This window comes from Triturus cristatus, chromosome 4_1 (genome assembly GCF_964204655.1).
Source record: "Triturus cristatus chromosome 4_1, aTriCri1.1, whole genome shotgun sequence".
Classification (NCBI taxonomy): Eukaryota; Metazoa; Chordata; class Amphibia; order Caudata; family Salamandridae; genus Triturus; species Triturus cristatus.
The window spans coordinates 1,226,787,008-1,226,859,096 of record NC_140585.1 but is presented as its reverse complement, the minus strand read 5'-3'; positions in this window follow the sequence as shown (position 1 = coordinate 1,226,859,096).

The following is a 72,089-nucleotide window of genomic DNA, read 5'->3' as shown; positions in this document are numbered from 1 at the left end:
TTAATTTGTTTCTTTTAAATTCCTTACATGTTTCTCTTGAGTTAAGTCTGTCTGCTCTGTGCCATACCTATCAGAAGTTGAGCTCATTTACAATTACTGAAACCTTTACTGACCCCAACAAGAACAGAACCATTCTTACTTAAGAAGGATAATTACTCACCGACTAATAATTCACTTTCTCACAGTACATACAATATTTGAAATGTTCAGTATGGTCACAGTTGTCAAATGGCTACATGCCGTATGCAGTACCTTCTGCCAGTCCTGGTATTTTAATCAACAGCACATTGTACTTTGGGACTTGAGACTTGATGTTTCATTTTTATCCTTGTAAGTAGGAGCTCAAAAATCACAGCAGGCAGAGTGATTTTGGCTAAAAAGCCTGGCTTGACTAATGGTGTCAGTCTTGGGATGGAGGCACTTGCCAGCTGGGCATCATAACAAGAAAATATGACAGGCAAGAGTGAACATCAATTTTTGTGAAAATCTTTTGGACTCATTCTAAAGCCCGTTACACGTTTTCACTCCTTTGCTTACACTATAATTTTAATTTCATAACTGTAGTATAAGGAAATAAATTTTGTGCGCTATATTTTTATGTGGTCCCAAGTGTAATGTTTAGCTTCATGCTAAACTTATACAGCATATATGCATCGCAATAAATTGAAAAACACTTTTCGAAATCAGTTTTGTCAGAATCTGCTATATAGTGTGATTTCAAGTCCCACTGAAATGTTTCTGCTGGCTTGTAGCGTTTAATTCTTTCTGTAATAAATGTGAGAAAATATGTTTGTAGTATTGTGGAGCACCTCCATAATTATTTTACTTTGATGGGCATGACATTAAAATGTTGAGATACAAATATATTGAGCTTTGAGGATATCTTGCTGCTACAACAATGGTGCATGAGCAAGATCTGGATAGATGTGCATTGTGAGAGCTCTATTTATATCTCAGAACTGAGATATTAGTGTATGCAACATTGAGGGAGAGAGGTGCATTGTTAGTCTGCAGTGCATGTTTCTATACTTGGCGTTATGTATGCTTGACATAGGACAAGCCAGAAGTAACCTTTGAGAGCTGGGCAGATGTCTCAGCTTCAGATTTGCTAGGCAAGCGCATTGTGAGAACTGATGGATGTTTCAGCACCAGCATGGCTTTGTGGAGGAGTGTACTGTGAAAGCTTTGTATATATTTACAGTGTCGTTTTCAGCTTCACAAGCAGGCTGACCACCCTGCCAGATTCATTATATATATTTTTTTTAACAAAAAGTGAAAAACCCTCTGAATGAAAGTTTACCTTATCCAGCTTACTTCCACCTATGGACTCTCCCATTCCCAAAGAAGAACAAGACACCTAGGCCCTGATCGAGAGTTTGGCCGACAAAGCACAGTCCGCCAGCAAGGTGGAGGACATTACATCTGCCTCCCTGATGGAATACAGTCTGCAAATTCAAAGATGACCGTCAGCTAAGCAGTCATCTCTGTTCCATTCAGAGGAGCTGCCATCATCTTGGTTCCTGTCAAGGTACAATAAGTTTGGTAGACCTCCGCCACTGGATACAACTGCTTGTCACCAACCGTTACCAAAGTTTTTGTTCTACAAAAACAAACTCAGCACATGGGAGTTTGTTATTGAAGAAGGAGTAGTTTCTTACCTGTGACCCCAGTTCTCTTGTAGAGGTATTTCTGTGATAGTCATAATCAAGTGAATAGTCCCACCCATGTGCGTGGACCCCGGAGCACTTCGTTAGATATATCGTCTTAAGTTGTCATCTTCTGCCTTTCTTCAGGAAGGCCTGCATAGACACTTATGAGATAAAAAGACAATACTGCAGGCTAACCAGCTAGGCTACACTGGCCATTACTTCATCTTGAAGTGAAAAAGATAGCCAGTTAACCTATTAAATTTAGCAATTTGCTGAGTTTTATACATAGAAAACTCCCCTTCACAAAACTAATTTTTTCATGATAGAGATGAAAAGGATAGGACAGAGAAGCCCCCATAGGCTGCCATTATGTGTCTGCAAATGAATACCGTGCCTTTAAGAGTCTCCAGAAACCCCCAGTATCCCATGATGCACACCCAGAGGCAGTTACTTTCAGTTCTTTTTGAAGGCGTAAAGAAGCAGAGCCTGTTGAGTCTTGGGTACGTCTGAGTCTGTCACCGGGGAGGCGGGCGGGTTGCTTATGACTATCACGGAAATACCCCTACAAGAGAACTGGAGTTACAGGTAAGAAACTACTCCTTCTCTTGTAGGGGATTTCCGTGTATAGTCATAATCATGTGAATAGACTAGCAAGCCCATCCCCAAAACAACTCTCCAGCGGTGGAAGAAACAGAGAACAACCGCACTATTGTGCAAATAGATTCCTAAGTGAAGCCTGCCCAACATGAGCATCTGCCCTAACATCAGTGTCTAGTCAGTAGTGCTTGGTAAATGTATGGACTGACTTCCAAGTGGCAGCCTTACAGATTTCCGAAATAGGTACGTTACGAAGTAAAGCCGCAGTAGCTGCTTTACCTCTGGTAGAGTGAGCCCTAGGCTTACTAACCAGAGTCTTGTTGGCTTTCTGATAACACAGCTGAATACAGGAAACAATCCACCTAGAAATGGATTGTTTGGAGGTAGCTAGACGAGTTTAGACTGAGCCATAGTTTACAAATAACTGGTCTGATCTACGGATATCCTTAGTCTTGTCCAAATAGAACTTCAAGACCCTCCTGACATCAAGGGAATGAAGCGATCTCTCAGCAGGAGAAGAGGGATTCAGAAAGAATGTAGGCAATGTAATAGTTTGGTTCACATGAAACTCTGAAACCACATTGGGGAGGAACTTAGGCTGAGTCCTCATAACTACCTCAGAGGAATGAAAGACTGTATAAGGCTCTTTACAACATAATGCCGGAAGTTCGCTAACCCTGCGGGCAGAAGTTATGGCCACAAGGAAAGCCGTCTTCCAAGAATAGGTTCAAACGGTTCCCTCATCAGTCGAGAATGGACCACATTGAGCTCCCAAGGAGGCGAAGGACGCCTAATGGGAGGAAACACTTTCTTCAATCCTTCAAGAAAATCTCTGATGACTGGGATTTAAAAAAAGGAAGTTTGTGAAGGACATTTCCTATAAGCAGTTAAAGCTGCCAGGTGAACTTTTATCAAATGAAACTGAAGGCCAGATTGAGCCAAGTGTAGCAAGTAAGGAAGGATGACATCTTCCTTGCAGGAGGTAGGATTCACATTCTTAGATGCACACCAGATGCAAAATCTCTTCCATTTATATGCATAGGACATGCGTGTAGATGGCCGTTTGGCCTCCTTCAACATCTCCATACAGTCCCGTGGGAGATTCAAGTGTCCGTACTGTACTAACTCAGGAGCCATGCCACCAAATTCAACGACGAGAGATTGGGGTGCACCATCTGTCCGCCGAACTTCTTCAGAAGGTCCGGCCGGCCTGGAAGACGGAGATGTGGCAGGAGAGACTGGTGGAGGAGGTCTGTGAACCGACACTGACGTGGCCACTCTGGAGCAATGAGGATCATCTTGGCCGGTGATTGCGAGAGCTTGATCAGTACTGTCGGGATCAGGGGAATTGGCGGAAAAGGGTAGAGAAAGTAGCCTGACCAGTTGATCCACAGTGTATTCCCCAGTGTCCCTGGTTGGTAAAACCTGGAGGCGAAGTCGCGGCATTTGCTGTTTTCCGCGGTAGCGAACAGATCGACCTCTGGAGCACCCCATCTTTCGAAGATGTCTTGCACCACTTCATCATTCAAGACCCATTCGTGATTTTCCTGAATGAGTCTGCTGAGCGCGTCTGCCTGAGCATTTGGAACACCTGGGAGGTGAGTTGCTGTGATGGTCAGGTTCCTGGCCAACAACCAGTTCCAGATGTCCTGGGCTTCCTGAGATAACGCTCGAGATCTCGAGCCCCCCTGCTTGTTGAGGTAGAACATTGTGGTCATATTGTCCGTCTGAACAAGCAAGGAACTGGTGTGAAACGACGGCTGGAAGGCTTTCAGCGCCAAATGGACTGCTCGAAGTTCCAGGAAGTTGATGTGGTACTTGGACTCTTTCCGGGACCACGTGCCCTGTATCTGAAGGTGGTCGGAATGCGCACCCCAGCCATGGAGAGAAGCATCCGTCATGGTTTGCGTCGGTATCTCCTTGTGGAAGGGAATCCCCCAGAGGAGATTGCGTGGAGAACACCACCATCGGATGGACTGGAGAGCCTGCTGCAACAGCTGAATCCTATCTTCCCAATCCCCCAGTTTCTGCACCCACTGACCCTTTAGACATTCTTGCAGGGGTCTCATATGGAGGCATGCGTTTGGAGTGAGGAAGATACAGGAGGCCATGGAGCCCAGGAGAGAAGACACCTTCCTCACCATTGGTGAGGGCATGGTCATGAGAGCCTGAGCCTTCCGAAGGATTGATAAGCGCCTCTCCTTCGAAGGACACACGTTTGCTCTGCGTGTATCGATGGGGGCTCCCAGGTACTGTAGACATTGGACAGGAGTTGAGTCAGACTTCGTGAGGTTGATATGGAGGCCCAAACGAAGTAGGAGATTGGAAGTCCGATTGAAATGCAGTTGCGCTTCCTGAGACGTAGCTGCCTTGATCAGCCAGTCGTCTAGATACGGGTAGACGAACACCTTGTTCTTCCTTAGATGTACAGCAACCACGGCCATGCATTTGGAAAATGTCTGGGGCGCTGACTTCGGGCCGAAAGGCAGCACAGAGTATTGATAATGGTTGTTGCCCACTGTGAATCGCAGGAACGTGCGATGGTTCCTCGCTAAGGACACGTGAAAATATGCGTCTTGCAGATCTATTGCACATAGCCAGTCTCCCTGATGAAGTTGAGGGTAGATTTGATGCAAGGACAACATCCGAAACTTTTCTCTGCAAACCCATTTGTTGGCCTGTCGCAAGTTGAACTTGTTCTTGTCTTTCTTGCGGACTAGAAAGAACCGAGAATACAGTCCTGTTCCTCTCTGTGCCAGAGGAACTGGTTCTATCGCCCTTTTCTGTAAGAGGGTGTTGGCCTCCTTCTGCAATTCGCGTAGCATGTAGCGTGAGCGAGTTGGAGGAATCGACGGAGGAGGACTTGTAAAACATAGCGAGTATCCACTGCGAACAATATTCAGCACCCAATTGACCTGAGTTATTTTCTGCCACTCTTCCAGGTAATTTTGAATGCTTCCCTTCACCAGAGTGGGTAACGGACAAGGGGGAAGAAGCCCTTCATGGCTTGGAACCAGCAGGGGCCTTGTTCCCTTGTCCCGACTCCTGCTTGGACCGTCCTCGCGACTGGCGTTTCTGAAACGGCTGAAAAGACTGTTGAAACTGCTGCTGTTGGTTGGACTGACGGCCCTGAGATCGTTGGAACCTCTGTGAGGAATAATGCCGTTGGAAAGGGCGGAAGGTTTTTCGCTGTTCTTTAGGTTTTTCTAGACCTACAGCCTTCAAAGTCTCCATTTCAGTCTTCATGCGGGGCATCTCGTCATCCGCATGGGAGCCAAAGAAAGTCGTGCCAAGGAACGGTAGATTAGCAATGCGCTGTTGTGCCTCCGGCTTCAGTGAAGTAAGTCTAAGCCAAGCATGTCTCCGAAGAGCAATTCCGTGCCAATACCCATGGGCTGACAGGAGTGAAGTATCCGCTGCAGCGCTGATGACTTGATTCGAAACCATCAGGCCCTCATTCACTATCTCCTGAAAATCTTCCTGCTTGTCCCTGGGTAGAAGATCCACAAATTGCTGAATCGACTCCCACAGGGATCTGTCATACCGGCCCAACAATGCAGTAGAGCTGGCCGCCTTCATGGATGTAGCCGCGGTGCTGCAAACTTTTCTCCCCACCGAATCCAGCTTACGGCTTTCCTTTTCCGGTAGTACAGTGGAAGTTGGAGCCGTAGCATGCTGTTTCCTTGCTGCCACCACTATGACAGAATCCGGGGTGGGGTCCATTCGGAAGAAGGCAGGATCCAACTCAGGTGGGCAATATTTCTTCTGTAACCTGGAAGGCGCAAATTTTATAGAAGGTGGCGTCAAGAACAGCTCGATAGCCGGTTCCTCCAGGCTGAGACAGAGGAGGAGGCGGCGGTGGAGGAGGCGGTGGAGGAGGAGGAGGAGGAGGTGGAGGCAGAGAACTTGGCGGTGGTGGCTGTGTCACTGGCAGGGTCACTGGTTGATGAGGAGCAGGAGGCGACCTTGATGGCGAGTACTCCGAACCTTAGGAAGAGACCAACCTCCTCCGTTTTTAGAAATGGTCGTGAAGAAGAGCCCTGGATTCAAAGTCAGACCTCCCCCTCAACGTCGATCTGTTGCTCGATGGCGAGCGTTGGCGTCGTCTGGAACGTGAACTCCCTGTCGACGTAGACAGGCTCACTACAGAACTAGTCCCAGAAAGGTACCTCGACGTCGAACGTCGGTGTTGACCCCTCGACTTCGACCTTCTCCTCGACGTCAACCTCCTAGTAGATGGCGATTGGCGGTGACACATCGACAGCGACCGCCGCTGCCTGTGTGACTCCGATTGACAACGATGATGTCTCAACGGCGATCTTCGTTGAGTCGATGTTGAACGCGGGGACACCCGCAACGGCAATCTCGTCCAAGACCTTGCCGTTCTTCTCCTCGACGTTGATCGTTGACGTCACTTCGACCCAGAGCCCTGAGTTGACGGAGAGCTTAAAGTCGTCATACCTGCTCTCAACATCGCCGTCTTCGACTTCGATCCGAACCGGCGTAGTTTTTCCGCCGTTTTTTCGACTAGGGAGACCCCAGAGGTCGAAGCATGGGTTTTGGTAGAGGACTTACCCTCTCCTTGCCCAGAGGCTGTAGATACTGCCTTCTGTCTTCTCTGCTCCAAACCTTGGAGCCGAATCTTCTCCCTGTCATGCAGGTTGCGCCTAGAAAAGGTCTTGCAAATAGAGCAGGTGTCAGGTACATAAGAGACAGGCAAACACAGAATACAGACACTGTGTGCATCAGACTTGGCCTTCTTCCTACCACAGTCAGGACACTTGTCAAACAGAGAAGGCATTTTGACAGGAAAACTGTAGAAATTCTGCCAAAAAAGTACAGCAGAAGGTAGATAAAGGCCAAAGACATCGAGTGAAGCTGCAAAAATCCAAATACTGAATTAAATTTTGAATGGAATACCAAAAATGGTAGAGCTCAATGCTCCAGGGTCCTGCTAGCAGGAGCCGGAAAAAAGACCTGAAAGCAACTGCCTCTGGCTGTGCATCATGGGATACCGGGGGTCTCTGGAGACTCTTAAAGGCACGGTATCCATTTGCAGACATATAATGGCAGCCTACGGGGGCTTCTCTGTCCTATCCTTTTCATCTCTATCATGAAAAAAGGAGTTTTGTGAAGGTGAGTTTTCTATGTGTAAAACTCAGCAAATTGCTAAATTTAAAAGTTAAACTGGCTATCTTTTTTCACTTCAAGATGAAGTAATGACCAGTGTAGCCTAGCTGGTTAGGCTGCATTATTGTCTTTTTATCTTTGTCTATGCAGGCCTTTCTGAAGAAAGGCAGAAGATGACAACTTAAGAAGATATATCTAATGAAGTGCTCCGGGGTCCTCGCACATGGGCGGGTCTATTCATATGATTATGACTATACACGGAAATCCCCTACAAGAGAACAAATAGACAAATAGAATACCTAATGACCCTTACAATTAGAGAGTTTTTTTCCCTGAGTTGGGGGGTCATTATGTACCATTGCTACCCTTCACTGCCTGGTTCTACATAGTGCTGAAGGAAAAAAAAAAAGTCCATCGTGAATAGGCGGGTGTGTAATGCCATTCCTCCGATGTCTCCCACACCATCGGAGTAAACTTTCCTTCGAAGAAGCCAACTTTTGCCCAGTTGACAGAAAGTTGGGGCGAACCATCAGTTTGGTGGGCAGGTTACTACATTACTTTTGTAATGGAGTACCCTGTCCGCCAAACACGAAATATGCCCCATAGTCTCTGCTTTGCACCACTTTCAAAACAATCAGTATATGGAAAGCATTTTTTTTTTAATGAAGTGTAAAAGAGAGTTGAGAGATTTATACACACCTCTTGCTGTGCCTGTGCCTCATTGCTGCAACCCTTGTTTAACCTTGCCCTCCTGGCCTAGTACTTCCTCCAGTCTATTTAACCTACTACTGTGTGGTAAGGAAGCCCACTTCTCACTAAAAGGGGCCACAACCATGCCTCTCAATGTAAAACAGATCCACTCCCGAGGCCTCATTTTTAAAAATTTCTTTACAGCCAGCTAGTTGTGGTTTCTTAGGGCTTTGGCTTTGAAGTGCAATGTGCGGAGGTCTCCCTATACTCCACAGTGGAAACTTCGGGGTCTATGTTATGCCCCAGGTCCTGCCACGATTGCTTAATGGTAATCTTCATTACTCTGAGTACCATTCTTACTCGTTACAGTTCTAATTGAGGTTTACCTCATCCAACAACCACGATTATCTAGCTTAAACCTCAAAAACATGTCCCACCGTCTCTATGTATGTATGTCCTCTCCACAGGGGCGGAGCTGCAGGCGACGAAAATGGCTGCCTAAGCTCCGTGATACCATCATACAATTCATTTGTTATCCGGCATCTGATTACCAAGATTTGACTCACCGAGAGCCGACACTGGTCCTGGATGAGCTCCGGTGCGCAACGAGCTGCCTCCGACCCCTGAGCTCACCTCGACGGCTGAGCGTGCACCCGCTCCCGCTGCAAGACTGGCATAGGCCGCATTCCCCGGGGTGGCAGACGAAACAGAGCTGACCTGCCTCGCCACGAGCCCGCTGAGAGCACCGAGCCTGTGACGGTGGTGAGTGCTGATTTGCTAGCTGGTCCTGACGACAGTCCTGTGGAGATGTTCCCCCTGTCCGGAGCAGTGGCGGGGGCAACCTGAGGTTGGCGAAGTGGAGGAGCGCCCGAGACCAGGCTGCGCGGCGATGTGAGACGGACACGCGCTTGCCACCGGGTCTGGAAAGAAGTTGCAGCCCCTCAAGGAGAAAAGCACAGTGGAGCGTGACATCCTTGCAGTGGCCCCCTATGGTATCACCTAACTTGTAGACCGCTGCCGATGGTCCTGGAGAGCTGAGCACTGGGGCTCCGTAGGCGGTGAGCTGAGGTACGCGAACCCTGCCATTACTCCCCCTAGCGATGCTGATACCTCGCGCCACACAGCCCTGCCCCAGCGGCGAGTTCGGAGCACCGAGGCCGGACGGGGGGAGGTGCGTTGGTGGTGGTGTGTTCTCATACCATTGTATGCTTCTGCGTGCCCAGGTGCTGGGCTGCACAGCGACTGTCCCTTGAAGTGACCTGCAGCCTACGTGGAACTCGCTGTGCGCCTACTGAATTCAAACGCCGTCCCTGGTGCAGATGGGTGATCGGCGCTACCTGGTAGAGCAGCTCACGAAATTAAAGAAGGGACTGCCTCTGCCACACTAAGGTGTTGGGGCCGCAGTCCCCACTCTGTGAGCTTCCTCCGGCTGTGAGGGACTCCACGAGGAGCAGCTGCAGAGCACCTTGTCCCTGGTGTGAGGTGCCATTGGAAGCGACAGACGGCAGGCGACATCCTTTGTGGCGGGGAATTCATCCCTGACGAATCTTAGGGGCCCAGACCCGCTGCGCATTCGAAGAAAGGCTGGCGCTTGTGTGGTGCTGTTGACACGGGGCCCTGCGATGACTGCTCTGCGGCAAGCCGCGCCCGTGGAGCCACGACACCCAACTCCTGGCTTTCACCGTGGTCTAGTGCAGCCATCGTTGTGGTAGTATCCCTTGTCCCTGGTGGCGTGCACTACGGAGGTGGTTGCCGGCTTTGGTGCTTGCTGCTCTTGAACCTTCTCTGCTGCAGACGACCCGCTGAGATGGGCAGAGTGGACAAATCTCAACCGAAGCTAACGTTTGATCAAAGGAAGTCCAAGCTGCGAGACACAGCTGCTGACAAGGTGGACACGATGCAGGCGCAACATCAGGAGGTGACGGACAGTGATATTCGCACCATGCTAGCGGCAATGGAAAAAGGCTTGCAGAGCAGCCTCTCTGTCCTGGGGACTAAAATGGACTCCCTATCATACCTACCGGATGGATAGAATGTCCGAGAGGCTGGACAAGCATGATGAACGGAGCGCCGAGTCACAGAGGTAGAAGAAGCGCAGACATCGTTGGACGCCGATCATAAACAACTGGGTAGAGTGATGCAGGATAAAACTGAAGATCTTGAAGAGCGGTCCCATCGCAATAACCTGCGAATCACGGGCCTTCCGGAGACTACCCCAATTGGCAACATGGAACACTTTGTTGAGAAGTTATTGGTAGCTCTCCTGGGCAGTGAGACTTTCTCTCCCATATTTGTGTTGGAGAGGGTGCATCGCTCTCTTGGGCCTCGCCCATCTCCTGGTGCTCCCCCACGGATGATCATTGCGAAGTTATTGAACTACCGTGACAGGGATTCGGCGTTGAAGGTGGCAAGAGAAAAACAGACCCTGCAGTATGACGGGTCCATCATCTCTCTGTTCCCAGACTTCACGTTCAGAGTGCAGGAGGCGCGTAGGCAGTTTGCTCCACTGAAGAAGCAATTGCGTGAGCACAACATAGACTACGCCATGCTATACCCGGCGAGGCTCCGAGACAACCGACAGGGACAATCGCGCATCTTCACAGATCTGAAAGTCCTACAGAAAGCCCTGAAAGACTGGTCCAAAGAAAAACGTTGCAGCCCGGAGCAAGGCTCCATGGAGGGAGCAGAAGGTGGACGACTGGATGAGCAGGACTGAACTCTGGATACTGCTTAACACAGATAAGATTGATAATTTCGGGGTGGTGCTGGGAAACCTAGGGTGTAAATTCATTGGGTTAATACGAGTAAGCATGTTTAATTAAGTTCTTTACCCCCAGAGTGCACGATAGGGGAGTTACAGTGACTGTGCCCGGGCAACGTCAGAGCGGGTCCCTCAGAGGGGTTAGGTAATGAAGCTTTTTGATCTAACGTTGAAGAGGAGAAGAGGGGATGGGGGATTTATTCTTTATTACAGAAGCATGATATTTGTTTGATGGTGTGCGGAGCGGATACCTGGCCAAGCTGAACAGTTACATCTTGTTAGGCGTGCAACATCTGCCCACGAGTGAAGCACAAACCTGGGTACTATACCTTGTGGGGGGGGTGTCCCTTAATTTTAGACTGAGTTGTTATTACTTGCTGAGTTGTATGCTGGAATAAGTGGACTGTTTGATGTCATTTCGCCGAGGCTCAGTTGGGTAAGGCCTGGCGTGGGGGAAGGGGGACGGGGTTTGAGGCTCAGACGATGGGACACTTTTTCTACCAAACTGCATTTTGCACATGACGACTGCCTGAATCGGAGGTTTAAATGGCAGGCACAGCTAGACCGATAACATCCGTTCGCACGACTGATCGCAGTAGTTTCTACAAAAGACCCAGCACGAGGTAAGCTTCGAGCACTCACATGGAACGTGAGGGGTCTCAATGATCACAGGAAGCTCCCCAAAGTCCTGGCCTTCTTGACTAGACACGAAGTCGATATTGCGCTACTGCAAGAGACGCACCTCCGTCTTAACAGCCCCATGCTTCGCATCAGGGGTTTACACGGACACATACACGTGGCAGGTTTTACCACACATGCGAGAGGAGTGCTTACATGGGTGAACCCCAAGGTAGCGATCACACTCGAACCAATAGACACTGACGGGGATGGCCGATATGTAATATCTAGATGTAGGGGAAAAGGAATGGACATACTCCTAGTAAATATATACAGCCCCAATTATGACAATCCCAACTTTTATGCTGAATTATCTGAAACGGTGCATAATAGCGGGAGTGGGCTTCAACTCTGGGGTGGTGACCTCAACTTATTCTTGAACCCACTTTTGGATAGATCGGGGGCCCGGAGAGACAAATTACGGCGGCGGCACGAACAGTGATGGATATCATGCTTCAGCACGACTTACATGATGTGTGGCGACAACTATTCCCTGACAATGGGGGTTACACACATCACTCTGCGTTTTATGACTTACATACCCACGTAGCCTGTTGGCTAGCACCCAGGCAGCTGTACGAGTGCACCCGGTCCTGCAAGGTGCTCCCCCGAACACTCTCGGACCATTCCCCAATAGTACTGGTCTTAGATGCTCCCCAGAGGACCATCCCCCTCTTTATTTGGAGGTTCCCCCCTTATTCTCTACTAGATGCAGTATTCAAAGAGGAGCTGACTGACGCGATCAAAACGTTTTTTGTCACAAACGTGGGTTCGGTTGACAGCTTCCAGGTGGTATGGGAGGCGTTCAAAGTCTATATCCATGGTATCACCATGGCTAAACACTCTGGAGTCCTTAGGGCGATAAGACGGAAACTAGCAGATTTGGAAACGACCGTAGCTGATATGGAGACCCATCTCCAGATTGGAACAGACGATGACGTAATGAAGGAGTTTAAAGCCCAGTTAGACGAGTACCACGATACTGAAGGTACGGAAATCAAGCACCTTGGTAAATACGCCACTGCCCGCGCACACAGGGAGGGCGAAAGACCGGGCTCAGTACTAGCCCAGTTACTCAGAAAATGACGAGAAAGAACAGTAGTCGCAGAAATTAGGACGTCAGAGGGGGATACACTCACTGAAGAGACAGACATAGCAGAACGTTTTAGGCAATACTACTCGCTACTTTACTCCACCCGTAGCGGAGGCACAGAGCAGAAATCTTGGACTACCTAACTCACATAAAACTACCATGGCTCACAAACACACATCGGGAGTTCCTAATGCGACCCCTCGAGAGGGACAAAATCACTTTGGCTCTATCAGGTATGAAATCGGGAAGTGTGCCGGGTGCAGACGGCCTAACAGTCGCTTTCTATAAGGCGTACTTGGACCTGCTATTGCCACACTTGCTAACTCTCTGTGAAGACATGTGTGTCGGGCACAATACCCCTTTCGATGAGGGAGGCAATCATTGTCGCCATACTGAAACTGGGCAAGCCCCCAGACGAGTGTGAATCCTATCGCCCGCTTTCCTTGCTTAATGTCGACACAAAAATCTTCACAAAGATACTGGCAAACAGGCTGGTCCCTTTGATCCCGACGCTCGTCGCCCCAGAGCAGGGGGGGTTTGTCCAGAGTCGTAATCTTACTTATAATTTGCGCACGGTGTTTGGTGCGGTACAGCACACTAAGCAGGAAATCTCAGCGGTGGCAGTATTTCTCGACATGGAGAAAGCCTTTGGCTCTGTCGAACGGCCCTTCATGAGACAAGTGTTGACGAGGATGGGCCTGGGGGAAGTCTTTCTGCAACTCATAAGTGTACTATACAATGCGCCCACAGCCAGGATCAAAATTGGTAATTTGGTGACTGATGCCATATATATCACTAGGGGCACACGACAGGGATGCCCGTTGTCACCGATGCTATAGGCTCTGGTGGCAGAACCCTTAGCCTGTGCTCTTCGGGAATACCATAGGTATAGAGGAATACGCTTCCCGGGTTACGAACTTATTGTCTCTACATACGCGGAAGATACGCTCCTATATATCCGTGACCCAGAACGCAACCTTTCCACAGTTCTGCACGAGGTGGTTCGCTTCGGGGAAGGGTCTGAATTGCGTGTAAATTGGCCGAAGTCTATCTTATTTCCCCTTACCCCCACCACAACGCAGTTTGAGCCTGACTATCTGCTGCAATGGTCGACAGACTCGGTTCAATACCTCGGTGTCCAGGTGCACTCGGACTCTGAGATCATATTTAGGGAAAACTATGGTGTAGCGATTAGTAGATTGGAAGATGACATGGACGGCTGGATTAGACTACCTTTATCCTTGATGGGCAGGATTTCGATAATGAAAATGGTGATACTCCCTCTCTTTCTGTTTCTTTTCACTAGCATCCCATTGGTACTCCCAACCGCATTCTTAAAAAAACTCACAACATTGATGATTAAATTGGCTTGGGCTGGCAGGCAACCGCGGGTGAAATTATAGATTCTCACCTTACTGTATCACATGGGGGGACTTGGGGCCCCTAATTTTGACTTATACTATAGAGCGGCGCAAAGTGCACAAGCTTACCACTGGATGCATGGTTCACCGGACACCCCACACTTATGCAGAGAGAGTGTGGTGGCCTCCCCTCGCCCATTGCCTTCTCTGCTTTTTTCACCCCCAGACCGTAGGACGGGGATTCTTGACTCTATCAACGCGACTACGCATGCCTGGCACCATCTTCTAAAATTACAGGCGGGGCCCATACGGTATTCCCCGGTTGCTCCACTAGACTGGTGTCACTGGTTACCCCCATGTAGAGATAGGTGAGTTGTGAAGGCGCTAAACTCATTAGAGATCCGGACTATAGGGAACCTCTTTGAAGGTGGCACAACGCGAGGTTGGGACGACTTAGTTACCGGAGGCGCAACGCCCACCCCCCTTGCCAAATTTCAATTCCACAGGACTCGGCAAGCGCTGATACAAATATTGAGGGATGACCTAGCGGAGCCACCTGAAATGCCTTCCTTATCATGTGTAAACAAAACAGTCGACCCGGCGCACATAGTATCCAAAATATATAAACTGTCTATGTCTTAGAGAGAGAATTGCTTCACTAAAGCCCACATAGCTTGGCAGAGGGATTTAGATAGACACATTGACGACGCAATGTGGTCATACTGTTGCACCAGCACCAAGCGCATCTCCCTGAACGGTAGACACTGCCTGATCCACTTTAAATATCTTAACAGGGTCTACTATACTCCAGAGATTCTGTGCAGATATGGCCTCAGAAAGGAATCGCGGTGTGAGCGATGCGACGTGGGGCTGGCTGACTTTCTGCACCTGGCATGGAACTGCCCAGGGAGTGCCAGATTTTGGGAACAAGTTTTTAAGGAACTTACAGAGGTGATTGAGCTGGAGCTTCTGCCAGAACCGGCATTGGCATTGCTGGGCTATTCCAAAACAATACCTAAAGGGGTGCGCAGGTTAGTAGACATGGGACTGCTGTTAGCTAAACGCAGAGTGACGATCTGTTGGTCAAGAGGGCCAACTCCCACGGTTGCTCAGTGGGCAAATGACATGTTATATTGCGCCACTGAAACGGAAAACTATAGCGATCTTCTCCCACCTCGCAATAGACCTAAGAACTTCTGGGCACTATACAGCACATACAGGGCGACTAGGGCAGGGGAGGGTGTGCCCAGCGGGGGAGACACAACAAGAATTGAGGGCGAATGGCCTTGAGATTGGGGAGGCACAGACTTGACGCCGATAGGGACAAAGGGAGTAAAGAGCTGCATGTAGTAGCACTGCGGAGGGAGAGTCCATAAGCTACCTTCAGACACTGTGGTAACCGGTCCTGAAGCGGAGGGGGTGCTCATGGCCAGATGGTGGATACGGGTCGACAGCAAAATGTATTGTTGTTTTACTTGCCTGCTGCAACATTCAGAAACTATAATGTACGTCTCTTGTATTCTTCTGGTGGATGCAACTGTTTATTGTGCATATATCAATAAAGGTTTTAAAAAAATAAAAAAATGTATAGCCTCTCCACTTCATGTGGGGCACACAAACTGTCCTGAATCTCGAAGCAGCCCAGCCATCACTGTGGTGACGTCAAAAAGGCAGGGAGCGAGGGCACCAATGACTGTGACGCGGAAGACTAGGACAAGGAATAATGACGACTACCAGCAAGGAATCTTCCATTACGACCTTGCCCATATTTATTGTTCCACCGATAACAATGTGAGGATGCCTAGCCTGATATTTTTAGGAGGGATAGAATAGGCAAATCCTGGCTGCTACACAAGGCAAGCCTTGCATGGTTAGGAGTATTAGAAGGAAATGGCAGCCATCTTACACAGTTCCACCAATAGTAGTGAATTATAGTCTGCACCACCCTTTACTGCTGCAATACTAGATTCACACACACGCTACATTAAAGCACTACTATTTTGCTGTTGAGCACCTTCTACCATTTAAAGACTGGAACCTTCATACATCTCGTGAGGCTTAGTGTCCTGAGATGCAGTACGCCCTGAAGTCCCAGGGATGGAAACCTTACACTCCTCAAACAGTGCACTTCAGTTTTAATCTTAACAGCCCTCCTGTTTCAGCAATGGGGCCACTCAAACGTCTGCTAATGCACCCAACCATCCACTGCAGCACCTCCTGCTATTCCAATATTTAGAACACTCCAATGCACTTCGTTCCTGACTTGTGGAAACCCAAATATTTCAATAGTATGAGCCTGAGATCCAAATACAGTTGAGCCCAGGGCACAAGCTAGGGGTACACGCAGGCACACGGTGTCCACTCACTCATTTCACAGGGTGGACGCCCCCCCCCCCCACAAGAAGTTTGGCCCCACAGAAATATGAACTTGTCCTGGTGTAATTTTCAGACACCGGACACGTTCAGCAGCGCCTGCATGTTGTCCGCTTTCGATTTCCAGCAGCAACGTGCAGGCAGCGGGGAAGCTACTTTTCACCTCCAGCTGGGCCGAGGTTAAGGGGCCATCAGGCCTCCTTTTGTTTGAATATCCTGATTGGAGGTGGACTGGAACCTCACACGTAAATGTAAATACCAAGGAGGGGAAACAAAGGCACACAGCTTTTCTCTTCATAAGTACTTAAGAGAGGCAGCTTTTGCCTTTGTTCAGTCCCTATGTATAATAGATGCATGCACTGTAAGAATGTCAGGTGTGTTGGTCTGTCCCAGTATTTACACAAATAACAATTTCAATAGCACTATTTTATTTATTTTATAGTGCTATGCAACCCAATGCAGGGTGTCAGAGCTCTTTATGTAACATACACATTATACATTGACAATAAATCATGTACATGTGTAAATCAATGTACAAGATGAGTTACATGAGACAGTGAGGGTTACAAGGTGTAGGATAACATTTCCTTCATACCTCACTGTGGTCTTTTAGAAGGATTACAATTTATGAACTGCAGGGGACAAAAGGATCTCTGTGTTAAAAGCAGCAACCCACTTTACTATCTACATAAAATAAAAATCTGTCATCTGCGTTTTAGATGATGTGCTTTGCAGGAGACACATTTACCTTATCTACTACTTCGATGCAAATCTGGGACTTAACAAAACACAGCTCTCTCCAGCATTAACCACCAGAGTAATCTCACCATTATTACTATTTCCTGAGATGTACTGGGCACTTTCACAGCAGATGCCTTAATCCAATCAAATATTTTAAAATGTAGACTTTGCAACCAATTAAGCATAACAGATCTACTGCCATGCTTCTTCTTGTTGACAATTTCTTTGTGGCCGGGTTTAAAAAAATAAATGTATTAGTTGAAGCCCAGATTTTGCATTACGATTACGCCACTTTTTGGGCACAATCCAAACGCCAAATCTAATTTGTTAAATCTCATAATGCACTTAAAGTACTCATAATATACCTGATAACCATATGTATGAGTTCTTAATATCTGATGTCACTTCCAGTGACGTCACTTCCTGTGATGTGACGTGCAATGCTACGCGTCGTGTCATCATGCGCTGTGATGACACGAGTCATGATTTGCCTAACCTGGCTAGTCCCCCCACTTCTTTTTTTAGGACTTATGCCCAGGTTCTGCCCATGCTCTTCCATTTTGAACTGTAGCACACTATCATATTTGCAGTTTTATATAGCGCGCACTCAACCCAAAGGCATTGGAGCGTTTTACATAAAAAACAGTTACATTACAGAAGAACACATTCATTTTTTTTTAATTTAGGCACAGGAGGTAATGTGATTTGTCCAGAATCACAGTATGTTTAGCTGTTGCCGATACTTGAACCTGGGTTCTCCAGTTCCAAAATCAGCAGCTCTGGCTGTTATGATATTGTGGTCAAGCCTGTGTCCAGCACAGTCCTGACCCACATCAGTCCAAGTTAACTTAGAACTAGAAACTGCACACCTCTGTGAGAGGCACCTCAATCCCCTAGGCCTGCACACCGCCTACTATTCTGTCGTTGGAACCCTTGCACTCTTCCAATGAACCTCAGTCCTAACTAGCACAAGTTTTGCTTTTCCTGCGCTGTGATTCACACATGGCCCTACCAGTACACCCCGACCTGCAGCATAATTTTTTAGGTCTCGCCTGGCGTTAGCAGCGTGCATGCGCTGCCCTCGCCACGCAAGAGGCCTTTTAGAATCAATACAGTTGCGGAAGATACTTTAAGCCCCGCCCTTGTTTTCAATTGGCACACGTCATCGTTTATGTTAAACGCTAGCGCGTGATTGAAAACCGGGCTTTTGGGGTACCGCCTTGTCCACTTTTAGGACACCCCATCTGGACAGGCCGACGCCATCTTTGTTCCCGTGACGGCCGCGCTTGTTTTAATGTGTCTTCAACTTTGACTACTCTCTACGCTGCAACTTCTCCCTCCAAGGCGCTGCTCATTTCCCCATCTTCCTCATCCTTGCCGAGGAAGGGGGGGCGGGAAGGCAATTATTGTTTGCTGATGCACTACAGCAAGACCGTACATGTTAGTCACCATGTATGCACGCGTGGCCTTTTTGTTTTAACTTTTAATTTACTTTTCAGAGACAGCAGACACCACTGTTCGCCCTGAAAAAGCAGCACTGCGTAAGGTCCCGGGAGCGCGAAGCACCTCGGCCGCGCTTGGTCATGTATTGAACCCTGGATTATATGATCCCCAAATGAACACAGGCATTTTATTTAAAAGGCTGAATAGATTTTTCCTGAAGTGAGCTTGTGACTGACCCGCATTTAGTCTGCACGTTTCAAAAAGAGTCGCCGAACCAACTGAGCTTTCGCGCCATTGGAGACAGAACCCAGTGAAAGCGTGGAATGTTCAAGGGCGCAGGGCTGACAATCCGTGTCCAGGTCCTTTTGGACTGTGGCATTGCTGTCTACACGTCCTGGAATTGCATGTTTTATTAATTGAGCAAATCAATTCCCATTGCCCCCAAACCCTTATTTTTAGATGGACAATGTTCACAGAACTTTTTCCCATGAGTTTTATTGCTTGTGTTTTTTTGCTTTCCCTCGGCTCGTGAGCTTGTGCTCAGTTAGGGATTGTTGAGCATTCCTCATTTTGTTTCCTTTCGCCATCATTTTAGTGACGATCGTCATGTATTTACATTCTATTTTTATTTTTTAGTGACTTTCGTTATGTATTCAGTAATCCTGCACTTTGATTTCAGCTCCAAGTAAGGAGTTGTCAGTCTGCCCGGAAGGTCTCCAAGTGGCAATGTGAGCTTTTGCTCAGTGGCTGTAATACGGCAAACCTCAGATTGCCGGCCATGTTATCAAGTTTTCTGCCGTTTGCTTTCCATTGGGCCACATTTCAGGGAGTAGCAGGCATTTAACTGCCAGGCAGGATTAACATGCGACTCCCCGGGCAGGCAGCAGATGAATTTCTGACACTTCAGTGAAAAACTAGTCATCAATAAATATTATGATTTCCATGAAGCACAGGAGTAGAATTGTGCCACCGTAACTTGTCTTGTGATTAAATAGGGAAAAATACGTGCGCAAACCTGATGATAAAAAGCAGAGATTCTTCATTGTACGTGCTATGTGCACTCGTGCAATGCTCTTTTTAAAATATAGTTTGACCTGCCTAGTATTGATTGAGCCATGCTTCCGAATCATTATTCCATGGGTGGGTGGGAGCCAGGGAGGAAGGGAGCTGGGGGGTGGAGATTAGGAAAGCGGCAAGAGGGATGCACAAAGTGTCACTACTTCTCATTCCACCCCACACAGCCATTTGTATATATTTGTTTATGGCAGTGTAGAGAGAAGGAAGGTGCTTTCCAGTACATGTCAAAGGAGAGCCTGCATTGGTCTTGAAAGCAGGCACCCTTCTCGTCATTGACTTGCTAACGATGCTGATAAGCGTATTTACTTTACTCAGGCATGGTGACGTGCAAAGTCCTGCACCGACTCAGGGAAAACACACTCCAGACCGGCTAAGATCGAAAATGAAATGTAAGTTGAGTTGTTCAACTTCATTTTTCCCAATAATTGCATGTTGTTTTGTAGTGATCTCAGAATTTACGTTGACAGCGTTAAAAGTGAAAACCTCCCCCACCATCTGGCCATCCTCTTTTGCGCGCCGGACATGCCGTCTTACTGGTCGCGCAGCTGGACCACCGCTGAGCCTACCCGTGTCGTGTCGTTTGGTTCACACAATCTCTGACGATGCTTGGTCGTGTCCCGGGATCACTAGATCGTCTGCATGCGTTGAGTGCGCTACCCCCTCCCCTTCACTGTGGCAGTCCCGGGCGGGGCAGCTTTGCCCAGCCATTGCCGAGGCAACGGCCGCTCTGGGGGGGTAGAGCAGATCCCATGGACACGGGCCATCATCCCCTCGCCCCGGGTCATGGCCTGCTCATGATCACTCCCAGCCCCGCATGGGCCCTTATATGTGCCAGGGGGTGGGGGAAGGCAAGCGGTGGAGCTCATTGCGCATTGGTGCGGGGTGGCGGCACGAGCGCGACCTCGAGAGCAATAGGGAGAGAGACCGTACATACTTTAGAGACGGTGTGCTTTGCTCGATCTGGCGTCCGCAGCTCCCGTCTCTGCTGCTCGACGACCTTTGCAGCGCTGTACCACTTGGCAGTTCCCTGCCCATGGGTTCCAGGAGATCCGCTGCAGCGGTACCTTTTCGTAACCAGGGCGGAGGATTGGGACAGGGGGCAGGCAAAGGGGTGGTTCCAAAATCCACCCCCCCTTATTCCGTTGCGCTGACCGGTTACCCAGGCGAGCAATGTAGTGCTGTTAGCTTCCCCCTTTTCTTCGAGCTGCTTAAGAGCGCAGAAGGAGTAACTAAGCCGGTGTACGCTTCCAACATCCTCGGTAAAATCACGAGTTTCCTTTCAGCTCGGCCACAGCACCCGGGGTTCCCCCCCCCCCACCACGCATGCGTTAGTCAAGTCGGCGCAATGCCGGCCCCGAGGGTGAGGCAGAGGCTTTTGAATTATTATTGGACAATCGCCTCAGTGCACTAGCCCGCCCAAGCTCGTACTAGGGTCCGGAGCTTGTCGTGGCAGGTTCGGGTACTCGGGCGACATTTGCGGGTGAGTTGACCCCCTTCTCTGTCCCCGTCGACAACAGTTGTGGCAGAGAGGTAGCGTGGTAGAAGCAAGCAGGCCTCGAAGTAGGAGCCCCTAGGGATCTCCCCTCGGCAGCGCGGAAGGTGCACGTATCAGTCACTAGCTAGGCATGTGCCATCGGCTATGGTGCAGCCAGGTTTTCGCTAGGCCGCCGCAGAGCTTGGCATTTGGCGGTACTTAATAAGGTGTACCAAGGGAGCCACGAATCTCAGGTCCGAGTCCCTGCACCAGTCGGCACCCACTACTTCAGGGCAGTGTGCTCTTCAAGGCACCTCCAACCCCAGGCGACTGTGACTCCGGTGTCGGAAGTTCGGTGCTGCTCAATTCTTCAGCTTGACACGAGCGTTACAGGACAGCAATTGTGTCACTATACCAGCATTGCCAAGGAGCGCAGCGATGTAAAGTTATTTTCCATGCACCGTGTACCGCGGTTGGCGTGCCGACGGCTTTCCCCATGCTGTTGGTTTGGCTGAGCCATCTGTTGGGCTGGTTTGCGACAGAGGAAGTACCAGTAAGTCCTTTAAGGTACAGCTGTACTTCTGGGAAGAGGGAGTCTGCTCTACTGGTGACAGGAGTTCATTATGTACTTTACCGTTACCCTTTACCTTTACCGTTTATGTCTCCTTGCCGGGTGGTCGCGGGGTTCGGGAGCGGTGTTCTGACCTCGGCCATCCGGGGCAAGTGGGTGGGGAGCATTGTTTGGGCGGGAGACTCCGGGGCTTCGGGCCCCCTCCCTCAGCGGAACGGTTTGTGACATGCTCCGAGGGCAGTTGGACTTGAACCGGAGGGGGCGGGCTCGAGCACGCAGCTGTCGCCTGCTCGGGGGCCGCTCATTGCCCCTGATGGAGATGCGGAGTTTGCCTTCCCCTGTGCCGCAGCTGGGGTGGTGGCCTCGGCTCCCCTCGCCTCTTTCGCGGGAGTTGGTGGCTGCGTGGCTCCAAGCTCGGGTGGGCGCGTGGGCTAAGCAGGGGTAGACTGAGACCGATTTGGCTTTGCTTTGGAAGAAAGGGGGAAAAAAAAAAAACACCACCAGCGTGGGGTGTCGGTGTTGTGGTGGTGGGGTGACCAGGCATCCCAGATTTGCCAGGACGGTCCCGGGTTTTCGTCGGCGGTCCCGGCGGATTCCGGAAAAGGTAGCTCATGTCCCGGTTTTAAGGAGAGTCGACTGAAAACCGCGGGAGGGGCTTCTTTGTGCTTTGAAAAGCAGGGATAGTTAGCAGTTGTTTCAAGACAGCAATTTGATTAACAGGCAAGCTATTGGGTTTCAGAGTTGCATTTCATGTTTGTTCTTACTGCCTGCTCTGTAGTTCTCTGCTGAGGAGTGCCGTCATTCTGTGCGCTCGCTTGAAGTAAATTGTAGTCCTTCTATTTTGTGGGATGTACCGGTTTTTAGCTTTAGAGTTCTGGTCACCGCGTGTTGTGGTGAGTCGGGGGCCCACTCTGGGGGCAGTTTTTCTTCTGTCTCCTGGCGGCGCCCGTCCCCACTGTTTGCCTCCGGGCATCCTTTATTGGGTGGGGCTCCAACTTCGGTGGGCGCAACTAGGATGGGTCGTGCGGCCCCTGCCCCTTGGTGAGTTCTCACCCGCGGGGAGGATGCCACTGCAGCCAGTGCGACCCCTTGGCGGCTGCGGGCACAGGCTAGAGTCTCGTCGCCTAACACATAGGCTCACTCAGGAGCCTATGTGCCACTCAGCCTCAGGAGCGGGTTGGTGCGGTTAAGGCCGCAGCTCGTGCACATTACGGCTACTACTAGGGGCTGAGTCAGCCAGCCTAGCTTTAACCCCACCCCGGCATGTCAGCAAGACCTTTGCGCGGCATGCCCTACGTTTGGCAGTGGAGGATACGAGCTAATTTTGGGGCCCAGGATTGCATTTCTCACACGTGGCTGGCTGCATGGGGTCCGCGCGCCACTAGTTGATAAACCTTTTGGCTTCCAGGCGCAATTATATATCGTGACGCTTGCTCGGGGAGTAAAGATAATCTCCTTTCCTTCACCACTTGCAGGGGTCCGGAGCGGTAAATACAGCATTCCCGTATAAGAGGCCCATTGCTTCTGTGCTCAAGGTAGTGGAAATTATTACCAGGGAGAGGTTGATGAGAGGGTGTAGAAGCTGCAGCTTAGTTCCTGTGTGGAGACAATTGTATGCACCATCGTGGGGACCTCCACATGCCTAAGTGGAGCAGGCGGTAATTATGATAAGCACCCTGCTGCATGTGTTTAGTAAGGTGAACCCCCAAGGTTAAAAACCCAAATGTGTCAGTCTCACCATCCCAAAATGGATGCACTTTCGATATGCGATGCACCAAAGCTATAAGTGTAGCTTATTTATCATATGCAACTAACAAGCACTGACAAAGCCAATAGATGGGCTTGTTGGAGGTGTAGTGCTCCTTTTGTAATATATATATATATAGGGACGCATTAACATAGCGGCAAATACGAGGCAACGGCAAGGCACTGCCTCCTTCAGGACGTGTGCGGAGCTCTGAGCAATCTGTTTAAGATTTAGGCAAGCTCAGAATTAGGGCCAGAATTTCAGCAGAACTCATGGGGAAGTCCTTTAAGGACTAATGGCCAGCCGATTAAGCGCAGAAACCCTCCTGGCGGCAGGCCATGTGCCATAACCTCTCCAGAAGCAGGCCCTCACAGCGAGGTAGCTCCCAACTCCTAGTCGCAGCCAGATCCTATGGGCTCCCGCCATGACCACTGGTGCAAGTTGGGCAACTGTTGTTTTAAAAGGGGCAGAGGTTGGATGATGGACAAGCGAACCAGTGCAGTTTAAGTTGTGCAACTTATATGACCTCAGAAGAGTGAGCACAGAACAGACAGGAGTTGACAGAACATGCAAAATGCTTTTCCAAATCTGGCACCATGACACCAGGTTAGTCAGGGCCAACTGGTTTGTTGGGTGACTTAGGTAGGCATAGACTTAGTTCAGCTCTTGCACAGCCCATCATTCTGGAATTGAAGTGTTGCCTTGGGTATCCCTGGGCATATCCCTGATAATGGTACAGGATAATTGTTTGGCTCCAGGAAACTGGGATCTCATGCCCGGGTTCGGTCTTTCTTTGCTGTCGGTTACCAGCACTTTGGCCATAATTAATACTTGCTACGGCTGTCCCGATGCTTTTGCAGTGCTTGAAGCTCAAGGTTTATGTGGAATCCGTTTAAATGTTTTCACAGAAAGCACGGAGCCCACCGCGGGTCAGCTATTTACGCATTCAGGCCACTCGAGGGCATTGCTACACTGTTCCCGAGCTATTTTTGCCGACTAAGTAGTATCATGAGTTGTTCTACAGGGAAGGCAAGACTTCATTAAGCACGAAGCCAACCTCAGTCGGGATGGCTTAAAGTCAAGTAATTATTAATGTTATACACACATCGCAACTGATATTCAGTCCAACCTAGTTGGGGTGTTAACGTACAAAGAGGAGAATGATTGTTCTTGCAGGTCTCGTCGGCTGATGATTTTGGGACAGCGTTTGTGCACTGTTTTACTCAAGCTCAATGGTAATTCTTGTGCCTCTGGTGGAGCACGCTCCCACTAGACAAGGGTTCAAACTCTGCCATTGTCTTCAAGGTATCTCATAAGCTGAACGTTCATGCACTGCTTTCAGCATGCATTTCACATGTTCTCCTCGGAAGAAGTTGACTTGTTTATATGCTTGCAACTAGGCACGGCGTCAATTGTATTAAGTTTGAACATTGTTATTGAGGACTACGTGTTGGACCGGTTTATATGTAGGCACTGTTGTACAGGTCTGTATAGAACAGGGAGTACATTTTTTTATTATTGCACTTTGTTGGGGAGCACGATGCGCATGACCCGTTACATATTACGTACTTGTTTTGCTAGATTGCAAGTTTGCATGGTGCTAACTAGTGTAATTTCTCACGCGCGTGGTGGATTAAGTGCTGAGATTTAAGTCCGCAGAGCTCGGTACCTTCGTCTTGTCCCGCTGGCGTCTGGGGGGCGCTGTGGGGGCCGTGGGCTGGAGCTATCGTTTTTTTTTTATTGCATTGAGTGAAGACTTCACCGCTTGGCCGACAAGGTCATTGTGCCACCAAGGATTATGTAACATGTGTGCGTCGCTCAAGGCGCCCCTAAGCCCGGTAATGCACACAAAGGCAGCCTTAAACCTTGGTGGTCTCAAAGTTTCTCGTTGGTCTAATGGGGGTTATTACTGATATCGACATGTCACCCTCATCTCCATTGTTTGATTTTGCTCACAAGAAAGTGTCAGTCATAGTCCTTTAATTGTCACTCATAGTTCATCCTTTGTCCCAATATGGACAAAAGTTACGGACAGGCTCTGTTTTGCAAAGAATATTTATTTTGTTTCCGCATGGGCTTCGTTTGAAGTTCAGCAAGATCAATTTTGTCTCCAACGCGGGGATTGTGCGCCGTATTCCATTTTCAAAGGGCCCCCGCTTTCCGCTGTCGGCACGTGGGTCACTTGCAGGTGACCTGTCAGGCTGTTGCGGAAGTTGATTAGTGTAATGGTACCATTTGCGGTAGAGCTTGCTATCCATCGAAGCGAGACATTTAATGAATGTTCAACATGTTAGGGTGACAGTCCCACCAGTTCAAAATGGAAGCATTTTCAATATGCTACGCAAGGAAGCGAGAATTGTGGCTTCAGTTACCTTATACAACTAACAAGCATTGTTAAAGCCAAGGGTACTGGCGTGGTGTAGGCACTGTGGTTTTGTAGTATATATCCGGAGGCAATGTCAGAAGCCGCAAAATAACAGTCTGCCTTTCCCACCGGTTACCAGCCCATGGGTGGGAAAGTCTAATGTGACACGTACTCAGGAAACTTCAACGCAAAAAGAGGCACTGCTAAATACTGCGACGGCATTGTGCAATTGACTACGAGGGCCCTCAGGGGGAACACCTGCGGGCACCATATAGAATCAGGTACCATGTACACTGGGCAGGCATCCCCCTGCAGCCGAGGGTCGGTATCGGGTAGCTTCTGTTAAGACATATTCACCCGTGCTTCTACCAGGGCAGCAGGCGGGTGGTGGTAGTTGTCAGCTAACAGTGTGCTGCGGCACAGTTAAGTTTGGTAACACTGCGTTAGTGCCAAACAGCGACATGGTATTATCGACCTTTTGGCGTCCCAAAATTCAGGAAAGGGCAGGTATTTGCACATAACTTTCCCCTGGTTCCACAGACTTGTCTGCCCCCCTGGGTTATCCTTCTGCAGGCTAGAACCAGACAATAGAAGGGGCATCTTTTGGGACTGGGGTCCCGAACACATGGATAGTCAAGCGCTGGGGTAGAGGTACCACGAAAGGCATGGTCACTACTTGGGCTGCCCCCAAGTCCTGGGGTCAAACTGGGTTGGAGCATTAAGTCATCAGTCCTTGGGTAGCATCCTGCAACCCTTCAATCCAAGTAAGTGCAGTTAGCGATAGATAATTATCAGCGAGTGGGTAACATACACTGGCTAGTCAGCAGCTTCGTGCCCCGGGGGCATGCGCGCTTTACAAATACACAGAGCTGCAACCAGAAGGGTGCCAAGTGGCAAAAAAACAGTAATGAGGGGTGTCTCTGGCGCCCCAGCTGGGTTGAGCCAGTCCCATCTAGAGGTACGCCCGTGGGAATATGGTGTGCTCCTTTAGGTTCCCATGACCGTGCAGTGTGTGGCATCTCCCACATCAAGTGTTAGGCACTGGATTACAGACAATGCGCCCTGTATCGAATCAGACAGATTCTCTGAGCGGGTATGCCTAGGGGGCTTCACCAGACGGAGCTGAGCTTTCGAAATTCCCATAAGGAATAAGGGATGCAGGGCAAGTGCTGGAGGGCAGCCGTGCTCATTGTCTCATACACCTGTTATGGACATTCCTGTGGGCATGGATTTAGCAAGTAAAGGGACCGTGCCAGGGTTAAGCATAATCCCCCTCGACCGTATAGCCTAAGCTGGCAAGCGGGGGTAGGAACGGTATTCTAACATGTGAGCTGCTGTGCCATAGATGGGAGACACGTGTCCAGTCACACACGGTGCTAGATGGGCAGCTGCCAGTGTGATCAGCAAATAGGTGGGGCATCGTGTGCCAGGGTGTCTGAAACTGTCCCGCCCAGAGTGGAACGAGGCTGAGTCATGTGATGCAGTGGAACTTTGCCGCGTGAGGTGAATAGTGCTTGCCACAACATCACAGGCATAAAGGGCGTTTTTTTTCATCAGACACTAGCTGATCCAAGCTAACATCTAGGGCTATGGGGATATAGATGGGGCATCGATAACCTGTAGGGATGTTCTCTTTCATCTAGATTTGCAGGAGGCTCTAGACAGGAGAGTTAGAGGGCAAGACTATAGCTGTTTTGGTGGGGGCTCTGGCGGCGACGGTGGCTGCCTCCAGAGCTGTGGCGGAGTTACAGGGCGATCTGGAAGCAAATGGGTACCGAAGTGCACCTCTGGGCGGCACCATAGGGGGTGCCAGAGCCCAGGAGCCTCATGGGAGGTTCCTGGAAAACCATGTCGGCGCCCCGTTAGACCTTCGGGCGGTTGTGGGCCTGAACAACCGGGGGCTTGCCTTGCTACGCTCCGCCCTGAAAGGGGCGTGAGTAATAACTAGCCGCGGTCGGTAGTAGGAGTAACTGCAGGGCGGTGACGTGGGGAGGGGGGTAGTAAACTATGGATTACGGAGGTTTACAGGTAAGTTTACATATAAATTAATAAAACGAATTTCGTTGCGTGCACTGCATCGCATTTGGGGATGCAGTGCACACAACGAAATTCGTTTTATTAATGTATATGTTAACTTACCTGTAAACCTCCGTAATCCATAGTTTACTACCCCCCACCCTGCCCCTCCCCCTCCCCACGTCACCGCCCTGCAGTTACTCCTACTACCGACCGCGGCTGGTAATAACGGACCGTGATCCGGGAAGAGGATCACCAGAAGGTGCAGCACAGATGGGGGTCGCCCCAGTGCTGCTTGGCTCATCAGGCGGGCAGGCGGCCCAGAAGGTTGCCTGCCCTTGGATCGCCCGTAAGATAACCCACCATATTACATAACGGTGTATGTAATAAACCTGCACCAGTTTTACCCAAACAAAAAATGTGTGGTGTGTTTATTTATTGGCCTGCATGCTATGTGTGGTGGGGTGGGTAGTGTTGCCCAGGGTGGTGCTATGCGGCTGCCCGAGGCCCCTGCAGGGGGCCACTAAAGAGGGCAGCCCTCTAGTGCCACTGGGACACCCCACACCCCCTTATGGTCAGAGACCCTGGGAGGAGTCACCCCCCCAGCCTGGTGTGGCGCGCAAGGTGTGCGTCACTTCCTGTGCACGAGGACTGGGGGAGGTCTATATAGGCCACCCCCACCATGTGGCCGTCCTCTTTTGCTCGCCGGACACGCCGTCTCCCACCCTACCGCTTACCCGGTGTGGTTTGTGGCAGGGAGGAGGCTGAGAATGTTGTAATGTTGTCCTTTTTTGTTGCAGGCGGAGTTACAGGGCGATCTGGAGGCAAATGGGTACCGAAGGGTACCTCTGCGCAGCACCATAGGGGGTGCCAGAGCCCAGGAGCCTCATGGGAGGTTCCTGGAAAACCGTGTCGGCACCCCGTTAGTCCTTCGGGCGGTTGTGGGCCTGAACAACCGGGGGCTTGCCTTGCTATGCTCCGCCCTGAAAGGGGCGTGAGTAATAAGGGACAGTGATACGGGAAGTAGATCACCAGAAGGGGCAGCACAGATGGGGTTCGCCCCAGTGCTGCTTGGCTCATCAGGAGGGCAGAAGGTTGCCTGCCCTTGGATCGCCCGTAAGATAACCCACCACATTACATAACGGTGTAAACCTGCAGCAGTTTTACCCAAACAAAAAATGAATGGTGTGTTTATTTATTGGCATGCATGCTATGTGTGGTGGGGTGGGTAGTGTTGCCCATGGTGGTGCTATAGCATCCGACCTTCGAAAGCGCCGGTGCCGGGCTTCGGAGCAAAATCCCTTGCACTTATTCTGTCACTGTCCAGCCAGAAGTCCTCTATTCCCCTCTGATTTCCATCTTTCTGTCACCCTTAATTTCTACCTCACTGTCATTTCCTGAATTCGACCTCACTGTAACCCACTGATTTCTATCTCACTCCCTCCTCCCTTTTCCTTCAATGTCTAACTCATGGTCATTGGCTGATTTCTTTATCACTGTCAGGCCCTTAACAGGCACCCCGATTTCTATCTTTCTGTCACACACGGATTTCTCTTCCGACTGCCAGGCCTCGATTCCTCTCAGTGTCACCCCGATTGCTACCTCATTGTCACCCTGGATTTCCCTTCCCTTACGACCGCTAGGCCCTGTCTCCTGCTGCTACGTCTCTGTCTAGTTCTGCTTTATATCACTGTCGCCCCTGCTTCCTCAATTTGCATGTCGCTTTCACTACAGATGCCGCGCGCCACCACCTGATTTTTAGCACTCAGCCTTATCGAGTCCTTAACTCAATGCCACCATCCGATGTCTGGTGCAGTCACCTCGTCTGCTCTTGGGTTCTTTTACTGCGCGGCGCACGCACCAATCACCTTCAGCCCACTGTCCGCGTAACGCACAGAGTGCGCTGGACACAAGGTACCCGCATGCACAGAACCTCTCTTCAGCTGCCACACGATCCCGAAGCCTTTGTTCCCAGGGCTCCCGAGGTGAAAAGCCAAAGGCATTAATCCACTGCAATGTTTGACCGCGGGATAGTGTTCCGCGAACTTCCCGTTCTTTCTCCGAAATGACACGACGGCCGGCGCACCGGCTCACCTTTCACCTAGTTGAACCAGCCACAGGTGCCACTGTCGCGAGACCTACGTGCCAAGGCCCGACTAGATACCAATGGTAGCCCTGGCCAAAACTGTTCAAACCAGTCTACGCTGCAGGTAGTACCGAACAGAATAAGGCAATAAGGGGGTATTGTTGGGTCACCATGGCCGTCTACCCAACTCTGAAAGTACCCCCGAGCCAGTGGGGCAGATTGGTTGCGTCAGGCTACGTGTTCGACCCTCCTCTGACCCCCAGCATTGGGAAAGCCACCTGCACAGAGGTCAATGTGCCTGGTTCAAGGGACAGGGTTAATCCCCATTTATGGGAGTTGCAGCCATATGGCCTGTCATTATATAGTATGGTATGGTATGGTCTATCATTGTATAGTATGGTATGGCCTGTCATTGTAAAGTACAGTAAGTCAAGGTATGGCCTGACATTGTATTCTATACTATGGAGTGGTATCGTTTGTGACTGTATAGTGTAGAATAGTATGGTATGGCTTGCCATTGTGTGATATGGTATGGCCTGTCATTGAATGGTGGTGTATGGCATAGAATGGAATGATGCAGCCTGTCATTGTATAGTACGGTATGTTATGGTACAGCCTATCATAGTATACTATGGTATGGTATGATATGGCCTGTTTTCATATAGTATGGTATGGCCGTCATTGTATAGTATGGTATGGTATGGCCTTCATTGTATAGGATGATATGAAGTGAAAATGAATGTATTGTTTCAGGTTCCATAAAACTGCATACAATATTAATTTACACAGGTAAAATCCACGCATAAAAGATACTTTATCATAGTTTACATTAAAAGGAAAAGGTGAAATGCAATACATATTAAAACAGATGCACTCTAGATAGTGTATCATAATTACATTAACATGAAAAGGTCAGAGGTAATATATATTAAAGCCATTACATCAATCTGGAGACGCTCAAACAGACTGTGATTTTTTCTCCCAAAGCTTGAGAGCCAGACTCAAACATTTCACCGTATGGCCCATGGAGTTTGGTGTAATGCCTATAAAACAGTATAATAGTGCCTCTGAAATTCTTCTTATACTTTCTGCATTCAAAATGGGTTTTAGGTATTTTGTTTTGGCCTCAAGCAGCGATGGGAACACGCAGACTATGTGTTCGGTGGACTCATAGGCTAATTTACACATCCTGTGCTTACTGTAGGTTTGACCCTTTGAATTCCAAGAGTCATCAAAGTCCTTAAAAGTGAGATAAAAGAGACTAAAACGCACCCTGCATGTTTAAATCCAGACAAGACTGTCTTAGGAAAGTAAAAGTTTTGATGGCGTACTTTTTATGCTTGCACATTGCTGCAGCCTCAATGTCCCTGAACAAATATGCAGATTTGATACCTTTTTTCATCACTAACTTTTGAGCTGTTCTAGACATGTTTACTAACACCGCTGTAGGGGGGAGAATATAGAATCAGAATCAGTTTATTGTTAAGTTAATTAAAACCATAACAATATGAAATTGGTTCGCATTACCTGGTGCCACTAAAATCCATTTAAAAATGATTAAATAGAAAAGCAATTATTTATTTATTTATTTAGGAGTTTTATATAGCGCTAGCCAGACCCGAAGGTATCGGAGCGCTTTACAACATTTGTCGAATGACAGTGGAGTATACAAATCAATCAATCAATCAATCAATCAATCAATCAATCAATCAATCAATCAGTCATTTGTAAAGCACACTACATACCCGCGAGGGTCTCAAGGCGCCGGGGAGGGGCGAGGGGGGGCTGCTACTGATCGAACAGCCAGGTCTTGAGTGTTCTCCTGAAGGTCAGCAGGTCTTGGGTCTGTCGTAGGCTCAGTGGGAGGGTGTTCCATGTTTTGACGGCGAGGTGGGAGAAGGATCTCCCGCCGGTGGTAGTTCTACGGATGCGCGGAACCGTGGCTAGTGAGAGGTCAGCGGAGCGGAGCTGGCGGTTGGAGATGTAGAAGGAGAGACGACTGTTGAGGTAGGCAGGGCCGGTCTTGTGGAGTGCCTTGTGTGCGTGGATGAGGAGCTTGAAGGATATCCTCTTGTTGACGGGGAGCCAGTGAAGGTTTTTCAGGTGGGGGGTGATGTGGCAGTGTCGTGGTACGTCGAGGATCAGTCGTGCTGAGGTGTTTTGGATGCGTTGTAGTTGTTTGATGAGCTTGGTCGGGGCTCCCGCGTAGAGGGCATTTCCGTAGTCGAGTCTGCTGCTGACGAGGGCCTGGGTGACTGTCTTTCTTGTATCTGTTGGGATCCATTTGTAGATTTTGCGGAGCATGCGGAGGGTGTTGAAGCAGGAGGAGGAGACGGCGTTAACTTGCTTGATCATTGAGAGCGTTGAGTCTAGGATGATTCCCAGGTTGCGTGCGTGGTCTGTCGGTGTCGGGGCTGTCCCCAGAGCCGTCGGCTACCAGGAGTTGTCCCAGGCTGAAGGGCTGGAGCCGAGGATGAGGACCTCCGTCTTGTCCGAGTTCAGCTTCAGGCGCTGGCCTTCATCCAGTCGTCGACGGCCTTCATTCCTTCATGGAGGTTGGCTTTGGCGGTGATGGGGTTCTTGGTGAGGGAGAGGATCAATTGAGTGTCGTCGGCGTAGGAGATTATGTTGAGGTCGTGCTGTCGGGCGACATGTGCAAGCGGGGTCATGTAGATGTTGAACAGTGTCGGGCTGAGGGAGGAGCCCTGGGGTACGCCGCAGATGATCTCGGCGGCTTCGGATCGAAATGGGGGAGGCAGACGCTCTGGGTTCTGCCTGAGAGGAAGGATGTTGTCCATTCCAGAGCCTTGTCTCTGATCCCTGAGGCGTGGAAGCGTGCGCGTAGTGTGCGGTGGCAGACGGTGTCGAAGGTGGCGGAGAGGTCTAGGAGGATGAGTGCTGCGGTCTCACCGTTGTCCAGCAGGGTCCTGATGTCGTCGGTGGCGGCGATGAGGGCGGTCTCGGTGCTGTGGTCGTTGCGGAACCCTGACTGAGAAGGGTCCAGGATTCTGTTTTCTTCGAGGTATCGGGTTAGCTGTCTGTTGACGATCTTCTCGATGACCTTGGCCGGGAACAGGAGCAGAGAGATGGTCCGGAAGTTCTTGAGGTCTCTTGGGCCTGCCTTGGGTTTTTTGAGTAGAGCGTTGATCTCGGCGTGTTTCCAGCTCTCTGGGAAGGTCGCGGTCTCGAGGGAGAGGTTGATGATGTTGTGCAGGTGGGGTGCGATGGAGCTGCTTGCTTTGTTGAAGACGTGGTGCAGGAATGGGTCTGACGGAGAGCCAGAGTGGATTGTGCTCATGGTCTTGATGGTGTCGTCGATGCCCACAAAGAGTGGAACAGTAAACACAGTGTTTAAGGATGGGTCATTGATCGGTATAAGTCACGTAGCGTAGCATTCAAATGAAGAGTAGTAGTGGTGTGGTAATAGTAAGGGGGTAATGTGCGGGTCAAGAGGAAGATGCTGTAAGGAGTTGTTCTTATCGTAGTGACTGGATCCTCACTTATCACAGAGTTTTGCGCTACCTCCTTTTACAAAAAAGATTTGACTAATACATAAGTTAGTGTCTAAAGTACCATCGTGCTGCTCTCTTAACATTATGAGGTAATGTGCTCAATGGTGGTTAAATTATCAGTTACTTTTGCATTGATGTAACTTAGTGGATGGAAGTTCTGGTTGATTTGCCACTAGCCGTGATCCAGTTCTTCCTCGTGGTTAGTTAGAAATGTTGTTAAGCAACAGTTCAGCTGGGGATCTTCCGGATCAAGGCATTTTAATATTGCAGTTATTTATTTATTTAGGAGTTTTATATAGCGCTAGCCAGACCCGAAGGTATCGGAGCGCTTTACAACATTTGTCGAATGACAGTCGAGTATACAAAGAGTGGAACAGTAAACACAGTGTTTAAGGATGGGTCATTGATCGGTATGTCACGTAGCGTAGCATTAAAATGCAGAGTAGTAGTGGTGGTGGTAATAGTAAGGGGGGTAATGTGTGGGTCAAGAGGAAGACACTGTAAGGAGTTGTTCTTATCGTAGTGACTGGATCCTCAGTTGGTGGCTGTTCGGTATTGTAGGTCCGTTGTCACTTCGTGAGAGATCGAGTGAGGAAGAGCGCTTTGAGCTGGCTTTTGAATTCTTTGAAGAAAGGGTTAGTCCTGATATGCATAGGGATGGCATTCCAAACTCTGGGTGCATTTCCAGAGAAAGACCGAGATAAGGTCTTTTGTATGCGGGTTTTCGGGGGGATGAGTAGCAGAGTGTTGGTGCTCCTGAGATTTCTTGTCTGTCCTGCTTTGTTGAGTTTGGCGGCTAGATAGGTGGGTTTACCAGTGTGCAGAGTTTTGTGGGTGAGACAGGCACTTCTGAAGTTAGCACGCATTTCTATTGGGAGCCAATTAAGCTCTTAGAGAGCGGGGGCGATGTGTTCGTATTTCTTTACCCCAGTCACCATTCTGGCTGCTGCATTTAGGGTTGATCTAAGAAGAGCAAGGTGTGATTTTGCCATGCCTATGAGGGTGGCGTTCCCGTAGTCTAATCTGGATAGCAAGAGGGATTGCGTGACTTGCTTAAGGTCTTTTGGAGGGATGAAGGGTTTGATTTTGTTTAGTAGTTTTAAGTTGAAAAAGGCACATCTTCTACAGGAACGAATGCCTCTTGTGTTGAATGGTCCCCTTAGCAATTTCCGGTGACCCTAACTTTTTTGTTTTTTTTTTTGAAACCGTTTATTGCAATCTCAAGAATATACAAGTATGGGCCTACAACCTTCCGGCCGGCCGCTAGAATGGCAGGAGCATATGACATACGTTCAAAAAACACTTGGCGTTCCAGAGAAGCAAAATCAGGAGGTATCAACGTCGTGGGCCACATCGCTCTGACCCCACAATACGGTTTCATTTTATACAAACAACACGAAAAAACCACACCCGCAAGGCAACCCGCAATCGAAAGTAACAGCACGTGCTCCCCGAATGGGGGACCCCCGCCATCCAAAGGAGTCTAAAGAGGGGAAGGGGAACAGATCGAGGACTGGGGGAACTCTGTGCCCGGGGCTAGGGAAAGGAGTCAACTAAGGGGACGGGGCTGGTGAGGCAGCAGGCAGCAGTGGTGGCGCGCAGATACTACGGTAGGCGTTCCAGGGGCCCCATACTTTCACCCATGCCCCAGGCTTACCCCTCGCCACATACACCACCTTTTCTCGGAACATGCACCAATCCATGTGTTCTTTCCAGGCCGGCACCGCTGGGGGCCTCTGGGATCCCCACAATTGAGCAATGTCACGCTTAGCTATCATATATCCCAGAGTCACCCATCGCGTCTGCGGAACCGAGTAGTCAGTTGGTTCCCACACATTCAGCAGGCATCTCCTCGCTTCAGGCAGCAGCGCGACATGCGTAACCACTCGCAGGACCTCATGCACACCACGCCAGAATCGCTCCACCTTCGGGCATTCCCACAAAATATGCAAAAAAGTCGCCAAAGCACCACACCCACGCTTACACAACCCATCCTCAGCATAGCCCATACGCAGAAGCCTTGGCCCCGTCATGTAAACCCGGTGGAGTACCTTAAGCTGGACGAAGCGAAGGCGAGCCGGTATGGCCACCTCCTTCGGAGAGGCCACCGCGGAAATCCAGTCCTCGTCGTCCAACTCCAGCCCATCGGCAACCCAAGCCTCGCGGAGGCCAGTCAGCAAGCCCGAGCGGTCATTAATCAATTTTTTGTAAATAAGGGAGATCGTGCTGTCCGGAACGTGGCCATCCAGCACTCTATCCTCCAGGGGGGAAGACTCCGGGATGGAGGCGACGTCTGAGAAGACGGAGCCCAGTGCGTGACGGACCTGCAAGTACCGAAAGTATTCACTGCCCTGCAGCTGAAACTCCGTCTGCAGCGTCTCGAATGTTTTAAAGCCCCCCCTCGTCCAGAGATCCCCCACTTTACTGATGCCTATCGTGTCCCACTTCTCGAAGCCCTTCGAGGTCCACAGGGAGCCCAATCGCTCAGACGCGTACAACGGTGATGCCCGGGTCAAACGGTCCTTCCACCCCATAGCTGCATTAGCCGCGTGCCATACTCGCACCATGACACGCGTAGGTCCCGTCAGGCGGGGGTCGGGCGCGCCAGAGTAGAGCGCTCGATTATAGTCGCCACCAGGCAGGAGCATCTTGTCCATTTCAAATGCCGGGTTTAAGGCGGGCCCGTAAAGGCCATGATTAATTGCAGCTAGCTGGGAGGCCCAGTAATACCGTTTAATATCCGGGAGGGCAATCCCCCCGTCGTACCATGGGAGCGTCAACTTCGCCAGGGCAATACGCGGCCTCCCGTCCCAGAACAGGCGGCGCTGTAGACTCTCCACCTCACGAAAGTAGCGCGCCGGGAATAAATCCATAGTGTTCTGGAGAGCGTACAGGAAGCGTGGCAACGACACCATCTTAAACAATGCCGCCCGGCCGAGCAGCGAAAGCGGCAGGCGCCGCCAGCGCGCGACGTCCTCCTTCAAGCGCTGGAGGGGGGGAAGCAAATTCCGCTCGCAGCGGGCCTCCGGGTCCAGAGTAATATAAACACCCAGGTACCGAAACCCCTGAGAGGCAATCTGGATCGGGCAGCCCCGCGGGAGGACGGGAGCCTCCCCGGAAAGCACATACACACATGATTTAGCCCAGTTGATGACAAGGCCTGAGTTGCGGCCGAATGAGCGCAAAACATCAACCAGGACAATCAGTGATTTACGCGGGGAGGCTAGGTACAAAAGGATATCGTCAGCGTATAGGGACACGCGGTCCTCATACTCGGGGGTCCAACGGAGACCACGGATGGAAGGGTGCCACCGCAGCCACTCCGCCAGGGGTTCCAAGGCCAGCGCGAACAGGAGCGGCGACAAGGGGCAGCCCTGTCGCGTGCCCCGTCCCAGCTCGAATGGGACCGATACTCTTCCATTCACCACCACCTGCGCCAATGGGCCCGAATACAACAATTTGACCCAGCTGATGAACCCCGGGCCAAATCCAAACTTCGCCAGCATCGCCCAGATGTATGGCCACTCGAGCGTGTCAAACGCCATGGTGGCGTCTAAGGACGCCAATATGGCCGGCTCCCGCACAAATGGGACACGCGCGAGCACCCCGTGCAAGCGCCGCAGATTGAGGGCCGTGTTGCGATGGGGAATAAAGCCGGACTGGTCTTGGTGGACCAGATCGCCCACCACGCCGACCAGCCGGTTGGCTAGCACCTTGGCGAGGATTTTGGGCTCCGCATTCAAGAGCGAGATAGGCCGATAGGATGTAACCCGGTCTCGGGTCTCCCTTCCTTGTGGATCACCACGATTGTAGCCAGACGCTGGTCCGGCGGGAGGGAGCCCAGCGAGTGGGCCGCCAGGAACATCGCGCGGAGGTGGGGTGCCAGTACATCCGGTCGCAGCTTATACAACTCGATAGGGATGCCGTTCGGGCCCATGGCCTTGCCGGATGCGACCGAGCGTATGGCGAGGGCAATTTCGTCGGAGGTAGGAGCGGCATCTAACGACACCTTGTCCTCCACCGAAAGGGACGGCAGCGCGATATCCCTAAGCAGGGCATGGGAATCCTCCTCCGAGCAAGGAGAAACCGGGGAATACACCTCGCGGAAATAATCCGCGAAACAAGAGACAATGTCTTCTGGCTCGGTGACACGCACACCATCCATCCTCTCAATCAGCGGGACCACACGACTCGCTCTCTCCTTTTTATCCAACCATGCAAGCAGTTTACCAGCCTTATCACCCACATCATACAGTCGCCCCTGTTGCTCTCTACAGAGGCCCCTGGCCGCCTCCGTGACGAGGGCCCTGTAGGCCGCCTGCTTAAGTTGTAGGACATGTAGTGCAGCATCCGTCACCCCACCCTCTAGAGCACCCTCCAATTCAGCGATTTCGGCCTCCACCCGGGTCACCTCCTCCTGCTCGCGCCTCCGGGCATGGGAGATAAAGGAGAGGGCTTCCCCTCTAAGAACTGTCTTGAAGGCTTCCCACAGGGAGATAGCCGAAGGGACGGACCCCACATTCTCATCGAAATACCGCTGCAAGGATTTAATCAAATCAGCGCGAATGGTGGGGTCGCGCAGGTACCAGGCATTGATTGGAGCCACCCTGCCCTCCCCCCTCGGGAAGACATCAACGTGCAACAGGAGCGGGGAATGATCTGAAATACCCCGCGCCAAATGGCGCACCTCTCCTACCCTCCCAACATAGGCCGCAGGGACAAGGGCATAATCAAGCCGTGAGAGGCTACCATGGGCACCCAAGTGGAAAGTGTACTGCAGCTGCGTGGGATGTTTTAATCGCCAGCAGTCCACCAATCCCAGTGTATCTAAGAAGCCGGACAGCCACGCCTGCGCCCGGGGGAGGTCCCTCGGGGGGTGACGATCCACGGTCCCAGAAACCACCGCATTGAAGTCCCCCCCAACCACCAGAAGCCCCCCCGGAAGGTCAAGGAGGAGGCGCCCTAGGTCTGCAAAAGTGGTAGACTGTAACCCCGGTGGGACGTATACTGATACAAAGACAACTACTTTGCCCTCCATTCTCCCCACTAAGACAGTGTAGCGTCCCCTCTCATCATGGCGCACCTCGTCTATTTCCAACGGGAGCGAGTTCTTCACCATGATGCCCACCCCCCTGTTGGGCTGCGCCACGGCGGGTCGATTTCACCTTTGCCCGGTCGCCATCTTGTTTTGTGGACATGGTTTCAGTCCCCAAGTCGTGCCAATCACCTCGGAAAAAGCCGACAAACCAGTTCACGGGCTCCGGGGGGGGCAACCACAGGTCCGCAGGACGGATCACAGCCGGCGGGCCAGCAGGGCACCCCAACGAGGCCACACCACCACACAACGCCCCGCAACCCAACCTCGCCTACGCAGCAAGGAGGGTGCAAAAGCGAAAGTGAAAGTGCGGGGTACGCGAGTCGCCCAGCCCTGCCCGCCGCTGTTGATCACTTTGTCTCCGGGTCGCCCCGCAACTCCAATCCGGGGGGCCGGCGTGGAGAAGGCCGCAAACCTCAATCGGTGCTCCCGCCGGTGTCCGAGGTCCAATTTGGAAGCGGAAAACGGGTGACACCTCAGCTCGGGCTCACCAACACAGTCCCCTCATCTAGGACAGGATATTTTCAGGATTTATGTAGGAGGTCACGGAGGTCCTCGGGAGCCTCGCACCTACGCGGCCATCTTGGTTGCGCGCTAGGCTCCTCCCCCCCGGTGACCCTAACTTAACTCCTTCGGTGCACATGACGGAGCGGTTCCGTCATGAGCATCGGTTGGGCTGTGCTCATGACGGAACCGCTCCGTCATGAGCACAACCCGTGGGGGAAGCGCTGGCGCTTCCCCCCTGGGGCATCGATCTTGCCCCCACAGAGGGGGATGGCAGCGGAAACCCCCGACCCCCCCCCCCACGCTTCCCCATGACGTCAGCGTGCACAGCGGGCACCGACGTCATCAGGAAGCGCTGGGACGCCTGGAAGCCATTTGCTTCTAGGCGTCCCAGCAAGGAGGTGGTGAGTTTTGCTGGCTGGTGGGGCCGCGGGGTATTTTTCCAACTATTGAGGCATCGGGGGAGAGGAAAGAGTATTTCCTCTTCCCTGATGTCTCAATACAGGGCATTCCTGCAGCACGATCGCGCACAGCGTCGCGATCGTGCTGCAGGATTGCCCCCACTAGGCACCAGGGTGCTTTTTTATTAAAAGGAAGCGACCCCTTGGGCAAGGGTCGCTTCCTTAAGGGGGCATTTAAGGTTTAGACTTTTCTGCCCCCCCCTGGGGCCCGATCGCCTCGTTTTTTGGGCGTTTCTGGCCCCAGGGGGGGGGGCAGAAAAGCCCACTAGAGCCAGGGATGTTTATTTTTTTAAAACGGAAGCGGCCCCTTGGGGGAAGGGTCGCTTCCAGCCCCAAATTATTAAAATGTGTATTCTGCCCTCCCTAGGGGCAGATTGTCTCGTAGTTGTGGCCCTTCTGCCCCCGGGGGGGCAGAATACCCCACTAGACACCAGGGAGTCCTTTTTTTAGCTATAGGAAGCGACCCCTTGGGCAAGGGTCGCTTCCATAGGGGCACATTTTTTAAAAGTCTTTTCTGCCCCCCCCTGGGGACTGTTTTGACGTTTCTGGCCCCGGGGGGGGCAGAAAAGCCCACTAGAGCCAGGGATTTTTTATTTATAAAAACGGAAGCAACCCCTTGGGGAAAGGGTCGCTTCCAGGCCCCTAATTTTAAAAAAATGTGTACTCTACCCCCCCTGGGGGCAGATCAGCCTGTGTATTTGGCTTTTCTGCCCCCAGGGGGGGCAGAATACCCCACTAGACACCAGGGAGTCCTTTTATTATGTAAAGGAAGTGACCCCTTGGGCAAGGGTCGCTTCCTTAGGGGGCACATTTTTTTTAAAGTCTTTTCTGCCCCCCCTTTTTGTCATTTCTGGCCCCGGAGGGGGGGGGGGGCAGAAAAGCCCACTAGAGCCAGGCATCTTTTTTTTTAAAAATGGAAGCGACCCCTTGCAGAAGGGTCGCTTCCAGGGGCCTCGTTTTTTTTTAATGTGTATTCTGCCCCCCCGGGGGCAGATCAGCCCGTTTATTTGGCTTCTGCCCCCGGGGAGGGGGCAGAATACCCCACTAGACACCAGGGACGTATTTGAAATTAAAATGGAAACGACCCCTTGGCCAAAGGTCGCTCCCAGGGGGCAGATTTGTTTTATAAATTTGGTTATTGTTATTTTATACATTTGGTTAGTTATTTCTGCCCCTCCTGTGGACAGATTTGCCCTTTTTTTGTGGCCTTTTTGCCCTAGGTGGGAGGGGGGGCAGAAAACCCTAGTAGTCACCAGGGATTTTTTTCTTTTGCTAGGGGGGCATATTTCTGTCCGCTGTTTTCTGACCCGCCCTCAGACAAGCTCACCCGACCCCTTGGGCAAGTTCACCCCCATTTTTGCACAGCCCTATTAGAAGGCCAATCTGGCAGATTGACCAATTGGGTAGTGACAGTGTGTTATAATGTTAATTCTTTTATTTTTTGTGAATTTCAATTGAAATGCTTTTTTCTCCCTTTTTGTTCTAGTTGAAAGCTTTTGCTCTTTAGACTGTTCCAGGTTGCAGTTTCATTACTTTTGGTTCTGCTGCTTGTGTAGTTGCATGTGTTTGGTAAGAGACTTTTTTTTGTACAATGTAAATCTTTTTCATTTCTCTGCATGAATGTGTTTTTGCAAATGATGTAAGAATTGCAGTATGTATGGCTTCTGTTTTTTGAGTGTCAAAAACTTTTAGCATTTGTGCTCAATGTGTATGTTGTTCTTTTGTGAGTAATTGTTTTTTTCTCTTTCTAGTGGGATATCGTTTTTGCTGTCCCTCTGGAGAGTAGGTTTTGGTGAGTGTAGCGGTCTCTTGCAAGTGAATCGTATAGTTTTTGAGTATATTGATCTTTGTGAAAAAGGCACGCATTTTTTTTACTTACTTATTTTGCACAGTGTTGGTTGTTGACTTGTTTGTGCAGTTCCCTTTCTTAGTAAGGATAATGGCTAGCCGCAGGATTACTGCTCAGCAGGTTGTTGGTATGCTTTTTGAGTCTTCCTCTGACCATGGTCCAGAGACTGACTCTGATTCTGAGGCAGAGGTGGGAGGGGAAGATTCAGGCAGTGAGTTTTCTCTCCACATGGCATCATCGGATGATGAAGCTACTCTCAGTGCAGATGAAGCTTATCTTAGTGCGGATGAAGTGCCAGTGTTAGAGGAGGACATTGATGTGCCGATAGTGCGGCAAGAGGCATCTGGGTTACAGCCTGGGGCTGCAAGGCTTCCCGTTGGTGTAGTGCGGCAAGAGGCATCTGGGCTGCAGCCTGGGGCTGCAAGGCTTCCCGTTGATGTAGTGCGGCAAGAGGGATCTGGGGCTGCAAGGCTTCCCATTGGTATAGTGCGGCAAGAGGCATCTGGACTGCAGCCTGTGGCTTCAAGGCTTCCTGTTGAAAGTGCTGACGTCTGGGTTGCCCCAGGGATGGTGCAGCCAGCATTGCCAGACTTTACTGGTGTTCCAGGTTGTAGAGTGAAAACTGAAAACTTTTTGCCGATACATTTTTTTCAGTTGTTTATGGATGATGTATTTTTGGCATAGATTGTTGAGCAGACTAATTTGTATGCTGAACAGTTTTTGAGGGACAACAGTGCCAGCCTTAAGCCCCACTCTAGAGCTACCCGGTGGAATCCCACAAATCTGGATAAGATGAAGAAGTTCTTGGGTTTAACTTTTTTGATGGGCTTGCTAAGGAAGCCATCAATTCTTCATATTGGTCTACTAGTACCTTGATGGCAACTGCTATATTTCCGGCAGTCATGAGTCGTGATCGGTATTTGCTTCTGCTTCGGATGATGCATTTTGTCGATAATGGTTTAGCGTTGCCACGAGATCACCCTGATTGTGACCGTCTTTTTAAGATTCGGCCTGTCCTTAATCACTTTGTTGATCGATTTTCAGAGATCTATGCTCCAGGAAAAGAAATAGCAGTGGATGAGTCTTTGGTGTTGTTCAAGGGCCGCTTGGTTTTTAGGCAATACATTCCTAGTAAGAGGGCACGCTATGGAATTATGCTGTATATGCTGTGTGACAGTAGGACTGGATATGTCTCTAATTTCAGGGTGTACACCGGTAAGGAATCCAGGATTAACCCCCCTGGTTGTCCGTCCACTTTTGGAGTGACTGAGAAAATTGTTTGGGAACTTGGTAGAGGATTTTTAACAAAGGCCACCATTTGTATGTAGATAACTTCTACACTGGTGTGCGGTTGTTCAGGGAATTGGCCAAAGTGGACACTGTTGCTTGTGGCACAATCCGCTCTAACCGTAAAGGTTTCCCAAAAGATCTTGTTTGTCAAAAGCTTGTGCAGGGACAGTGCAGTGCGTTCAGAGGAGCTTCTAGCTGTGAAGTTTTCAGACAGGAGAGATGTCTACATGCTGGCTACCATCCATGATGAAAGCACTGCACCTGTGACTGCTTGGGGTCAGGTTGCTGAAGCGCGCAAACCTGTGTGCATTTTAGACTATAATAGGCACATGGGTGGTGTTGACAGAGTAGATCAGAGGTTGGAACCTTATGCTGCTCTTCGTAAGGCTTACATTTGGTACAAGAAGTTGGCTATCCATCTTTTCCACTTGCCAACCTTTAATGCTTTTGTTGTGTTCCAGGATTCTTGTCCTGAGTCAAAGATTACTTTTGCTAAGTTTCAGGAGTCTGTAATAGGCAGCCTTGTTTTAGTGGAACAGGCAAGTGTTCCTAGAGTTGGAGTGGTGGAGGATGTTGCTAGATTGAAAGATCGCCACTTTCCTGATCACATTCCACACACACCCTCAAAAGACTTTCCCAGTAGGAGATGTAGAGTCTGTTAACGAAGAGGTACGCGGAAGGAGACTCGTTAATTCTGCCCTGAGTGTCCTTCTAACCCTGGGCTGTGTGTCCCTGCTTGTCTTAGAGCATACCACACGCAAAATAATTTTTGGGAGTATCCATGAGTGGTAAAGTGAACTGCCTGGTCTGTATTCTTTAAAAAATTTGTTTCTGTTTCAAGGTTGGCATTAGTGCAATGTATTTAGTTTCTGATTTTGTGTTAGTAGATTTGTGTCTATTTGCAATTTGTTTGTGTTTTTATTTTTGTCTAAAAAAAATCCTAAATGTGATGGCGGTGTGTGTAGGCTGGCGATTGGCTGTTGGTGTGTGTGGACTGGCGCTTGGCTGGCGGTGTGCGTGGACTGGTGCTTGGCTGGCGGTGTGCGTGGACTGGTGCTTGGCTGGCGGTGTGCGTGGACTGGAGCTTGACTGGTGGTGTGCGTGGACTGGCGCTTGGCTGGCGGTGTGCGTGGACTGGTGCTTGGCTGGTGGTGTGCGTGGACTGGCGCTTGGCTGGCGGTGTGCGTGGATTGGCGATTGGCTGGCGGTGTGTCTGGACTGGCGCTTGGCTGGCGGTGTGCGTGGACTGGCGCTTGGCTGGCGGTGTGCGTGGACTGGTGTTTGGCTAGCGGTGTGCGTGGACTGGCGTCGGCTAGCGGTGTGCGTGGATTGGCGCTTGGCTGGCTGTGTGTAAGTAGTGACTTGCTGCTGGTCACTACACACAATGCTAGCTGAGTGCAACTTCACGCAATGCATCAGCTTGTGTGGTTGCTGTGTCAGGAATGTGGACGTGTGAAAGTGATGGGCCCTTGAATGGCGCTGTCTGCTGGTGTGAGTGTTGTAAGGTGATGGGCCTGCGGCTGGCGGTGTGAATGGTTTTGTATGTGTCACACGTATGAAAGGTATATGAATGGCCTGTAAAGAGGTTGGTGCATTGTCGTGGCTTTACAGCTCACGAGCTGTGAGTCAATGGTTCAGTTTCTCGCCCTTTCAATTATTAACAGTGCATTTCATTTTATTGCTTATACAATTGTATATACTGAACCATCACTCACCCTCGTGCCAAATCCAACCAGTATGTGTGTGTGCTTGAGGATTAGATGGCTGTGCAGTAATATTTCTCTTTCTGAAGCAGGGTGTACCTTTCCCTTTTTGTGAATGTTGTAATGTGTTGTTTTTGTGCCTGGTGGTGTGAATGGTCTTGTGTGTATCACGTATGAAAGGTGTGTGAATGGCCTGGAAAGCGGTTGGTGCCTTGCCGTGGCTTTACAGCTCACGAGCTGCAAGTCATTGGTTCGGTTTTTTGTCCATTTAATTATTGACAGTGCATTTCATTTTTGTGAAATCTCTTGTTAATAAAATTTAATATACTGAACCATCACTCGCCCTCGTGCCAAATACAACCAGTATGTGTGTCTGTTTGAGGAATAGATGGCTGTGCAGGAATCTTTGTCTTTTTAGTTTCTCTGCCAAGGTGTACGTTCCATGTAAGAATAACCCACCAACTGTAGATATTGTCGCAAACCCATGGGAGTTCATGGTGATGTGTCTCTTGTGAATTCCCAAAAGTTATTTTATCCACAATGTCCTGCAAACCTCAAAATGTCTGTCACATTTTCCTTGCAATATTGTGCCGAAATTCTCACACTGTAGAAACAAACAATTATGTCAAAACGATCTGGTTTTGCAAGGGGGTCATCTGGGTTTTTGGCCCCGTACTCGGCGGCCATCTAGGGAAACCTACCAAACCCATACATTTCTGAAAACTAGACACCCGGGGGCTTCCAGGGAGGTATGGCTTGAGTGGATCCCCCAACGTTTCCTTACCCAGAATCCCCTGCAAACCTCAATTTTAGCTGAAAGTAATCACTTTTTTCACACATTTCTATGTGGGAAAGTTGTGGCATCACCGTGCTCACACAAATTTACCACCACCCAGGGTTCCCCAAGGTCTCCCGGTAAAAATGGTGCCTCACTTGTGTGGAAGGCCCAAGTACCCGCGACAGGCAAGGGCCTAAAACGTAGTGAGGCGACATCAAAATTGCTTATCTCAAAACCACCTGGTTTTGCAAGGGGGGTCACCTGGGTTTTTGGCCCGGTGCTCGGCAGCCATCTAGGGAAACCTATCAAACCCATACATTTCTAAAAACTAGACACAAGGGGGCTTCCAAGGAGGTATGGCTTGCATGGATCCCCCAACGTTTCCTTACCCAGAATCCCCTGCAAACCTAAATTTTAGCTGAAAAAATCACTTTTTTCACACATTTTTGTGTGGGAAAGTTGTGGCATCACCGTGCTCACACAAATTTACCACCACCCAGCATTCCCCCAGGTCTCCCGGTATAAATGGTGCCTCACTTGTATGGGAGGTCCAAGTACCCGCGACAGGCAAGGGCCCAAAACGTAGTGAGGCGACATATAAATTACCTATCTCAAAACCACCTGGTTTTGCAAGGGGGGTCACCTGGGTTTTTGGCCCGGTGCTCGGCGGCCATCTAGGGAAACCTACCAAACCCATACATTTCTGAAAACTAGACACCCGGGGGCTTCCAGGGAGGTATGGCGTGCGTGGATCCCCCAACGTTTCCTTACCCAGAATCCCCTGCAAACCTCAATTTTACCTGAACAAATCACTTTTTTCACACATTTTTGTGTGGGAAAGTTGTGGCATCACCGTGCTCACACAAATTTACCACCACCCAGCGTTTTTTTTGTTGCATGAAACAATTTAATCCTGCCCAAGACATCCTATTAATCATAAAACATGTACCAAAAAAGCAACTGGATCCAACCTAAATGAGAGATTTCTGAATAGCTATAGTGCAAAGCCATTAGTGTGCTTTGAAAGCATTGTTAAAAGCAACGCTAGCAACTTGTGACCTTTTGGTGGTGTTGTGCGGCACCAAAGATTAGAATTTCCATGGAATAAAAGTAAAAGGGAGCGAACATGGGAAATGAACAGTGAAAGCAACAGCACACACCAACACCAAGACAAAGACACCTTAAAACACATACACTCCTAGGAAGTGCTGGAAGTAGAAGAAAAAAAATAAGCCGAGACAGCGATGAGAAGTAGCGAAAGGACACTCCCAAACAAAGGAAGCAGTACTTGGTTCATGCTGTCGGACGGGTGAAGCACATGAACAGATAGTGAAGCCAAAGTGAAGCTAGCAAATAAGACTGACAATGAAGCAATGAGTGGACTCCAAACCCCCTGTATGTAATCAAAATGTTTTGCAAGTGACAGCGCGGTCGTAAAATGGCCTTGCAGCGAGCTACAGACTGCTGCAAGATTGCCAGCCGGCCCACCCAGTCATGGACAATCATTGACAAGAATGGCGAGCTGGGCGGTGCCATTCTGAATTAGTTCCCAGCAGCTATTAATAATGCTTAACCTCAGAGTCCCTTTCAGATGGATTGAGTACAGGGAAAACAGCCTGATGTTTCAGAACTTCTGAAGGGCTGCCCTCAACCAATGAGAAGCCATCACTTTGGTTAGAGAATGCTGATTGACTAATGGGCAGCCATTCAGAATAGTCTGGGGTATCCTGCCTTTGCCTTGACCATTTTTTTTGGTGTTGGTTTTTTGGAAAACATTTTATTGATTTTTTCTCCATAGTCAGGTTTGCAATAAAATATTATTCTCAGATTCAATAATCTGACAAACAGAGCCAATGCAATAATAGTGTCTCCTCCCTAACAACCCACCAACTCTCTTCTCTACCTTAGTTTTCAAGTCCGCCTCCTGCGGTGGGGTGAGAAAAGGTTCAGCTGTCATTGGCCACATACCCCACTCGAGTTCCATTGGGTTCAAGAAGGGTTACCCTGTTTTGAGCCCCGTCCCCCTAGCTCTTGGAAGGCTTGCGTGGGCAACCTCTGACTGTATAGATTGCTATTTCCAAACTCATGCAGGAGACCAACCCTTTCTTCCATTCTTCCAGAGTGGAGTGTGCTTCCTTTTTCTAATGTTTTGCAATAACCCTTTTAGCAACCATTAGAGCTATTCAAAGCAGTGGCATCTTATATGTGCTGCTGTCCAGGTCTACGTGTATATGTAGCAGAACTAGCTATGGGTCTCTTGGGATACTTCAACCCAGCACCTCCCCAGTTATAGGGAGTACCCCATCCCAATAGTAGGTCAACTCCTCACAGGACCAAACTGTATGTAGTAGGTCTCCTACCTCGGAGAGCGCTCCAGCCCTGTTTTCACAACCGTTTAGCTCATCTAGTATGTGCAATGAAGTTAGTAGAGTTGGATAAGACTGTGTCACAATTGTCGCCTCCCATGGGGAAGCGAGATCTTCCCTTCAATCCTTTTTTTCTAGCTGGCCTAGATCCAATTCACAGGCCTCTCGTAAGTTTTTGAATGCCTCAGGGACTGTTGAAAACCAAGGTTCTATATATCTGTGAAATTTTATGGGGACCTAAGTTTTTCCCCACTAGTTTATTCTCCAGGGGGCTAACTATCAACGGATCATCCCAGGTCTCCACATAGGGTCTCAGTGCATGATGGAGTTGGAGGTATAAGAAGAATTGACTGTGGTGGAGTTCAAATTCCTCTTGTAACCATGTGCAATAATTTTAAGTTGTGCCTCTCATCACGTCCCTGAATTTGGAAATCCCAACAGTATCCCACAGGCAAAAGCCCTCAAGATGGGTCACCTGGGGGAGTGGGACTCCCTCCCACAGGGGAGTCCCCTCCGTGAGCCTGCCCCTCCACCCCAGTGATTTATTTGTGTCATGCCAAGTATGTAGTACTACTTTGGTGGTGGGGGAGATCCATTATATGTGTGCCTCTATAAAAGAGGTGAAGTAGTGATGTAGCCTGTATCGCCCATTGTTCAGCGGCAAGTGCCAGGTCCTCGTTGATATCATGCCACCATTCCTGAAGGACTTTTAATTGTGCGGCTCAACAGTAGGACGTTATGTTTGCTGTCAGTATTCCTCTGTCATATGTGAACTTGTAGCATTTATTCAATAAAATCCTAGTGGCAACAACCTTCTACGAAATTGTTTGTAGGGGTCTTTCCAGTTTAGTGAAAAGGGTCTTAGGAATCACAAAAAGGTAATTTTGCAACTAGTAAAGAACTCAGGGCATTAAGACCATGGTAAGGATAGCTGATTGGCCCGCGAGTAATAGGAGCAGGGCTGACCAGAATGAGATATCTGAAGCTAAATTATCAAACAGGGGTTGAATGTTGCTGTGTAAAGCTTTCTGGGAGTCCGGGGTAACATAGACCCCCAAATATCTGAACCCACCCTCTGCCCACCTCAATGAACCGATTGATCCCCAATGACATACAAAGAAGATTTGCTCACGTTAAGGTGCAGGCCTGAGAAAGTAACAAATATGCAGAGGATCGGTACCAGAGGAGCGCTGGATCACTGCAGATTCGCTAGGAAAACCAACACATCATCAGCCTACAACATGATTTTATCCCCTAGTCCTGGTGCCCAATCGAATCCCTAGATTTGCGCTTCTACCCTAATCCAGTGTGCCAGCAGCTCTATTGCTAGAGCAAAAAGGAGCAGGGAGAGAGGACATCCCTGTCAGGCTACTTGATTGACCTGAAAGTCAGCTGAAATAACCCTCCCAATTCTGACGTGGACCTTAAGGTCTGTGTATAAGTGTTTAACATAGCAGCAAAATCTAGTGCCCAAGTTATATTTCCTCAGGAGAGGAAAGAGATAATCCCAAACAACGGAGTCAAAAGCTTTTTCACAGTCCGATAGGAATAGTGTGGGTCGACCTTGCAATCTACCACTCGTGGCTAGAGCATTATAGACGCCTATAATATTATGTTGTGTCAATTGTCGAGGCATTAGAAAATGGTCTGATCTCAAGACACAGGTGTAGAAATAACTGTGGTAAGGCAATCTGTGAGGTCCTTCACCAGCAATTTTGTATCCACATGAATTAGGGAGATTGGGTGGTACACGGCTCTGGTAGTCTTTCTAGTTTGTGGATCCCCACTATCTCAGTCCATCACAGATCTTCCGGCAGAGACCCTTGTCGGGCAGCCTCTGTTAGCATGGCTGCTCAGTGAGCATCTATAACGTCAGTACGCGATTGAAAAAATTCCAACGGTAACCAATTAGAACCCAGAGTTTTACCAGCCATCAACTGTCCCAAGGCCTCGCGTATCTCGTCCTCTGTGAGAGGTTTCTCCAGAAGGGCCCTGTAAAAGGCTGGCTTAGTATATGGTGCACACTTATTTAAGTGATTCACCTTGCACTAATACAGACAGCCCTTATGGTGGTTTTAGTTGCCTTTCATAGACTTTGAATGCTCTCAAAGTGATAGCTATGGAGAGCAGCCTTCAGGCTTATCTTGCATGAGTGTAAAGCAGTTTGTTTGACCAACTTTAATGGTGCAAGTCACATGAAAAAGAACCACACAGTGTTTATATAAAAAAAAGTCTATTTATTACACCACACTCACTAACAAATTGGTATAACTCCTACCCGGAGATATTAACACAATACACAAAAATACTTTGCAATAATCAGGTGAGTAGCACAAATATAAACTGGTCTCCAGGGGAAGACTAAACAATATATTAAGAAAGTGGAATGGGAACTGCAAAGGAGAACGTGACTTGGACCAGAAGACCCAGAGGAGCCGGGGACACCAGGAACCACCCAAGGAAAGTACCCAGGAACCCCATGGAGGCTGTGTGAAGAGGAGAAACACAGCTGAGTGCCCAATGTAAGTCAATAGAGAAGTCGCGGTTGCAGTTTTAAAGAAAAAGGACCCTTCATGGGGAACCAAGAGGAACACCTTTAGAAGACAGAAGGCTGGAGAGTGCTGGATGCCCCAGAAACCAAGTTACCTAAACCAAGGAAGCCGGGTGCATGTCACGTTGGAACCTGCAGTAGGTTACAATGAGAGACTTTGAAGAAGATGCCTCTGGAGAAGGCTGTGAAGGAGTCCAGTGGAATGCAAGGGTGGGTTCTGGAAGTGAAGATCCTGCAAGCACAGGGGACTATGCCACTCGGAGGTGACCAGGAGGCACGGAAGCACAATGCCAACTGATGTTGAGGGGTTCTGAAGAAACAACAGTGACCATGTCTCTGTAGCTGTGAGGACCAGGCGACGTTGAGGATGACCAGGAGCCATGCACAAGCTGTCCCACGTTAGATGTCGGTGCCTAGGTGGTCGGTGTCCAGCAGGAGCACCAACAAGACTTGGTAGCCGCTACTGGCATGGAAGACAAACAGGAGAAAACTTTGGGACCAGCAAGGTCCAAGGGACTCATTGAAGGCATGAGAGTCAGAGCAGGCCCGAGCAAGTAGGGGTGTCCACTGAAGCAAGAGAAGAACCTCACCCAGATGCTGGGGGGACTCTGTTCTTCAGGAAGTGAAGTGCTGGTGGCTGGAGCTTCTTGTAGCCCAAATATCTCTGGAGTGCAGAGCCAAAAAGCCTTGGCAACGGCAAGTCAACAAGGTGCACAGGGGTTTGGTTCCAGCGGCCCGACGAGAGATACTGTTCTCAAAAATTACTGAGAAGGCAGGTAAGGCCCCTAGGAAACTGCAGAACCACCACCTGTGTTGCTGGGCCTCGTGAAGTCCATAGGACGGCAGGAACAGCAGACCTGTCAGCTTTATTGCTGTGCCTGCAGATGCAGGGGTGACTCCTTTACTCCAAGGGAGATTTCTTCGATGCCCTTGATGCCCACAGGTCTTCTGGAGAGCCTGGATGAAGCACAGACACAGAAAATGAAGAAGACTTGAAGATCTGAAAGATCAGGAGCAGCAGGAGTCTTCCTTGGTGCAGTCTCAGGTCCAGTCTAAGTCCAACGAAGTCTAAGTGTTCAGATGATTGATTGAAGAGCGACGTAGTTTCAGGGCTGAGTCTGGTCCCACAATGAATCTGAGGGCCCACACACAGAGGAGCCCTTAAGTTCCCTAAGGAAAGGGATGTGACGGCTAGAGGGTCCCTCCCAGAGGAGGGACTGGACAGAGGGGACGATACTCCCATGTCCTTTGTCCAGTTTCGTGCCAGAGCGGGAACCAGGGGGTTCCTGAACTGGCTCAAACTGGAGTATGCAAGAAGGGCATCAAATGTGCCCTTCATAGCAGTCTGGTGGTGCTGGCAAGCACCCCCACACCAGTGCAATACACTAAGTCCTGTCTGGGAGGTGGTCACATCTTCCTGTGGCAGGAAACCTATTCTTATACTTTCCCCTGCTCCAGCTCAGCTCAGCAGCAGGAGGGCAGAATCATGTCTATGGTCGGGAGCAGCCCTAGCTTGCTCGCAGACCCCGAAAGGCTGTTACCGGGAGTACAGGGGGTCCCCTGATGAGCCCTCCAGTACATGAGATCATACTTCCAGCAGCGGAATTGTTGTTGGGGTATGATTCCAACATTTTTTTACCAAACATCACTGGGTTCGGTGCAGCCACTATATAGTTAGACATCTCGTAATGACTGATGTCCGCTATATTTCTAAACATGACTGACCGCAATTTCAAAGCCTGGAGAATCTAGTCCGGGGTTTGTAGGGGTGTCCTGCTCATGCGGGGGCACTCTCACACTTGTAACCAAGTACTTTGCCCTCAGGACTGGACTGAAGAGCCTGCATGGGTGACTTATAGGTTTTAAATGCAGTGACCTCAGCTATAAGGAAACATATATCTGCCGTGAGTGGTGCGAGCACCAACTCTCACAATGGCTGCAATGGGAGGCTTGTAGTCACAGTTTAAGTGGGCTCCAGTGGGAGGCACAATGCATGCTGCAGCCCATGGGAGACCCTTGGTGTACCTATGACCTGGGTACCTTAGAGCCATTACTAGGGATGTATAAGGGTACACCAGTAGCCAATTGTGGGGGTATCAAAGTACTTACCATGTCAATTTTGGGGAGGAAGCACAGATGCTGGGGTCCTGATTAGCAGGAACCCAGCAGACTAAGTCAAAAACACACTGACACCAATCTAAAAGTGGGGGTAATCATGAAAGCAGATCCTACTTTCCTACAGGCCCTCTCAGTATTGCTCAAGATCTTGACAGGGAGGTCGCCAGTAAACCCATCCATGTTGTCTCTCAATGGTTGTCTATCCTCGGAATATAGTTTTGCATAATAGGTGGCAATCTTCCAAGCTATGGCCTTGTCCCCACGAAAGAGGTTTTGTCCCCTGCTTCAAGGATCACTATAGGGTGTATTAGCATTTTGTTTGAGCATAGCCAGGGTAGAGTTGTACTCAGTTTATTACCCCATTGGTATATGCATGTGTGTATGTGTCACTTTCCGTGCTTGCTTGGCTTCATCTAGGTATAACTGTTTAGGGTGTCTTGAGCATATATGAGGTTATAGTGTGCAGCGGGTGACGGATAGAGCATCAGTTGATGTTTAGTCTCCAAAATGCGAGATTGCAGTTCTCTGAGAATTTGCTGCAACTTTTTCCCCATTCTCGTTTGGTAACTAATAAGTTCGCCTCTTATGGTTGCTTTAAATGCCTCCCACAGATTTACATAGGCAGTCCCAATGCGTTGCTTGGGTTGGAAGTAGGAGTTTATAGAAGCCATACATTGACATTATTGGTTTAAAGTTGCTAACAACCAAGTGTGCAGACGCCACCCTGTAGTCCAGCTGTAGGTCCTATTCGCTATTGTAATTCTATGGGTGAGTGATCGGAGAGTCCACAAGCAGGGATCTGGGCGTCAGCCCCCCAGTGAATATTGGGATTTGCATTAAAGAAGTAATCTAATCAGGAGAAAGTCATATGAGACCCTGAATAAAAGGTGTCTGTCATGGATCCATGAGCCCCGGGGCTGTCTTGAATTTTGCTAGGTGGGTCGCTTCCATTAAGTAAGCTTCCCACCTACTTGAACAATCCAAGTTCCAGTTTATTATGCCATTAAAATCGCCGCCAATCAGTCTCAGACCAGGAGAGCATTGTGCAAGTAAGTTTCCCACCATGTCTAGGAAGGTTTTTGTCAGGGGGTAGGAGCATAAACAAAGAGTATCATAAGCGGAGTTCTATATAAAAGCCTAGTCACTACCACGTTCCTACCCTGTGGGTCCTGCCAGGTACGATGTACCTCAAAAGGCAGTCCATGCCGTATAATAATAGCTACCTCCCTAGATCCCCTCATAAAACCAGGATGATACACCATTGGAAAGCTCATCCAGCCAGGATGGACCACTAGCTGTCCAGGAAGGGGGTTTCTTGGAGAAGAAGGATGTCTACCTTATGTCGTTTTGCCGCTCTCCAGATGGCTCCATGCTTAATCTGGTCAAGGAGCCAATTTACATTTCATGAGAGGACTTTTACCCGGCCCAGCTCAGCTACTGGGGTCATAAACACACGGAAGAGATCTAGGGAGGGGTTCTGGTGGAGACAAATTTTCCAGAACTGTACTGTTGTGGGTCCCTGACATCAGGAGGTGAACTATAAACTTCTACACAAATGCAAAAACAAAAAAGCAACATTTCGTGATTGAAATCCTCCCTCCCCAACCCTATATTTTGAAAACATGAAGCATTTGTCGTATCATGGTAAGGAGCAGACCTGGCCATATGCTAGTGAGCATCAACAAAGCCCCGCCGTGCATAGACGCCACAACAGTTCACATAAACCTGTAAGAAAGGAAACAAGCATTTGCAATGCAAAAGGTCTCGCATTTACGCAAGTTTCAGCTATTGGCATTGTAAATGACTATGTGTTTTATTTATGTTTCAAAAACCAACACATAAATAAAAGGCATTGTCATTTACAATGCCAATAGCTCAAACTTGCATAAATGCGAGACCTATTGCATTGCAAATGGTAGGCATCATGGACAACGATGTACGGGGGAGAGGGGGCCGGATGAAGGCACGGACAACAGCAACAGGAGGTAGGGCAGGACGGCGTAAAGACGGCAGGATAACGGGAGGGCAGGGCGGGGGGGGTAAAGAAGGCACGGACAACTGGAGGGAGGGCGGGGTTGTAAACAAGGCACCGAAGCATGTCATGCCAGCAGTAAGAGAAACTGTATAAAGAAAATAGTGCTCACAGTCTAAATACCACGTACCGAGTAACAACCGAAGTAAAGGGGCCAGTCGCCATGGGAGGTGACAAATGAAGAGGAGGCGGTACTAAGGAGGGACTAACAAGCCTATTTACGAATCAGAAGCCAGCATTTAGGATGGACAATGACACAAGCCAATGGCAAATATGGGCAGAGCTTCTATTCCCTACTCTACTACAACAAGTCTTGCAGAGCAGCGCATGGGCTGGCTCTAAGCTCCACCTAAAAAGAGGGGGAAAAACGTAATCAGATGACAATGGTGGGAAGTCCACCGATGTCGGGTCTTCCAGATGGCCCACCAAATAACTGAACAGAGGATCTCAGCATGATGCAAAGGTCCCATGAACTTATTGCCCAGTCCTTGTCTTCTCACTGTGCTCGTCCCTCATCTACTGTGGCCAATGTGTGGCTGATCATGACACAGTCTCGAGCAGCTTCAGGGTTAGGGTTCTATCCTGGGCGCTTCTGATCCACTCACGTTTCCCCCTCTCCCACCGCTGTTTCGTCATCTTATCTGTAGAGACTCACAGAGCCCCTGTGGGCCACCCCCTGAAGCCTTTATGGGTCTCAATCAGTGTCTGCCCTTCATGTGAGTCCTGGACCACAAGGTGATTGTCCGGGGGCGGCATCACATTAAGGAGCAGTGGCCGACTCTCCGCCACCCACTCCCAAACTTCTTCCAGGGATTCAAAGAAGAACGTGCGGCCCAGGCAAAGCATTTTGAGTTTTACTTGGTAGAGAAGCATGTATCAGATTCCTTGGGCCCTAAGTTTCTGTCATTTTCAACTAAGGATCTCCTATGTTGCTGTACCAGGCGTGTGCAATCCGGGAATATAATAATCTATTGGGAGTCAACTACCAAGTAATTCTGAGAGTGGGCCCACCGGAGAACAGCATTTTGATCATGATAGCTGAGTTATCTTGCAATCGTTGGACGCAAGGGCCCCCCGGCCAGGGTTGGCGGGTGAGAGATCTATGTACCGGGCAGCAAGCAGTCTCACAGCCAGCGCTCAAGGAATTTCTCTGGAGAGGGGTCTTCACAGCCCTCCAGAAAGCCCACAAAGTGCAGATTGATTCTGAGTTCCCTCTTTTCAGCATCCTTCACTCGGACTGCTAGTTCCTTAGTCATGGTCACACTCTAATTAAGGGATTGTTGCAGAGTGTCCTCTAATTCTGCTTCAGTAACCCTATCCGCCACTTGCCGCACGTCTCGTCTAAGTAGGATCACATCAGCGCCCTCTGCCCCAATGTGAACCTCCAGGGACCCCCACTTATTGAGCAATTGCCATGAGTATTGCTGCTGGGTCTGTTGCCATTTTCCCGGTGGGGACGGCTTACATGGCAGTCTGAGGAGTGCCAGAATTGGGCTGTCAGAGGGAGCAGTGGCTCTCCCAGTCTGGGCAAACGTATCCAGAGTGCCTTGCTTATCCACTGTCTGCGGCTTATCCTTAGCAAATGGAAGGCTGGGTCGCTAGTGAGCCCCAGGTGTAGACCCTCCCCAGACTTTACTGGGGGGAGACAGCATGAGCAGTACGCGGGAAGTGGCCAGTTAGATTTTGCAAGACCTGCTATTCATGGCCTAGTTCCTTTGCCACTGCTACTCACCCAGGTGTACAAGGAATAAAGTCTGCATTGACAGTGCCGCCCAGCCTCACAGGGCGGTAGGGAAGCACCAAGCAGCCGAAGGCACAGAAGCCCAGTCCGTGTTCTCACTCACGGGGTCCTGCAACCCCAAGGGGTAGGATTATGCACAGCCCCCAGTGCCGTCATACTCAGAGCTTGCCAAAGGGTCCCCGCCACAGGGGGGCAGCCACCGCTCCCAAAAGAAACCCTGAGCTGCAGCAAAATCGGTCCGGGATGGTGCAGGCCAGACATGCCCAGCCCGGGTGCATGCCGCTCGGGGCACTCCCAGGCTAGTGCGACCCAGCCCCTCCCAAGTTTTACGGTCAGCCGCAACAGCTCACATAAGCATCACTCTCCGATCCCCGCTCACCGATGTCATCAGATGCAGGACGATGCCTGTCTAGTTAGGCTTCGCTCGCTGTCGGCCGCCATCCCTAGGTGTCAGTGCCACATGAACCAGGGGATGAGCTGGGCGAGGCTGGTCCCAGTCTGCCAGCCTCGCCCGCAACAATCTACACATTTTTTTCCGGCCAAACAAAGAAAGCCCGTCAGATGCTAGGTGGATGGTGTAGGATAATGTGGGCGCCACGCAGAGCAAAAGTAACTTGTAGCTGCCATCTTCGGTGGTTCGGCCAGCCCCACCTTGCCTGTAGCATTTTTAAGTTCGATAAAGGTGCATGAAAAAGCCATTTCACAGATTATGTTTTTTTCCTAATCTTTCCAGCGTTTTTGGTAGGCTTTATAATCTAACTCTGCTCTGCAACTGAACTAACTCCTACCCACCATAACAATCATTTTCATTAGATATGCCCTGCTGAAGGTCTCAGCAGAGGATCCAGAGGACCCTCCCTCCTTTCACAGGTGTCAAAGCGTTCTATGACTAAAAATAGAGAGTAATAAAGAATCTCCTCAGCTTTGGCAAACATCTCAAGATGCTTGCACTTTTAGGTTCTGCTGTGTCATCTAGATGAAAAAGTTACTTACCTTCTGTAACGTCTTATCTGGTAGAGATTCCTTGCCTTAGAATAAGCCCTAGGTGTTAGACTGGATCCGGAAACGTTTTTGAGCAGTACCCTTGGATACCGGTAGGTGGCATCGTTCTGCTCCACATGGCGTAGTTGTTCACGCCGGAAGTGGTGTGCGTGATGCCCATATAAGCACCACCCAGCACACTGATATCAGTTTCTTTTTGTGACTTTCCACACCAAAAGTACAGAGCCACGAAGGACACTGACCACTGGTGTGTGGAACTGGGGCTCTGAAAAGGGGAAAGCCCTGTATCTAAAATCCGTTCACAGAGCAGGGCGGATTAATGGGTCGGTTAGAAATCTATGGCTAGGTAGAGTCTGTAACAGATATGGCATTACGGTAGGTGAGAACGTGTTCATCTGCTAGAGACTTCCAGCCACAGATTCCTTACTTTATAATACATATTCAAAGAATACCTCCCTGGAGGAAGGTCTATGAACTCAATTTAGACTAAAACATTGTGCAGGACTGAATGGGCAAAGTGCCCAACACAACGGACCTGACTGTCAAGGCAGTAGTGCTTGGTGAACGTGTGCAACAAATCTCAAGTCGCAGCCTGACAGATTTCTAGGACCAGAACTCTGCATGTAGTGGTCGCAGCTTTTCCTCTGGTGGAGTGCGCACGCAAGTCCTCCGGGGTTGCTTCCTGGCAATGCATAGCAGATCTTAATGCAGAGCACAATCCTTTGGGATGTGGTTTCTTCCTGCACGGCCTTCCATTTCCTGGCTTCGACATACCCCACAAAGAGTTGACCATCCACCCAGAACAGTCATGTGCGTTCCGTATCTGGAGAACCCGATGGGACCAGTGTCTCCTCCCAGGACATCAGACAGCATTGAGATACTTCGTCACACGGCACACCCGCCTTCCTTAACATCCCAGAGACACTGGACTGAACTAAACATATTACCCATGGTTTAATATTGTCGAAAGCTTGTCCATCGCGTCCACACGTCGCTGCAGGCCTTTCCCACACACCCACTTAGGACCACGTGTAATCAGTGGCCACACCGCCCTTTGTGGTTATATACCCGGAGTTGCCCGCCATACTGGGCTCCCTCCTTCGCACACCAGGAACCAAGAAGTCGACCGGTTTTGGACTTCACTGATACCCCGCAGTCGGATTGGAATTATTACCGGCCTCGCGACATCGCAATTTTCCCTGCATCACCACACAGCCCTGAAGAAGTCACGGGTTACTTCCCCTATGTGACGAAACACGTGTTGGCTGGTTGTTTTCTTTTCTTTTATTAAAGACATTTGAATCGCACACTGGTGTTGACCACAGATATTTCAAGTGAAGCGAGACATTTCAACCATAGTGATAACCCTATTACGTGTGCCCAGGACTGTATTCTCATGTGCGGTAGTATGACAGCACTCTTTTGGGGTTCAATGGGTGGAGTCTCTTCTCTTCTTTAGAGGGATGAGGCAGAGCCTAAAAGGTAGGCAGGGTAATCGACCGGCCTACATGGAATGTGAGGACTACCTTCGGGAAGAAGGATGCTTGAGTCAGATCCCATTGAGGCATAATGAAGGGGGCTGGAGGACCTTTAAAGACCCTTAAGGAATCTATTTAAAATAGGGGAATTGAAAAGGGAAGGCAGATCTGGCAGATGCAGAAAAGTGGAGCTAGCAAACAAATAACCCTTCAACGTCCCCAATGCAGAGCAGTGCTGGACTAGGGTCAGGATGGAAAAGAGAACTTGGGAAAGGGGTGCAGACAAGGGGTCCATCTATTTGTCTGTACACCATACCACAAACTTGCTCCAACGGCAGCCCGGCGTATACCTTCTTGGTGGAGGGACTCTGAGCTGCCAAAATAACATTGCAGTCTTCAGGCTGAAGGTCAAAAGCTGTCAACTGTTACTGTTCAATCTCTATGCATGAAGGCGGAGCGTTGACAGGTTCTGGTGGAGAACCCTCCCCTACTGCTGTAACAGGAGATCCTCCTGAAGGGGCAGCCTGATTAGAGGACAGAAAGACATGTTCAACAGCTCGGGATACCAGACTCTCTGTGTCCAGTCCAGAGCCATAAGAATGACTTGGGTCCGGTCATTCCTGATCTCCGTGAGAACAATGCTTATCTGGCTCCATATCAGAGTCGGGGATGAGTATGAGGACTGCGCCGCCGGTGGCACCGGGGACATCAGCAGTGGAGCCGGGGAAGCTTGAGTTTGCTCGACCGGCGCCAATCCGGATCCATCCATGGATCCAAGGGGATGCCTAGATCCGGGGGCGAACCCAAGGGTGAAAAACCAGTAGGGATCTCACCCGAGCACATGGGGCCCGATGGTGCTCCGGTAGTGATGAGCCACCCAAATATGAGGTGCACGGTCTCATAAAATTCGTAGAGTTGGGCAGGGTCGCTCCGGCTTCTGGAAATTTGGGGAGGCGAGGAGATGGCTCACATGCCGACTCAAGCACTGAGCCAGGTCTTGAATACTGATGACTCTTATCGTCAGATGACTTCAACAGACAGGGCAAAAGGGAAAGACCTCTTCGACCTCTTGTTTTTTTGTGGGACTTGCCTGAACGCCTCAATGACTTCGACTGCAACTACTAGCGCTTGGAGTGGCTCTGTGACCGATCCTGGGAACTTCCTCTCGAGTAGGATCTAGACAGTTGATATGTCACACGTCAAGCAGCAAGGGTCTTGAGCGACTGCTCCCTCAATGCCTTGGGGTGCATGGTGTGACAATTGATGCTGGTCTTAGTGTTAAGTTCAAGGTCAACCTGCAGACTAGACATGGCTTCCAGCTACCCTTGCAAACGTGCCTCTAGGTGAGGAGAGTTGAAGTTCACCTGTAGTAAGTGTTAAAGATTCACAACTGAGAATTTGTTATTGGAATGTACATGGGCTGGCCCATTTGCTGGCCAATCCAGATATTATTCCATTTTTAAATACTTTTGAAATGTTATTGAACCAGGAAACATGGAGAGAACAACTAACCCCATTGCTTGGATTCAATGAACTCAACCTCCCTGCTGTACGCACAAACAAATGACGTCAGGCAGAGTCTGGACTGTCATGTTATATTGAGACTGAATTAAATCTGACAGTAGAAGCAGTTGATCTACACTTGGAATGGTTACATTGTGTTTTACTACAGTACAACTGCCATAAGATGATAATTATTCATGTTTATTTAAGTGCGAGGAAAAATATGGTGACACAGCTGTAAATCCTACGGGATATTATAAGCTCATTAGTTATTCGGTGTCCAGATACTGGTTTGATTATTTCTGATGACTTCAGCCTACGTCTGGTTACCTTTAATTACATAAAAGGAAAGAGCAATGGTGTTGCAAAAGAGTGTTGTGACAATATGCACCAGCTTGGGCTAACCTTGGTTATAGAAAAATCCTTGGGCAAATTAAGGTCAGTTCCATCTTTTAAACAGTCCAAGCACGGTTCAATTATTGATTGCACCTTCATTTCAGAAAGTTTGAGTCCAAAACTTGTAGAATATAAGGTGATACCTCTACTTGAAAGTGACCAAAACCCTGAGATAATCATGCTACAACTGCCAATAAGTTGTAACGCCAGATCTAATGAGCTTCTCAATATGGTTCACTCTTCATACAATTTGAAAAGACTGGTATGACATTCGGACAAACAAGTAGAAATAATAAAGTTTTCCAAAGCAATAATAAAGTACACTAAGCAGTGCCAGGTGGGGGCAGGTTAATTGTTTGATAAATGGAATTATATTACCTCATCCCTGGTGGGAAAAGTCCCAGCAAAAGACTGTAAAAAAGTAATCCTTCATCAATCCTTCCCAATAAATGATTTACATTTCAGCTACTTAAATTAGAAAGTTCACTCTATAAAGCTGTACGGGAAGCCTTTTCACATATATATCAGCAATCTTATTGGGTTTTTAAGGATAAAATGACGGTTTTAGGACGGTCTTATAGACAAGAAGTTTGGTTGGCTAAATCATGTTATCACAAAATTATGAAAATCGGTCTCGCAAATTCTAAGACCGATTCATAGCAGGTCAGGGGAGGGCCAATTGAAGTGGTGAAGACATATAAATATTTGTGGATTTTATTTGACAATAGAGTCTCGTTTAAAAGTCAAGGATTTAAGGGCAAAAACTGCAACTTTAATTTATGCCTTTAAATGTTTACATAAAACTTTGAGATGCCAATCATATGATCATCTTCTCAAAGTTTTGAATTTTGCTAGGTGGGTCGCTTCCATTAAGTAAGCTTCCCACCTACTTGAACAATCCAAGTTCCAGTTTATTATGCCATTAAAATCGCCGCCAATCAGTCTCAGACCAGGAGAGCATTGTGCAAGTAAGTTTCCCACCATGTCTAGGAAGGTTTTTGTCAGGGGGTAGGAGCATAAACAAAGAGTATCATAAGCGGAGTTCTATATAAAAGCCTAGTCACTACCACGTTCCTACCCTGTGGGTCCTGCCAGGTACGATGTACCTCAAAAGGCAGTCCATGCCGTATAATAATAGCTACCTCCCTAGATCCCCTCATAAAACCAGGATGATACACCATTGGAAAGCTCATCCAGCCAGGATGGACCACTAGCTGTCCAGGAAGGGGGTTTCTTGGAGAAGAAGGATGTCTACCTTATGTCGTTTTGCCGCTCTCCAGATGGCTCCATGCTTAATCTGGTCAAGGAGCCAATTTACATTTCATGAGAGGACTTTTACCCGGCCCAGCTCAGCTACTGGGGTCATAAACACACGGAAGAGATCTAGGGAGGGGTTCTGGTGGAGACAAATTTTCCAGAACTGTACTGTTGTGGGTCCCTGACATCAGGAGGTGAACTATAAACTTCTACACAAATGCAAAAACAAAAAAGCAACATTTCGTGATTGAAATCCTCCCTCCCCAACCCTATATTTTGAAAACATGAAGCATTTGTCGTATCATGGTAAGGAGCAGACCTGGCCATATGCTAGTGAGCATCAACAAAGCCCCGCCGTGCATAGACGCCACAACAGTTCACATAAACCTGTAAGAAAGGAAACAAGCATTTGCAATGCAAAAGGTCTCGCATTTACGCAAGTTTCAGCTATTGGCATTGTAAATGACTATGTGTTTTATTTATGTTTCAAAAACCAACACATAAATAAAAGGCATTGTCATTTACAATGCCAATAGCTCAAACTTGCATAAATGCGAGACCTATTGCATTGCAAATGGTAGGCATCATGGACAACGATGTACGGGGGAGAGGGGGCCGGATGAAGGCACGGACAACAGCAACAGGAGGTAGGGCAGGACGGCGTAAAGACGGCAGGATAACGGGAGGGCAGGGCGGGGGGGGTAAAGAAGGCACGGACAACTGGAGGGAGGGCGGGGTTGTAAACAAGGCACCGAAGCATGTCATGCCAGCAGTAAGAGAAACTGTATAAAGAAAATAGTGCTCACAGTCTAAATACCACGTACCGAGTAACAACCGAAGTAAAGGGGCCAGTCGCCATGGGAGGTGACAAATGAAGAGGAGGCGGTACTAAGGAGGGACTAACAAGCCTATTTACGAATCAGAAGCCAGCATTTAGGATGGACAATGACACAAGCCAATGGCAAATATGGGCAGAGCTTCTATTCCCTACTCTACTACAACAAGTCTTGCAGAGCAGCGCATGGGCTGGCTCTAAGCTCCACCTAAAAAGAGGGGGAAAAACGTAATCAGATGACAATGGTGGGAAGTCCACCGATGTCGGGTCTTCCAGATGGCCCACCAAATAACTGAACAGAGGATCTCAGCATGATGCAAAGGTCCCATGAACTTATTGCCCAGTCCTTGTCTTCTCACTGTGCTCGTCCCTCATCTACTGTGGCCAATGTGTGGCTGATCATGACACAGTCTCGAGCAGCTTCAGGGTTAGGGTTCTATCCTGGGCGCTTCTGATCCACTCACGTTTCCCCCTCTCCCACCGCTGTTTCGTCATCTTATCTGTAGAGACTCACAGAGCCCCTGTGGGCCACCCCCTGAAGCCTTTATGGGTCTCAATCAGTGTCTGCCCTTCATGTGAGTCCTGGACCACAAGGTGATTGTCCGGGGGCGGCATCACATTAAGGAGCAGTGGCCGACTCTCCGCCACCCACTCCCAAACTTCTTCCAGGGATTCAAAGAAGAACGTGCGGCCCAGGCAAAGCATTTTGAGTTTTACTTGGTAGAGAAGCATGTATCAGATTCCTTGGGCCCTAAGTTTCTGTCATTTTCAACTAAGGATCTCCTATGTTGCTGTACCAGGCGTGTGCAATCCGGGAATATAATAATCTATTGGGAGTCAACTACCAAGTAATTCTGAGAGTGGGCCCACCGGAGAACAGCATTTTGATCATGATAGCTGAGTTATCTTGCAATCGTTGGACGCAAGGGCCCCCCGGCCAGGGTTGGCGGGTGAGAGATCTATGTACCGGGCAGCAAGCAGTCTCACAGCCAGCGCTCAAGGAATTTCTCTGGAGAGGGGTCTTCACAGCCCTCCAGAAAGCCCACAAAGTGCAGATTGATTCTGAGTTCCCTCTTTTCAGCATCCTTCACTCGGACTGCTAGTTCCTTAGTCATGGTCACACTCTAATTAAGGGATTGTTGCAGAGTGTCCTCTAATTCTGCTTCAGTAACCCTATCCGCCACTTGCCGCACGTCTCGTCTAAGTAGGATCACATCAGCGCCCTCTGCCCCAATGTGAACCTCCAGGGACCCCCACTTATTGAGCAATTGCCATGAGTATTGCTGCTGGGTCTGTTGCCATTTTCCCGGTGGGGACGGCTTACATGGCAGTCTGAGGAGTGCCAGAATTGGGCTGTCAGAGGGAGCAGTGGCTCTCCCAGTCTGGGCAAACGTATCCAGAGTGCCTTGCTTATCCACTGTCTGCGGCTTATCCTTAGCAAATGGAAGGCTGGGTCGCTAGTGAGCCCCAGGTGTAGACCCTCCCCAGACTTTACTGGGGGGAGACAGCATGAGCAGTACGCGGGAAGTGGCCAGTTAGATTTTGCAAGACCTGCTATTCATGGCCTAGTTCCTTTGCCACTGCTACTCACCCAGGTGTACAAGGAATAAAGTCTGCATTGACAGTGCCGCCCAGCCTCACAGGGCGGTAGGGAAGCACCAAGCAGCCGAAGGCACAGAAGCCCAGTCCGTGTTCTCACTCACGGGGTCCTGCAACCCCAAGGGGTAGGATTATGCACAGCCCCCAGTGCCGTCATACTCAGAGCTTGCCAAAGGGTCCCCGCCACAGGGGGGCAGCCACCGCTCCCAAAAGAAACCCTGAGCTGCAGCAAAATCGGTCCGGGATGGTGCAGGCCAGACATGCCCAGCCCGGGTGCATGCCGCTCGGGGCACTCCCAGGCTAGTGCGACCCAGCCCCTCCCAAGTTTTACGGTCAGCCGCAACAGCTCACATAAGCATCACTCTCCGATCCCCGCTCACCGATGTCATCAGATGCAGGACGATGCCTGTCTAGTTAGGCTTCGCTCGCTGTCGGCCGCCATCCCTAGGTGTCAGTGCCACATGAACCAGGGGATGAGCTGGGCGAGGCTGGTCCCAGTCTGCCAGCCTCGCCCGCAACAATCTACACATTTTTTTCCGGCCAAACAAAGAAAGCCCGTCAGATGCTAGGTGGATGGTGTAGGATAATGTGGGCGCCACGCAGAGCAAAAGTAACTTGTAGCTGCCATCTTCGGTGGTTCGGCCAGCCCCACCTTGCCTGTAGCATTTTTAAGTTCGATAAAGGTGCATGAAAAAGCCATTTCACAGATTATGTTTTTTTCCTAATCTTTCCAGCGTTTTTGGTAGGCTTTATAATCTAACTCTGCTCTGCAACTGAACTAACTCCTACCCACCATAACAATCATTTTCATTAGATATGCCCTGCTGAAGGTCTCAGCAGAGGATCCAGAGGACCCTCCCTCCTTTCACAGGTGTCAAAGCGTTCTATGACTAAAAATAGAGAGTAATAAAGAATCTCCTCAGCTTTGGCAAACATCTCAAGATGCTTGCACTTTTAGGTTCTGCTGTGTCATCTAGATGAAAAAGTTACTTACCTTCTGTAACGTCTTATCTGGTAGAGATTCCTTGCCTTAGAATAAGCCCTAGGTGTTAGACTGGATCCGGAAACGTTTTTGAGCAGTACCCTTGGATACCGGTAGGTGGCATCGTTCTGCTCCACATGGCGTAGTTGTTCACGCCGGAAGTGGTGTGCGTGATGCCCATATAAGCACCACCCAGCACACTGACATCAGTTTCTTTTTGTGACTTTCCACACCAAAAGTACAGAGCCACGAAGGACACTGACCACTGGTGTGTGGAACTGGGGCTCTGAAAAGGGGAAAGCCCTGTATCTAAAATCCGTTCACAGAGCAGGGCGGATTAATGGGTCGGTTAGAAATCTATGGCTAGGTAGAGTCTGTAACAGATATGGCATTACGGTAGGTGAGAACGTGTTCATCTGCTAGAGACTTCCAGCCACAGATTCCTTACTTTATAATACATATTCAAAGAATACCTCCCTGGAGGAAGGTCTATGAACTCAATTTAGACTAAAACATTGTGCAGGACTGAATGGGCAAAGTGCCCAACACAACGGACCTGACTGTCAAGGCAGTAGTGCTTGGTGAACGTGTGCAACAAATCTCAAGTCGCAGCCTGACAGATTTCTAGGACCAGAACTCTGCATGTAGTGGTCGCAGCTTTTCCTCTGGTGGAGTGCGCACGCAAGTCCTCCGGGGTTGCTTCCTGGCAATGCATAGCAGATCTTAATGCAGAGCACAATCCTTTGGGATGTGGTTTCTTCCTGCACGGCCTTCCATTTCCTGGCTTCGACATACCCCACAAAGAGTTGACCATCCACCCAGAACAGTCATGTGCGTTCCGTATCTGGAGAACCCGATGGGACCAGTGTCTCCTCCCAGGACATCAGACAGCATTGAGATACTTCGTCACACGGCACACCCGCCTTCCTTAACATCCCAGAGACACTGGACTGAACTAAACATATTACCCATGGTTTAATATTGTCGAAAGCTTGTCCATCGCGTCCACACGTCGCTGCAGGCCTTTCCCACACACCCACTTAGGACCACGTGTAATCAGTGGCCACACCGCCCTTTGTGGTTATATACCCGGAGTTGCCCGCCATACTGGGCTCCCTCCTTCGCACACCAGGAACCAAGAAGTCGACCGGTTTTGGACTTCACTGATACCCCGCAGTCGGATTGGAATTATTACCGGCCTCGCGACATCGCAATTTTCCCTGCATCACCACACAGCCCTGAAGAAGTCACGGGTTACTTCCCCTATGTGACGAAACACGTGTTGGCTGGTTGTTTTCTTTTCTTTTATTAAAGACATTTGAATCGCACACTGGTGTTGACCACAGATATTTCAAGTGAAGCGAGACATTTCAACCATAGTGATAACCCTATTACGTGTGCCCAGGACTGTATTCTCATGTGCGGTAGTATGACAGCACTCTTTTGGGGTTCAATGGGTGGAGTCTCTTCTCTTCTTTAGAGGGATGAGGCAGAGCCTAAAAGGTAGGCAGGGTAATCGACCGGCCTACATGGAATGTGAGGACTACCTTCGGGAAGAAGGATGCTTGAGTCAGATCCCATTGAGGCATAATGAAGGGGGCTGGAGGACCTTTAAAGACCCTTAAGGAATCTATTTAAAATAGGGGAATTGAAAAGGGAAGGCAGATCTGGCAGATGCAGAAAAGTGGAGCTAGCAAACAAATAACCCTTCAACGTCCCCAATGCAGAGCAGTGCTGGACTAGGGTCAGGATGGAAAAGAGAACTTGGGAAAGGGGTGCAGACAAGGGGTCCATCTATTTGTCTGTACACCATACCACAAACTTGCTCCAACGGCAGCCCGGCGTATACCTTCTTGGTGGAGGGACTCTGAGCTGCCAAAATAACATTGCAGTCTTCAGGCTGAAGGTCAAAAGCTGTCAACTGTTACTGTTCAATCTCTATGCATGAAGGCGGAGCGTTGACAGGTTCTGGTGGAGAACCCTCCCCTACTGCTGTAACAGGAGATCCTCCTGAAGGGGCAGCCTGATTAGAGGACAGAAAGACATGTTCAACAGCTCGGGATACCAGACTCTCTGTGTCCAGTCCAGAGCCATAAGAATGACTTGGGTCCGGTCATTCCTGATCTCCGTGAGAACAATGCTTATCTGGCTCCATATCAGAGTCGGGGATGAGTATGAGGACTGCGCCGCCGGTGGCACCGGGGACATCAGCAGTGGAGCCGGGGAAGCTTGAGTTTGCTCGACCGGCGCCAATCCGGATCCATCCATGGATCCAAGGGGATGCCTAGATCCGGGGGCGAACCCAAGGGTGAAAAACCAGTAGGGATCTCACCCGAGCACATGGGGCCCGATGGTGCTCCGGTAGTGATGAGCCACCCAAATATGAGGTGCACGGTCTCATAAAATTCGTAGAGTTGGGCAGGGTCGCTCCGGCTTCTGGAAATTTGGGGAGGCGAGGAGATGGCTCACATGCCGACTCAAGCACTGAGCCAGGTCTTGAATACTGATGACTCTTATCGTCAGATGACTTCAACAGACAGGGCAAAAGGGAAAGACCTCTTCGACCTCTTGTTTTTTTGTGGGACTTGCCTGAACGCCTCAATGACTTCGACTGCAACTACTAGCGCTTGGAGTGGCTCTGTGACCGATCCTGGGAACTTCCTCTCGAGTAGGATCTAGACAGTTGATATGTCACACGTCAAGCAGCAAGGGTCTTGAGCGACTGCTCCCTCAATGCCTTGGGGTGCATGGTGTGACAATTGATGCTGGTCTTAGTGTTAAGTTCAAGGTCAACCTGCAGACTAGACATGGCTTCCAGCTACCCTTGCAAACGTGCCTCTAGGTGAGGAGAGTTGAAGTTCACCTGTAGTAAGTGTTAAAGATTCACAACTGAGAATTTGTTATTGGAATGTACATGGGCTGGCCCATTTGCTGGCCAATCCAGATATTATTCCATTTTTAAATACTTTTGAAATGTTATTGAACCAGGAAACATGGAGAGAACAACTAACCCCATTGCTTGGATTCAATGAACTCAACCTCCCTGCTGTACGCACAAACAAATGACGTCAGGCAGAGTCTGGACTGTCATGTTATATTGAGACTGAATTAAATCTGACAGTAGAAGCAGTTGATCTACACTTGGAATGGTTACATTGTGTTTTACTACAGTACAACTGCCATAAGATGATAATTATTCATGTTTATTTAAGTGCGAGGAAAAATATGGTGACACAGCTGTAAATCCTACGGGATATTATAAGCTCATTAGTTATTCGGTGTCCAGATACTGGTTTGATTATTTCTGATGACTTCAGCCTACGTCTGGTTACCTTTAATTACATAAAAGGAAAGAGCAATGGTGTTGCAAAAGAGTGTTGTGACAATATGCACCAGCTTGGGCTAACCTTGGTTATAGAAAAATCCTTGGGCAAATTAAGGTCAGTTCCATCTTTTAAACAGTCCAAGCACGGTTCAATTATTGATTGCACCTTCATTTCAGAAAGTTTGAGTCCAAAACTTGTAGAATATAAGGTGATACCTCTACTTGAAAGTGACCAAAACCCTGAGATAATCATGCTACAACTGCCAATAAGTTGTAACGCCAGATCTAATGAGCTTCTCAATATGGTTCACTCTTCATACAATTTGAAAAGACTGGTATGACATTCGGACAAACAAGTAGAAATAATAAAGTTTTCCAAAGCAATAATAAAGTACACTAAGCAGTGCCAGGTGGGGGCAGGTTAATTGTTTGATAAATGGAATTATATTACCTCATCCCTGGTGGGAAAAGTCCCAGCAAAAGACTGTAAAAAAGTAATCCTTCATCAATCCTTCCCAATAAATGATTTACATTTCAGCTACTTAAATTAGAAAGTTCACTCTATAAAGCTGTACGGGAAGCCTTTTCACATATATATCAGCAATCTTATTGGGTTTTTAAGGATAAAATGACGGTTTTAGGACGGTCTTATAGACAAGAAGTTTGGTTGGCTAAATCATGTTATCACAAAATTATGAAAATCGGTCTCGCAAATTCTAAGACCGATTCATAGCAGGTCAGGGGAGGGCCAATTGAAGTGGTAAAGACATATAAATATTTGTGGATTTTATTTGACAATAGAGTCTCGTTTAAAAGTCATGGATTTAAGGGCAAAAACTGCAACTTTAATTTATGCCTTTAAATGTTTACATAAAACTTTGAGATGCCAATCATATGATCATCTTCTCAAAGTTTTGAGAGCTAAGTTACAGTCAACAATTACATATGGTTCATCCATTAATAAGGGGAAGATGATAAACTATTGGACCTATTACTAATTAGGGCCTATAAATCAATCTTTGGGACTCCTAGGTCAACCAGCCAAGCAGAAATCAGATTGGAGTTTGGCCTACAAAGACAGTCCATGGTTTCGCAAGGGTCATTTTTGAAATGCATGTATTCCATGTTTACATTTGCGAACATATGTTGGCATGAAATAATCAATTCTTCCTATGCAGCTACTTGGCGATCTCATATCACAATATGCCTCCGGTGTTTCGATTTGCAGATAGGGCTCACAGAACTGACCATGCCTAGATTTTATGGCGTTAATTGTGGTAAGTAATTTATTTGTAATTAATTATTAATTGGATGTTAATTAATATTAATTAATTAATATATAATTATGGTAATTGTGTAATTTTTTTAGGTGCGGGTTGTGGGGTTTATAGGGGTAAAGGGTGGGAAGTAATTTATTTTTGACAATCTACAAATTTCGGATACTCGCCTTATGGAGGATCTGCAGGACATGCAAAATGATGATATGGAATTGAATACAAGGCTTTATACCAATAATGCTGCGGGATGCAATTGGCATACTCAATAAAAAGGTAAATGAACAATTAAAAAGTAAAACCTCAATCACGCTACTCAAAGAGCACGAAAAAAGGAAAGTGATCACAATAGGAGATATCCCAGTTTAATCAAGAAATTTAAGAACAACAACCAGATTGTAATACGCAATGCTGATAAAGGCGGTAATATTGTCATATGGCCAAGATCAGAGTACATGTCAGAGGCATACAAACAAATGAATGACATTCAATGTTATATGCGATGCAATAACCAGGACTTAAGAACTATGAACAACAGTTTCTAGTTGGAACCTACAAGATGGAAGAACGAAGGCTTACTAACTATGGAAGAACATCAATAACTTCGCAATGAATATCCGACAATGCCTGTGCTATACTTTATTCCAAAAGTACATAAAAATATTGTTCCACCTCCTGGTAGACCTATAATTTCTCCCAGAAACAGTATACTCGAATATACATCATAAGTTGTAGATTTCTTTTTGCAGGAACACATGCATAATTTATCGTCTTTTATTCAGGATACGGGTGTCTTCTTGAAAAGAATTTATGATCTCCCATGGAGTCAGGAATACCTTTTAATGACACTGGATTTTATGTCACTCTCCACACGCATTAACCATCATGACGGTTTAAGAGCTGTAGAATATTTTCATAGAAGTAGACCATTAAAACTTTATGAACACAGTAAGATGCTTCTTTCTTTGATAAAATGATGCCTGGAAACAATTTCTTCCATTTCAACAATGAAATATTCCATCAGGTGCATGGGGTCGTCATGGGTGCCTGCTTCTCACCCAGTTATGCATGTTTACAAATGGGCTGTTGGGAAGACCAGGTACTCATGGTTGACCACAGTGAATACTGGGGAAATCCATGTTATATGTTGGCTCCTCTATATAGACGACCGATAGATGACTTGCTGAATTATTTTTATAAAATATTTACATCAATTCTGTTAATCTCAATTCTACAGCATATATCAGCAGTAAAATGGTTGAATTCTTGGATGTACAGGTATATATAAAGAACAACAAAATAGAATCCTGATTACATAGAAAAGAAAAGGTGGGCAATTCAATACTGCATGCTAGCAGTTTTCATTCTAGTATTTGAAAAACAGTATTCCATAAGGGGAAATGCTTAGATTGAAGAGAAAATGCAGTTGTGACAATGACCTAAAAATATACCAACAGGAAGCCAAACAAAGATTCCTAGCCTGTGAATATTCTGTGAATATTCTTGATTGGGCTATTATCAAAGCCAATGAGAAAAGTAGGCAAGCTCTTTTATTTGGGAGAAAATCAAATAACACAAAGAAAAAAGATGTCAGTAAAACAACAGAAAATGAGGTGAGATTGAGCCTTACATACAACAAACAGGTCCATACTTAGAAAGCAGTGGCCCACAATTCCAGTTATTGGCTAAAGACTCCCTGAAAAAACGACAATTACTTTCAGAAAAGCAACATCCATGAGTAATGTTTCAGTTGAGAATAGCCCAGGGATAAATGAACCTACAAACTGGCTCTTATCCAGGAAAGGATTTTACAAACGCAATTCCTGTGGAGCTTGCCAAATTGGGAGTCAATATATCACAGTATTGTACCCCATTACATGACAGGCCAGTTAAAGTTTAAAAATGTTTCACTTGTTAAAATCGAATTTGCAGTATATGCCCTTAAGTGCTCATGTAAGCTTCGCTACATTGAGAGCAGCAAATTCCAAGTCCACAAACGAATATTACAACGTATAAGAGCCATCTTAAATTCTGATCTTACTTATCCGGTAGCCCGTCATTTTACATAAAATAGTACTAATAAACTCGCCCATTTCAAGTATTACTTATTTGATACAGTGCCAAAATTGAGGCGAGGTGGCAATCGAGACTTAATGTTAAGAAAGCTGGAGACAGTTAAGACAGTTAGAGACACAGTATATTTTAAATCTAGATATCATGTCACCAAATGGTATAAATATTAGTGAGGATTTATACACCTGCCCCTAAACCAAATATGATAAATACTGAGTCAACGATGAACAAAAAAATAAAGGTTTTAGAATACGTTTTCAAATGCACTGCAGCGATATCCTCTCGTCAATGCTTTTTCACTTTCTACACTTATCACTTTAGGGCATTGGAGGTTAGCTACAGCAACGAAAAGAGTGGCAGTTTACAGTTTTTGTATACATTTGCACAATTGGCATTGTATTGATGTTAATTGCAACAACTGCTAATAATTGTAAATCTCAAGCAAACATGTAAACATACTTTGAGGATGTAAATAGAGATGAATTATAGAAATAATATATCAAGTAAGAGCTA